The sequence below is a fragment of the Chaetodon auriga genome, chromosome 1, assembly GCF_051107435.1.
Source record: "Chaetodon auriga isolate fChaAug3 chromosome 1, fChaAug3.hap1, whole genome shotgun sequence".
NCBI classification, from domain to species: domain Eukaryota; kingdom Metazoa; phylum Chordata; class Actinopteri; order Chaetodontiformes; family Chaetodontidae; genus Chaetodon; species Chaetodon auriga.
In genome coordinates, this window is record NC_135074.1 from 9,678,038 (window position 1) to 9,740,387 (window position 62,350).

The 62,350-nt window shown below is 42.0% G+C and overlaps 2 protein-coding genes across 5 annotated transcripts; one reads left to right on the plus strand and one right to left on the minus strand.

Moving 5' to 3' along the window:
* Positions 1–3,817: 3,817 nt before the first annotated feature.
* adcy7 (adenylate cyclase 7) lies at positions 3,818–32,159 on the plus strand. Of its 3 annotated transcripts, XM_076747705.1 has the most exons (26): positions 3,818–4,087; positions 9,883–10,080; positions 10,570–10,734; positions 11,460–11,609; positions 14,844–15,004; positions 17,311–17,422; positions 17,791–17,918; positions 18,536–18,694; positions 19,180–19,312; positions 19,500–19,688; positions 19,948–19,991; positions 21,149–21,208; positions 22,238–22,315; positions 23,321–23,390; positions 23,523–23,620; positions 23,775–23,859; positions 25,736–25,873; positions 26,034–26,141; positions 26,619–26,815; positions 26,978–27,086; positions 27,328–27,486; positions 27,731–27,877; positions 28,147–28,254; positions 28,400–28,514; positions 30,193–30,317; positions 30,822–32,159. In XM_076747705.1, exons 1-26 carry the CDS (start codon positions 3,923–3,925, stop codon positions 30,966–30,968), a joined length of 3,348 nt encoding a protein of 1,115 aa, XP_076603820.1. In that variant the 5' UTR covers positions 3,818–3,922; the 3' UTR covers positions 30,969–32,159. The 3 variants fall into 3 exon arrangements, with proteins under 3 accessions (XP_076603820.1, XP_076603903.1, XP_076603937.1); XM_076747788.1 differs by lacking the exon at positions 21,149–21,208; XM_076747822.1 differs by lacking the exons at positions 3,818–4,087; positions 9,883–10,080 and having other exon boundaries at positions 10,690–10,734; positions 11,495–11,609.
* A 21-nt stretch (positions 32,160–32,180) lies between these two features.
* On the minus strand, positions 32,181–40,201 carry brd7 (bromodomain containing 7). Of its 2 annotated transcripts, none has more exons than XM_076748076.1 (17): positions 40,088–40,201; positions 39,523–39,716; positions 39,339–39,432; positions 39,195–39,252; positions 38,875–39,019; positions 38,150–38,260; positions 37,635–37,804; positions 36,696–36,810; positions 36,397–36,472; positions 35,931–36,038; positions 35,710–35,845; positions 34,741–34,846; positions 34,564–34,608; positions 33,713–33,800; positions 32,993–33,136; positions 32,462–32,602; positions 32,181–32,351 (listed from the first exon to the last, which is right to left on the minus strand). In XM_076748076.1, exons 1-17 carry the CDS (start codon positions 40,134–40,136, stop codon positions 32,290–32,292), a joined length of 1,842 nt encoding a protein of 613 aa, XP_076604191.1. In that variant the 5' UTR covers positions 40,137–40,201; the 3' UTR covers positions 32,181–32,289. The 2 variants fall into 2 exon arrangements, with proteins under 2 accessions (XP_076604191.1, XP_076604107.1); XM_076747992.1 differs by having other exon boundaries at positions 34,564–34,611.
* Between the last annotated feature and the right edge of the window lie 22,149 nt (positions 40,202–62,350).

Below are 62,350 nucleotides of genomic sequence, written 5' to 3' on the forward strand. Positions count from 1 at the left end.
TCCCAGCTCAGTGCTACAGCATAACCAAAGGTCTGATGGCGCTGCTTTTCTGCCATGGTAACTTTGGAGTTGGAGCATAAAAAGCACCATCAGGTTCAGAAGCTTTAACATCTGGTAAATAAGAGGTCTTTCAGTGTCAAATGGCTGTCTAAAGACTAGCCAAACATTTTAAATGCTGAAGTCCCTGAGCCATCTGACCTTGATCATTGATATAGGATATTTTACTTTCACTTCCTTTCCTTGTGGTATTCAGTCATGGAGAAAAAAGTGGAGCAGGTTAGGTTAGTGGCACATTGGCCTTGGTCCACGATTGCACTTCAGCTTGTTTTCCTGGTCATGCTCATGGTCTTGTCACTTACTGGATGATTAGTGTGTTTCAGAGTTTTTAAGAAACAATACAACTTTGGTCACTGGATGAACACCAATGGCCAGTACCAAGGATCCTCTGGGATGTGGCGGCAATGCCACTGCTACCACAAGGCCAGTTTGGCACTCCCTGTCTTGACCTGGCTAATGTGTCCTTAAAATAAAGTTGCGGATTTCCTCATTCAAAATTAGAAGCAGTGCAGCAAATGAAAAAACTCCCAGTGTCTCCATCACGCTGGACATCAACAATAGCGCAAGATTTCTCCCACTCCCAAAGCATTAACAGCTAACCCAATAGCTAACAATTAACGTTATGTGCAGCTAAACACTGTACGGTGTAAGATTAATCCTTGTGTTTATAAAGTTTACAAGCATTGCTGCACAGTGTTAGCTAATCCCAAATGTTCATAGAGCTTATAAATTACTGTGAAATCTGTACATGGCATTCAGTAATATTCAATTCCAGTGATGTTGTGGTTTATAGTCTAATAATGTGTGTTTATACTGATTACTGATTGTAGCAGATCAGGCTAATTATCGGCTAATTGTACTCAGTACTCTGATAGCAGTTCTCAGTGAATGGTTGCCCTTTGTGTCTATGCGCTCGTAAGATACTTTTCTTAACGTGATGGTCTTGATGGTGTTGTTAAGGACTCTTTAAAAGTCAGCATTCTCGTTGCCCTTTTTTAGCTTCCTTTTATAAATAACATTACCATTTATTCACCCACAAATGGCTTATATTTCTCTGCATAATTTGACTTCCTGCATCTGTCATCTGCTGCGTGTGTTTATCGAGTGCTGAGAGGAGACTAGTAGTCTCACCTTGAGAAGTTTCTCATCAGTGTATTTATTGTTTAAGGTGTAAAAAAGTGTTTTAGGTCATTTTTGTGACTGGTTAATGAGTCAAATCCCAATCAGTGTGGATTTTGAAACTTGGTTGGATTAATCTTGATCACCCTTAGCCCATTTATAGTCTTTATTTTATCATTTAAATGTAACAACAACAATCAATATCATGAGTTCACTTTGGTTTTTTTTGGGTTTTTTTTTTAATCAGCCAGCGTTTTGTGGAAAAATCAAATATTCAGGTTACAGTTTTATGGTCAGTCAGATTTTTTTGTACATAATATTTGATTATCCCTTATTGCTATTGCACCACTGGTATTGACCATGATTCGTATTTATCAAAGGCCAAAGTGGCCTTGCCCTAGAAATGACTTAATTCCAGGCCTGCATATTTTTTCCTTTCTATGTCTACTCTTTAAGATGACATTTCTAGTAGCGTGTGCAAAAAAATGTACAAAAGCGCTGCACACAGTCGTTCCCAGGGTTAAGATCTCAACAGTAGGCATTTTCTAAGTACCTCAAGTAAATGATTCCCCCAGTGTAAACAGCCAGTAAACATCCACTCAGACCTCCCTTCTTACAGGTCAGCTGTTTCTTATTGATGCTAGCGGAGGACACAATCGAGTCACCAGTGCTACGTGCTTTGTTTTACCTCCCTGCTCTCATTCTTGCTTTTACTGCCGTCAAACTGCCTGTGGTGTATTATTTGAGGCTGGGGGGAGCCGGCTGGATGTTGTTCTGTCCAGCAGCAGCAGCAGCAGCAGTGAAAGGGAAAAGTTAAAGGTGGTTGTAAACTGCTAGCGGGTCACTCATGACACTGCTTACTGTGGCAATGCATTTTATCAGTACAAGATGGAAACATTGTGGTTCACTCTTCACTTACACAAAATGCAACAGGTGTGTGTTTATGTGTCTTCTCCCTTTTCTCTTTTTATGGCATGTAGCATCTGTCGCTGTTGCTATGTGAGGAGCAAACATGAAGCAGAGTCATACACACACTGCCTACAGCAATATTAAGAACCGGAGGAAATTAGGTTTCTATTGACAGCGGTGCGAAGTTCACATAGTTTCCATTGAACTTTAAGCCAGTGTCTCTCCCACTCTCCTAAATGAATATGTGGGGCTTAGCTAGAACTGCGCAGTTACAACCAAATTCTCTGCTCTCTAGTTTTTTAAACAGTAGAATTTGTAATCTCAGTATTTTCAGGAGAATTGCAGCAGGGTTTACTTCTTACCATAATGCAGGCCTTATGTCAGCTCCACTGCCCCTGCATCTCCTGTCAGACTGTGGTGTCTATGAATTGTACGTTGTAATTATCAGTTCTGCGTGCTGCTCTGGCAAAGGGCCTCTAATTGTTTGAAGAGATATTCCCAGTGTGTGTTTTAACAGAGCCTTCCTGGCATCTTCTCTCAGCCTGTAATGTAAATAGGGCATGGTCCCTCACTTAGCAAGTAGAGACATTGGCCTCAGATCCCATCGTCTTCCAGTTCACAGGGAATGATGCGTACAGATATGGATTGCATATAAGCACACAACAAGTCACAAATCCACTTGTCTTTGGTTTGGGTGCCTGTTGTCCGTCGGCTGTGGACCTATCTTGTTTGTTACGTCATCTGAGGGTGAATAAGGTGGTTTGTGTGGCTTGTGGCTGTATAGAACTTCATTCACTGACATTGTATTGTTCAGTAAATGGCTCCAAAGCAACTGCTCTCATTAGCAGTGTCGCCCATCATTATTGCTGCTTTCTATGAAAGTTCTGGCAAATTGAGCAAGGACCCTGGGGTAAACAGAGATGGGGTTTTCTGGATTGTGGAAATTGTGGCGTACAGGTATGAATAAGCATGTGCTCATTGAGGGATCCGGATATTTATGTCTCCCTCTCACAGTATTCTCAGTGAGTCACTTGAGGTGCCTGATTACATTCTGCCTTTTTCAGTTGTGGCCATGTTCCTTTTCAGATCAGTGAAGCCAAATTTTTTTTATGTCGTATATCCTTATGAAACATTCAATATTATATATTATAACAAAAATATTGTTAATTTTAAAGTTTTGGCCGGTGTTTGTTTTGTTTATGTGTGCCACCAAACCTTCAGTAAAATTTTTTTTTTTTTCTTCCTCCATGTGCCTCTAAGGAGTGGAGCTTCCAACCTGGTGGGATTACTGGTGACCTTTGTTGCTGCCCTCACCAGCTCCTGTTTTCCTCTTGCTCTTCCTCCTTATCCCTCTCCTCCCCTTTCTTAAACTCCCCTCCCCTCCCCCTCTGTGTCTCCCAACCCCGGGCTTATTACTCAAATCCACTGAAGGGAGCAACACAGTAGCTGGCAAAGGATGAAACGGATCTGCCTGCCAACACCAGACAGAGGATAGAACACACAAAAGGACTAGCGAACGGGAGAGAATCAGAGAGAGACATACACACACACACACACACACAGAGGAGGACTAGTAGAGACAACTACAATGAAGCTGTGAGAGAAGCAACAACAACATTCAAGATGCCACGCCGAAGGAAAAACACAAGTTTCACTTGAGCATCATGAGCTAGCAAGGGGACCCGAACAGATCTCGAACTGTGGACTTCTACTGAACAAACTTCTGACACACACACACACACACACACACACACACAGACAAGGTGTGGAGAAACACACTCCTGCTCTCTGGGGCTCCTTGTTAAGACCTGATATGCCTCTCTAAGAAGTGTGAGCCATGCCAGCCAAGGGGAAGTACCTGTTGAACGACCAGGAGCTGAAAAATGAGGCACTGTACCGCAAATTCTCTTGCATCAGCCAGTATCAGCCGCTGGTGCTCCTGCTGGGCCTTTCCATGCTCGCCTGTGGAATCCTCCTCATCCTCTTCTTTGCCCTTCAACTGGTGAGTCATCACTTCCATGTGCTTGTTGAAAACTTTCGTTATTTAGGTATTTCAGGTATACAGTGTGAGCCACTTTTAAGCATGAAGGTTTTTCTTAATAAATGGAAAAAGATATCTGTGTTTTCTTCACTGTGCAGAAAACATTTAGCTGTAACTCAAAACCTGTGCATTAGACACTGAATGTGTGTAACATTATCCCACTAATCAGCAGCCATTGAGGCAGTGGGGTGATTAGCCATCGATCAGTAGTTCTTGTAAACTTCGGCCCATGAAATATGGTCATTGTCTGCAAAGAGACATTAAACAAACAATTTTACTATTCAACCGGCTTTAAACAGCTGGTGTGCTTCAGAGTTCAAAGTGTTAACTGTGTCACTTCAGGTCAAAATTTCTGTGAACTGGTAAATAACAGAAATAAATCAGAAGGGAGTCACGCTTATGTGTAGATGTTCACAGGGTAGCCATGGATGCATTTAACATGACAAAACATGGCACATGCAGTGCTATGCTATGCTATGATACTTTCTTGAAATCTAATTTGCCTTCTTTCTTTGTGTTTTTGTGCCCTTGCAATACACATGGTGTAAGAATGGGAGGAATAGCACAAGAAGAAGATAGTTGGTCCAAGGCAGAGTGTTGACATATGATGCAAACCAAGTTTGCGACTGTTGTCAGCTCATGGTCTCTTAAATGTAACAGTAGTACAGAGTAATTAAAGAACAATGCTGATACTGTGAATGGACCTTTTTTCTAACCAGTCTGACTTGACACTCACAATTGAAGTAACTTCACTAGTGTTTCTGTCTTTGAGCATGGCAGGTACCTCTGATATCAGCACAATGCATCTTATTGTGGACAGTACAATGGCAAGTAAATTGTGAAGCTAGTGCTGTTGTTCTAACTCGACTTTGACTGAATGGCTGCATTGACATTTCTCCTGAAACTTAAAAGTGACAGACTGTATGTTATACACCAGCCCTGATAATTATAACCCAGACCATAGTTACATTAAGCAGTGATCTGTTTTGTTTTTTTTTGTCAGATAAGCAAATTAAAGACATTAGAAAATAACTTTTTCTGAAGCCTAGTTCAGGTATTATTTTGAGCCACTATAAATGCTACTAATGGACTGTTGAGTATAACCTAAGTATAGAACACCTATAGTATAACCAGTACTGTATTATTAATACTGATTTAGACAATTTTGAGTTTAAAAAATCAGATAAAGATGTACCAGCCAATAGTGTGTATATATTTTTGCAAACAGTCTTAATGCAGATCCCTCAGATTTCTTTTCTTCTTTCATTTGTTTGGCCAAGATACATATTAAATGGGACATTTTACAGATGTAAAATCAACTTGTCAGTGCTCTCTGGTGGGGAAAAAACAATGAAACAATGAGTCGCTGTTTCTAAATTTCTTTATGCAATTTCTTTTTAACTTGTTGGCTGTCATGTAAATATATGTGTAATAAGCTAATATTACCTGATTTATCTGTCTAAACTTGGCTCTAGGAGGTTGATAAGACCTTGCAGAATTAGCTGCCTTTTTACAGATTTCAGCTAACTGAGGCTTATAGACCTTTTCACATTAGACATTTTGACTTGTCATCACAGGAAAAGCACAGGTGTAACAAATTACATTCACAACATGATGTTTTTACGACAGTGGTGAACAGCTTATATTACAAATGATACACTCGGTGGCAATTTTATTAGCCACGCCTGTACAATCTAATGCAATCCAATACATTGCTCAAAAAGTACCTATGATGCTCAGCTTTTGACGCTGTCATGGAGAGCTAAATTGTGATGCCACATCCAGGCTAGCCTCCGTTCCATTTGCTTCTCTAACTCAATGCAATCTCTCGTTCTGCATTTCTTTCATTGGTCTGTAATGTGTTTATGGAGTTTACTTTCCATTATCTAAGATAAATAGCATCAACTACAGTCGTTACCAACGGAAATGGGAACATTTGCGATCTTAACTAAGTTTACTTTGTGAGCACAGAAAAAGCTTTAGCAAACCGGCTCCCGCTCTGTCCTGCTGTTATTACAGGCATGTCTGAGCTAGCCACGACCGTCGACTCACTCACTGACTCGCCTCTTCTGTCGAGCCGTAAAGTTTAGCCCATGAACGTCGAGGGCTAATGAGAAATGGTTTGTTAAATGCTGCTTAATTATTAGTTTTTAGCATAGCACTGAGGTGCATTATATTGAGAGGTCTGTGTAGCCCCCCTTTCCATGTATGTAAAAATAATACCTCTCAGTACTATGTAGTCCAATACAACAACACCTTTGACCAAATCACCAGAAGCTGAACATTATGAGCTTTGTAAAGATAAAGGTTATGGCAGGGATATTGGATTGGATTGCATTAGATTGTTCAGGCGTATCTAATAAAGTGGCCACCCAGTGTTCATCACACAAAAACCGCTTGGACTTTGAATTGCAAATAGTCCAGAATTATATTATTGTCATGCTGTATTGACATATAGTTTACAAAAGTATGGAAATCAATAATAAAGAGGCATCAAGTCAGGCTTCGTGTCAGTTGTGTGTCGCTCTGAGGTGCGGACAGGATTGATTGAGTTGAATAGTGTATGGGGACTAATGTGGTACATTAGGACAGCAGCAGTAACTCAATGTGTAGAGAAACGGGATGTGGTTGGATGGGCAGTCTGAATCCCTATCCCCTAGCTTGGCTATGAAAATGTAACAAACGATGAAGAACCTGGTGAAAAATCTCTTCTCTCTTCACCACTACTTAAAAAAAAAAAACAGCACTTAACTCCCCTTCACTACTGGTGCAGCTTCCCAGAAGTGTGAATGAGTGAGTGATTGTATAACTGTTTGAAGGAGGAGGACATCACTGAAATAGACACGAAAATAGAGAATGCATATTTCAGTTGCTTTCCCTGGATTAGAAAAGAGGACAGCCTAGGAAGGCATCTATCAAACAAAACCAGGCACACGTTCAGTGATGCTAATGATTCTTCTCTGTCAGGAAATTGTCTTGCCATTCTCAGCGGAGAGGTCAGAGGCCAGGCTGAGCTGCAGAACAGTAGCCCTGGAGCTGGTCGTGCTTAAGTTTCGCTCAAACATTTTTCAGCAGAGGAATTGCCTGCTGTCATGGGGACCTGAGCACAAGTATATTCACTGAGGCACAGACTCCTTGCTAAACTGATTATAAACTTAAAAAACTGAATAGAAGAAAATGACTCAAGAAGGGTGGTTAAAACAGTGAGGCTGTCAAAGTGTAGAGAGTGTAATCGTGGTTCTGACTGTGACAGGAAAAGGCAGGTATTCATTGACTTTGGCTTGCTGTTGATTTTGGCTTGATGGCAGGTAGCAGAGCAGTCAGTCAGACCGGCAGTTCATATAGTGAACTGACAGCTTCTCTCACCAGAGATTGTATTACTTTCCCTTGTTGGAAAAAACATCTTAACCTTCCTTCTATTGTGTCGCTGCTGGCTCTGTGGCACAGTCGACATTTTGCTTGAACATTAAGGCCGTTCACTTTCACGCAGTCCTGTACAGGAGCATGTGTACACTCACACACTGAGTTGGTCTCTTGTTCATACATGCACACACACACAGCTATGTCCTGAAACTAAAAATTGTGACATTAAACATGCAAAAGTCACATAGTCACTCACTCCCTAATCCATTGCGGACGTACCATCACTCACTCCTTCTGTTCCTTTTTGCCTTTTTCTTCTTGGCTGTCTTCCTGCACACACAGTTGCCAGGGGTGCAGAAGGGTTATGAGAAAATGCTGGGATGGAGCTCTATAATGCTGTTGTTAAATGCAAAGGAGGGGCAGGGTGTCTGTTAGGGGGCGGCTACCGGTGTCAGAAAGCCACTGTCAACTTATATAACTTCACTCCAGTCGACATTGGATGAAGAGCAATGCTGAGAGGAAAACTGGCTGAGCCAATGTTACCAAGTGCCACTTGTGGCACCAGTCTCAGCTCTGATTGGATGGAGAGGTGGTATTAAGCAGCCTGTTGTTCGGGGTTCTTAAAATTGTATCTAAATACAGCGGATCTATATGTCTCCTAGAGCTGTGGGAGGATGTCTATGGATTGTATTTTTAATATAAGATGCAAGGGTCCTCCATACATGGTCCATGTTGCGTCATTTAACACTTGCTAATTTTCCAGCCACAGCAGCTTTGACCCCTGCCTTTTCTGTCTATAGCTCTTTCATACTGGCACAAACAGCGGACATGCACTACACAGCACAGTTGAAATATTACGGTTTTCTGTTGACATAAAGCACATAAATAACCCGCAGATATAAATACCGAAAGATTATACAGACACCAGTGTCATCATAATCCATTGTTTCATAAGTGGGAACAGTAAATGACGAGTGTGCAGATATTGCAGAGGAGTTCATGCGGTTTCATGTGAGTTTTTTAGTCCTCGTGTGCCATGCTTTCAACATTACAGCTGTGTCTGTTCACATGGTTTTACCTCCTATTCATATAGAATAATTGTTCTTTTTCCGCCTACAAAAAGGTTTTGTCAAGGCTCACAGCTACATAGAGATTAGAAAGTGCTTTAGTTGAGATCTGGCCTTTTCCAATGCTGCCATGGCAACCAGAAAGCTCAACATACAATGCAGAGATGGCCTTCTCTGAGCAGAGATCTATTAGCACTGACTTTGTGCATCTGTCTCACTCTTCAGCGCCCTTTTAACCCCTTGTTTTCTCTCGTGCTCTCTCTCCGACACCCACTCTCTCTCTCCCACTTATGCCAAGACAGTCACCCACATGTGCACGCTTGGACGAACATAGTTGTTGCTATTATGCACGCATTTACATGCACAATACACACACACACAGATATCCGCACAAGCGTAGACACATACATGTAAACAGGCTTCCTCGCACACACTCATGCACACAAATGCTGAATCTTTCCCCCTCATGCTTGCTTCTCACTGTACAGTAACTCAGTCAGGAAGATGGTGGCCTGGAGCGAACAGGACATGACGCAGAGACAGCTGTGAAGAAAACACTCCTACGTAAACCTCAATGCTTTGGATGAATATCAATGGCTCTCAGGAGCATCTTATACTCATCCAAAACCTCGGGTTTGCTTCAGAGAACAGATTAATAAGTCAGAAGCACTAGCAAAAACTACTGATTAAAAAGATAAGTAAGGGTGCAAGCATTTTCTTAATTTAGAGTAGACTTGAGTGTACATACAGAGGGATGGACAAAATAACAGACTTGTCATACAAAACAATGCAACAGTCCTGCAGTATACCAATTTGGTGAAGCCCATAATTTTGTTTTCTGTTGAGACTCATAAAGGTGTTGATTAGAGGGTGTACTTGTGGTGTTGTAAAGCAAATGTCTTGTAAACTTTTACAGTTTTGGCACTTTCCCAGTTGATGCATTTCACAATTTTTCAGTGTTTGATGTTGATGATGATCAGGCAGCAACTGCATGGTCTCTTTGTCACTTTACAGTTGCTTAATGTTGTCTTAAACACTAATTAATAAAATTTGCAACTGCCTTCTTTTAAAGCTGACACATACCAGTAATTGTAATTTGACTTATGTATATAGTATTTTATGAAATACCATTGCACTGCAAATGTGTCTGAACTGTCCAACAAGCAATATGATGTATGTCAAACATTTGAAATCTGCATGAGGACAAACAATTGTAACAAATGAACCTCATTTCTACTAACTGGAAGATATATGTCTAAGAAATGACTGTATTACTGTAATGAAATGTGTGTTTATTTTCCTCTTTCTCCCTTGCTGCTGGAGCAGAGTGCACTGGAACACTGTGCCTTTGTGAGCGTGGTGAGCAGCAGCCTGTGTGTGTTTCTGGCCGTGTTTGTGCTGGTGTGCACTGAGATGCTCTCACAGAGATGGAGGCGTCTGCTGGGCCTGATTATATGGGCCACACACCTCACCATGGGCTACACCTTCATCTTCAGCAGCCCCATCATCCTGCCTTGGGATCAGGTAACCTCACCTCCCTTTAAGTTATGTTTTTGTTGCAAATAACTTTTGATGATCGTGATCCAGGCCACGCAAACTTGCTGGCATGTAAATTGTACACAACAAATACAATCTGGACAGATGTGAAGAAGCTCTAGAAATATTTATTTTATTAGATCTAAGCTGTAATTCTTAAATATGTCCCATCTGTAATATTTGGATGACAGATCATTTAGAAAAAGGTTAAACTGGTTAATCAAATACTCCAGTGTGTGTGGTTATAATTTGGCCCTCTGTTTGCTGATAATAGCTCTATAGTGTTTGTTATACGGTAGGTATTACCTGACATCATACACCTCTTTTTCTACAAGTAATCTTTCAGTTTCATGAGATATGTGACCACACTTTTAAGGAACCAGATTACTCAAAGTGAGTGAATGAATGCAGCATTTAGTAGAATCTGATTTCGTGGCGGCACAACAGGCTGAAATAATGGAACCTTTATGTTTCCAGGTGCCTTTCTTTCTCTTCATTATCTTCACCGTGTACACCATGCTGCCATTCCAGTTGTGGTATGCTGTGGTGCTGAGCGTCATCTCCTCACTGTCCCACATCATGGTCCTCACACTGCGCCTCACCATTTACAGCGATACATCCACTCCTTACCTTGCCAACCAGGTAAAACCAGTTGGATAAAAACTATGCCACTGTGTTGTAGAAATGCTTCTGTGATGCTAGTGTATTGGTCTGCTAAGCTGTGTGTTGAAGACTTCAAGCCAATATGGGTTATATAAGGTCAATGTTCAGTATTTCCTGTAAATACTCTTAATCATTTTCACACTGTGAGATAATACTGACTGAATGGAACATGGACAGTTCTTCCAAAAGATGGCATAGGATCCACTGTACCTTTGTACTGGAAGCCAAGACTTTTTATATTTGTTTTTACAGTCCTATTAGCAACTTGAGACGCAAGAGTGGATTCGAGAGACAACGAAATGGATTGTTTAACAAGTTGCTAGTTTACATAACAATAAAATCCTGAATTAAAAGCTTAATCACCGTCAGACATCGTCAGTCTTTTTTGCTCTCCAAATGGACTATTCACCTGCATGCAACCACGGTCACTCAGACGTGATTGGTCAAAACTACTCGGACTATAAACCGAAACCAGAATGCTTATGGTACCAAAATCTTGTTCCTTGCACAGATTCTGCAGTCATATGCAGATATCTGAACTTAGAAATGAGATACAAAAATTCAAATATCAAAGTAAAACCACCAACAAAGTAATTTCTCACTTCCCAGATACGTGTGTGTCTGCGTGTGCACGTGTGAGTGCATACATGTATGTTACTGTGTCCATTTGAGCTCTAACATCTGCTACTTGTCTGTTTCTGTAGCTGCTGTCCAATGCAGTAGTGTTTCTGTGTGGCAGTGTGGTGGGAGCCTTCCATAAAGTCCTGATGGAGAAAACCCTGAGGCAGACCTTTCAAGACACCTTGAGGTGCCTGAGCATGCGGATGAAGCTGGAGATAGAAAAGAGACAACAGGTTAGTGTCATACACTGACTATTGAAGTTTAGTTTATAATGAAGAATAGCTACACTCTGTTTTATGCCATTAAATATGAAAGCATGTTACAATCTGTTACCAAAGCCTTTCAAAGTTTGTCTTACTATTTTAATGTATGTATCTTTAAAGTAAACGTGTTTATGTTGGATCATTTTATACGTGTGTGTAAAAACCCACCTGCTACTGTAACAGTCTACATAGATCCTCATTAAGAAAGGTATTGTAACAATGATCAATATATGCAATTTACAAACAACAAAACAATTACTGTAAACATATAAACAAAAATGATCTCCATCTAGATAAAAATAATCAAAATCAGGCAAAATGTAAAAAGTGAGTCTTTACAGTCTATGTGGTTTAAGGATTATTACGTTTATTTGGTTGAATTAGACCCACACTATATCCATATACACTCTCATCGAGCAGTGATTCATTGCATGATCCATACTTGTTAAAAGGTTTGATGGCGTACCACCGTTTCACTGGAGTCAGAGGAGAAGTGTCCTGTATACTCTGAGCCAGCTGTGATGAGCGTTTCAGTATCTTTTATTTTACTGCATCTGTATTTTTGTAAGCTCACTGAATGGAAACAAGCATTACAGACAAATGGTGGAAATATTTCGTCAGTAAGTGTTACTGCCATATTCTCAGAAATTTTTTTTCATCTTTAAGCTTTGCCTTTGGCTGCCCTCATGTTGACTCTCCCATGGATGTTTTCATTGTGACTAACAAATCCTTCTCAAATTAGATTTTCCTGCGATGCCTGTTAAATTAGATGCATCTGTGCTGACTTGCTTCGACTTCAGAGGCATTTTTAAAACAAATCTTCCCCTTTTATCATTTGTTATGACTGTTGCTTAGTATGAGACATAAAACGTGCTGACAGGGAAGCTGTGGTTCTGCCTAGCAGGACAGAAGGGAATGATATTATCATTAAGATTCAAACCTCCTGTTGTATTTGAAATGGGGCTGAGAAAAGGGAGCCTGTTGCACAAAGTTAGCCAAAGAGAACAGGGACATGGTGGGGGAAACCAATGAGAAACTCTCATTGTGCTCCCACATTCATTTCAGCAGCCCAGTACGTTGACGTTAGCACTCCCCCCTAATGAAATTCTGTTGAACACCACTGACCCTCCAGCCCTAGTGCTTTCCCATAAATCAAAGTAAATGTGTGTCACTGCATGCATTTAGTGACGCTTAGGAATTTAGAAATAAAAGACTGCTCACGTTTACAGCAGCATTATATCATGTGACGCATCCTGCAGCCGACCACCTTCATCTACACAAAGGCCACTTTATGAGAGGTGTGTTTTCATGTTTCAGACTCTGGGGAAACTAAAAGGGTCATTTGAACCCTGTAAGAGGTCAGCCAGAGTGAATGGGAGCAGGTCAGGTTGCAACCGAGGAGAGCAAGCTCCCATACACACACATACACACATTCTTATAGACAGACACACATACGCACAAAATGTGAAGCCTTTTGTGAGTATTTAACCCTTTTGACTTCTCCCACCCTTCATGTTGTCACAGTATGATTAAAAAGAAACACGTTTGGATTATTTTGGTTTTGGTTTGCCTATGCTAACTTAAAATGTCAAATTCAACTTTTAGATTTACTTTAGCTTTTCTAAAAAATTATTAAAACGGTGAAAAGCTGGAATGTTTTGAGTCCAAACATATCCACCTCTTTGCAGTAACCTTCGAAATTAATTTAAAGTGCAATTTCATTATTTTGAGTCCTTGAGATGTTTGTATAGCCTGGAGAGTGTCCATAAACACTCTAGGGAAATAAAAAGGCTCGTGACAGCACACTTGGCGTTTGCAAAGGGACACATGGAAAATTCATCTTTTCTTAAAACAAAAGATCCTCTGCTCTGATTACAAGTAATCTGAACTTTTGCTGTAATCCAAAGCACTGTGTCAGACCAAAAATGGACACAAGTCAGTAGCCACACAACACACCTTGCATACGATGACATGTAGTGGTAGCATGCCAAAGGGGTGGGGGTTATTTTCAGATCTGTTGACTTGCAAAAGAAAATTGAAGTGTCTATGAATGGAACCAAACACGAGAGATTCTTTAGAAGTTATATCCAGTATGGTGGTAGTACTATCAACAGGACAGTAACCTGGAGTATACAGTCAGGTTCAGAATCAGAATGTGCATGTCCTTAAGTGGTCCAGCTGAAGCCCAGAACTTAATCCCTTTGAAATTGAACATAACTATTCACACACACACACACACACACACACACACACACACACGCACACACACACACACACACACATAGACACACACTCCTCGTCCCACCTGACCTATCTTGTGCAAATATTAGGGAAAGAGTGAATCCAGAATCCAGACTTTATTAGCTGAAGGACATATTAATGATTAATGAGGTCTATACTTGAATACCTGTTTAAAAGTGACATTTATATTTCATTTGTAAGCACAGGTCAGAGTAAGACCAAACATTATGTAACATAGGTGTTTACTTCAGCAGTGTTTTCTCATAAATCTACAAGCACTAATTAATGCACACACAGAAACACGCACAGACGTCTCCCTCTCTTTATCATCGACACCTACTGGAACATACACACACACTTTGCTTTGGTCTCTGTCTATCTCTGTTTACATCCATATGTGCATTCTAAAGCCCTTTGCAGTGCCTGTATCATGTAAAGTGTATTTTGTACATGAATTTAACGAGCCTCAGCTCATCCTGTGTGGTCAGATGATCTAACCTGATGCCTTACCGGTGTTATGAAGAGAGATTAATCATTTCTGGAGAAGCTGCCTCTTCAGATTCCTGTCTTAATCAAGCCATTGAACTTTGAACACTCATCAGGCTGCTGGCTATTACTGCTGGTAGAGTATGAAACACACTTTAATACCTGTATGAACATGCTGGTTCTTTTATAAACCACCCCTACTCCAATTTCCAACTAAAAGGTGTGTGATGTGGTATAACTACACTAGCAACATAGAAGAGGAGACGGGCACAAATGAAATAAAAAAAAAAAAACTCAGATTCCTTTACTATTAATTGGATTTAATGAAAAACAGGTGCACAGGGCTCTGATGGATGCTTGCTGAGACAGAAGTTCATATCTGGATAATAGAGAGTTAGATGTTGATGAGGTGGGTCTGGGGGTCTGAGGTTATGTACTTATGATCATGCTTGCATGTGTGTGTGTGTATGTTTGCAGGAGAACCTGCTGCAGTCTGTGCTGCCAGTTTACATCTCCATGAAGATGAAGCTGGCAATCATGGAGCGCTTGCAAGACTGTAAAGACAAAGAAGAGCAGCAGCGACTCGTCAAAGATAACAACTTCCACAGTCTTTATGTCAAGAGGCATGAGAATGTCAGGTACAGCCACAAGCCACATTAAAATACATGGAAAGCCATAGATTTTCATTGATTAGACCGTGTTATAAAGGATCATCACATCATGGAAGCCTTGTTTTTCTTGTCAAACCATGCACTTAGAGGGATGGTTAAAAAGCCTGTCTTATTAATCAACCATCAAGACCTGTTGAGGACAGTCTGTCCTTTTTGTGTGTGCTCAATCTCAGAATTCCTCAGTTTCCTCACAAACACACAAAAAAGCAGATTTCCCTGAGCATTTCTCGTATGATCAGATCAGTATGTCTGTTTGTTTTCAGAACAGTGACCCAGTTGTAGCTCTTTGTTTTATGAGGGTTTCATTAATTTAGCAAGTGCTGACAGATATTTGGTCAGCTTAAACTGAACTTTGGCAGATGGCTCACCAGCTCATTTTTTCATATAACTGTAGGCAAGATTCAGTGTCTGCCTTGCATAAATATGGGAATTGCATCAATGTGTGTTTCTTAAGAGGAAAGTTAAAATTACCTTAACTTAACCTTAATGCAGTTTTGTTTGTTTCTTTGTTTTTTGTCAGTGTTGGCAGTTTCATTTTAAAGAACAATTTCACTTCAGATCGGTTGAAGTGAAAGATGTAATTGTGGCCTAGAATCCAAGTGAAATGGCAGCACAGATGGCAAAAGCATACAGAAAATGACTGGGCTGCTAATATTGTCTTTCAGAATGTTTAGACACTAAACCTTTGGTCTTTACTAATCAAGACATAATTATGAAGGTATCGGTCGTGTTCATTTAGAGCCACAGTAAGAATGTGTTGAATGATAGGCTTCCCCCCTGACCTATCCCTATAATTACCCCAGTCAGACCAGTCATTCACTGTGCTGTCTGTCTCATGAAGCACCTGGCCATTTTCAGTCAGGCAGTGGAACACCGTCGGGTCAGATGCAGTGTCTGTGTCCCTCTGCTGGTCAGCAGACAGCCAGTTGTACTCAGGCCAGGCGGCAGCTTTTAACCAGTCAGCGATGGTAATCAGCCCTGGATAGATGTGATGCATTACACATTGAATTAATGCAATAATAGCCTACATTTAGTACTCTGTGGAACTCTATCACACACACGCAGGTCAATGGATGTTTGTGTTGGACTTTGATTGAATATTTCTGTACATAGTTTGAAATGATGTAAGCCCTGGTTATATTTGTATTTCGCTGTTACATCAGTTGCAGAAAGATCTGCGATATGGCAGTGAGTTTCCATAAATGGGCATCTCAATATTGTGTATTTCCCATCATGTGGTAATTGACGTACATAACATTCATCACAGTAACAGACATGTCCAGTAGCTCAGAGATGGGCATAGTGTTCACAAAGGCTTACATTGCAATGGTTAGAGTTTCAGGTCTCAGTGTTGCCAAACATGCCAAGACAGGGAGGCAGGTCAGGTGCTCGGTGTGGGCTGGGCTTTTGCCAAACTTCCAGCTGTTTCTCCTTGTGGTGTTGGAGTGTTAAAGAGGTCAGATGAGATATCAGTGTCCTTCTGGGGTCTGCTGAATGGAAGCTCCAGTTACACTAAGCCTGTGATTCAACATCGAACCAGACAGACCTTTTAATCAGTCACTGATCAGGTCTGCTAGAGGTTAATGGGAGATGGGTCAGGAGCTTTTTACCTGAAATCCTGTGCCCCAGTTCAGGGGTCATAATGGTCATAATTGGTCATAATGGCGTAAAGTTGTGCAGAGAATTCAGGCCCAAATTTTGACACAAATGGTGGAAGCTTTATGGCCTCTAGTATTCTTCAGTCCACTCCACACTGATCAGTAGCTAACAGTGCATCCAGGTGGCCCACGTCAGTTTGTAAAGTTAATTGACTGATTGAAAAAGCCGTTGCATGGATGATCTCCCAATATTTGTTTTTCCTTAGCAGCCTAGACTGGATGTAAATCACAAGGCATTACAGATCGACAGAAGTGACATGGATATGTTACCATTGCTCAGCGGCCATCCATTGTGTTGAAATTAAACGCCATAACTCAAACCTGGAAACTTCTTTTTGAATAAAAGTGCAGAGTCTGCGAAGCCTGAAGTCTTCTACAGGTCTCACCTGTGGATATGGACATTGATGGATGCCACACTTACTGTGGTTTATCTAGATTCTACAATTAAAACTGTGACAAATAATTAAAATTAGAGTATTTCATTTTTGTATGTGAAAATATATGAAAAATAGTCCACTTAGTAAATATATTTATTCTAATTTCAGGCTTAATGGCTAGATGGGTGTTATGTATTTGTGTGTGTTACATTCTCATTGTATGATTTCTGTCTTTCAGTATTCTCTATGCTGACATTGTTGGCTTCACCCGATTGGCCAGTGACTGCTCTCCCAAAGAGCTGGTCATCATGCTCAATGAATTGTTTGGCAAGTTTGACCAAATTGCCAAGGTGAGTCATCATTTAGAATTTCTTTCTGCCATTATTACAAACAGCATTGGACTTTAAGCTTTAGAGATTGTAGCAGTGATATTGTAAAGATTAGAGTAGTGTGGTTGTGACAGGAAGATTTCTGCTAAACCTTAAGCTGGCTGGAAAATCTGGGTTGGGCACTTGTACAAGGACACACTGTCTTATCAAACCATGACCAAGGCACTTAAACCTCAGTAGTACAATGTAGTAGTGTACTCATATCCTGTCTATCTGCTTACCCACATATTATGCAACCAAGCAACTTTTTAAATAGATTGCGTGGTTGCATAAAACTGGATATAAATATATATATTGGTTTCTCCTTTGTTGTTGCTCATTTCTTGTAGGAAAACGAATGCATGAGAATCAAGATCCTTGGAGACTGCTACTACTGTGTGTCAGGGCTGCCAGTCTCTCTGCCTAAACATGCCAAGAACTGTGTCAAAATGGGTCTGGACATGTGTGAAGCCATCAAGTGAGTTTGTGCCAACCTTCGTTCTCAACTCTGATTGCAGCAAATAGCATCTCTCAGTGTAACTCTTCAAAGAGATGTGACAAGCACATTAGGTTTGAGATGAATTATGTAAATAGATAAAATGTGTGAAAAGCTATTTGGGGCACCTCTCAATGAATAGTGTGGTATATCTGTAATGGTGGACTGCAGGGTTAGTCATTCTTAGTCACGTCTGTAGTTTAGGGAAACACTTTGTGTGACTTAAAGAATCTTGTGTGGTAATGCACAGAATTGCATGTGTTGAAAATGACATGTCATTTTAAAGAATGTATTACAGCAGTAGGAAGGTCTGAGTAAGTGTTGAGTCTGCTCTAGTGGATGATGTTTTATTTGCAGGTGTTGAGAATAGGACTTGGACCAGCTGCCCAGGACAGAAGCCACTTTTCTTTACTGTACTGTTAGAATTGAAAGGACCCTTAACTCAGTAACATCGTCCTTTGTTTTGTTGACATTTCGCATATGGAAAGGATCGTAGACTGTTGTAATGTCATGTTAATGTCCCTTGAAGGACTGCGTTCTGCATATGGAAACAACCTTCAACAGCAATGAGGTTGAGTCTTGCTGTGAAACTCCTCCAGACAGGTACGCGAAGCCACAGGAGTGGATATCAACATGAGAGTGGGCGTGCACTCGGGCAACGTGCTCTGCGGTGTGATTGGCCTTCGCAAGTGGCAGTTTGACGTGTGGTCGCATGATGTCACGCTGGCCAATCACATGGAGTCAGGAGGCCTTCCAGGGTAAGTGGTACCACTTATACATATCTGAATATCATATTCATCATGTTTCCTTACACGAGTTTGAGGTTGAGGTTTGTGCAAACTTGCTGTTACTGTGGAACGTCAAAACTACTCACGATATTACTGACAATAAAAGCTGCATCATAATTAGTTTCACATCCAGCATGGGAAATCTATTAACAGCCATCAACATCTTCTTAGATTAATTGAGATATGGCAACATTTCTTAATGTTAATCATCGACCAATCACCGACATGGCAAAGGCTTTCAATCACATTGATACAAAGTAAAATTGTCATAGGAATTAAGATATGCATTTGCCCACATCAGGTTATCGTCTGGTGCAGCTTTGCCGCTTTGTTCTTTGACGTAAATTAACAAATTAACTGAATAATTCCAAACGCCATAAAGTAAAAGACATTAAGTATTTTACAAACGCCATGCAAAAAATGTCATTGTTTCTCCTGCTTTCCAATACTATTAGACGTGTCCACATCACAGAGGCGACACTGAAGCACCTGAACAAGGCTTATGAAGTGGAAGAGGGAAACGGCTACCTCAGGGACCCCTACCTGAAAGAGCTCAATGTCCAAACCTACCTGGTCATTGATCCACGGGTGAGTTCTCTGCCCATTGTACTTGAAATTGCACATTGTGAGGAGTGAATGAGAAATATGGAGTATTTGAAAACACCTTTTTTTACATACAATTGCTGGTATGATGCTGAACCATTTTAAAGAAATATAATAACTTGAATCATATAAAACATTTTAAAACCTTGTGTGTGTGTGCGCACGTCTTAAGTCTAAGGACCCATCACTGAACAGCCGTAGTGCGCCTAAACCTCGGGTGAATGATGGTCTGAAGATGCGGGCATCTGTGAGAATGACCCGTTACTTGGAATCTTGGGGAGCCGTCAAACCCTTTGCCCACCTTCAGAGCCGAGAGGGCTTCACCACAGACACCATTGTCAATGGCAAATCACGCTGCAAGGTAAGCATGTTTGCTGTTGTGAGTTGTTATTAAGGCAAGCTACTCCTCTGCTGGAGCCCACGTTAAAGCAGAGCTCCTTTTTGCTGTGTACTGATTTAAACACTTCTGATAAATAACTGCATAGCATAGAGATCTTTAAGACGAGCAGAATACACTCAGTTACTAAAGGTAATAATTCTCTTCAGTGTTTCTCAAATTCCTGCAGCTCTCCCATCATCACGCTTTCTCATTAGGTCAATGTTGTCCCTGTCTTTTCCAGGACATCCCTCTACGATCAGCACCTGGCTCCAAGATCAGTGAGAGGTGAGAGCAACTCTGAGCTGCTACAGTTGCTACAAAATGAATTCACATGTTAAGTCCCCATTTGGTGACTATTATTATTTTAAGATACATTGAACTGTAACAATGTGCTCACACACATTCGCCCTGGACGTCAGCCCATCTAACTAATCTGTTGCTCAATAGCTTACCAGCGGCCTGCAACAGAGAGAGAGTGTGTTTCCCATCAACTTTCCCTGCCAGGACATTCCCATCTGTTCATAGAATCTCAGTTGGTCATCAGTTCATCACATTTCATTGATAATATTCCATTAATACAGTGTATCAAAGCATTTAGAAGGACACACTATCATTACATTATTGCCAGTGTTCAGAGATCATCATAATGTATAAGATGAATTCTTTTCTTGGGACCTTTTGGGACATTTTGGAGGAATGATGTCACTGCGTGTTCCTAAAACAGAAGAAGTGTTCTTAGAGGAGTTAGTCTCAACCTGCAAATGAAACATTTGCCAACAAAATGACGTCACTGAGGGTCTGCTTGGTACAGCTGTGCTGCATTGGCAGTCATTTCCTGCAGAGTGGTGGGAGTGCTGCGCTCTATGAGGAGCCCTTCCATTAGCCTCAAATAATGCATAGACAAATTGATTATGGTTGTAGCTCATAATGGTTAATTCTCCTTTCCTGTCTGGCACAGGCAGTAAGCGTAAGGACAAATATTTGAAGTGTAGCTGCTGATTCGTGGGCTGGACTCACCTACACAAACAGTGTGGGCTGGAGTAATGTGATTAGAAGAGATAAGTGTGTGCCTAAAAGCACGAGCATTCCACCCCGTGAGAGTGGAGGTTTGTTATCACGGAAATTGTTCATTTCATTCATGTATGCACAGTCCACTGTGGCAGAGGCAGCAGCTGTCGAACATGTCTGAGGCTGAAGTGAAAATGAAATGAGCTTCACCCTCTCAAGCTTGATGACGTTACAATATATAGAGTATATTTTTTCTGCGGTTAAAAGTAGCAGTTGTGACTGTGCTACTCCTGTTCACAAGCGTCGAAATGTCATTAACACTTTTAGATGGATTTTCACCTTTATTTCATTAGTGGCCCTGTGTTTGTTTTTTTGGCGCCGCACTGCTCTGTTATGATGAATTTGTGTTTGTGTCTTATGGTGGGCCCTCACAGCTTTGATGAGTCTCTAGAAGAACCATTCTCCTTGCCCACCCCTCCGTTCAGCAGCTATAAGTGAGTGCGGCCTTCATGGCCCGCAAGGTCCTCATTCCCTCAGTGCAGTAGTTCTCAACCTTTTGGCTTGTGACCCCTAAAAATAAAAACGAGTGGATGCTTGCTCACAGCCACATGTTTGAAGTGTAAATGAGCGTTGACATACTGTAAGTAATGCTTTAGTGTTTCCACCATTTTTTTAAAATGCAGATTATTTCCCAGCAATCATTGTGCTTCATGCAGTTTTCTAAAAGGAATTATTTAAATATTGTTGAATTGATTCATTTTGTGGGAGTAGAGTTAAAGGCTAAAATGAGTCATTTATCACAAGACATTATAAAAGAGCTAATGCATTACATATAAAACATTACCCACTCTAAATTTCTAATATAACAGATACATTTCTAATATAACAGATAATTTACACCAAATGTTTTAATCATTCTGTGAGTCCCACACCCCAAACAATGTCTCTGTGGTGTCCTGACCCACAGGGTGAGAACTATTGCCTCAGTGGAGAGCCTTGCTGTCCCAACACTAACCTGAGCAGTGGTGTAATACTATTTCTCTTCTCACCGTTTCTCATTCCTACCTCTTTGTAACAGGGCAACTAAGATCTCAAAAGCCAGCAGAAACTAACAAAGGTTACTTTGTTAGTGGACTGACATGCTCCTATTAACACTGATCACTCACTGGGGCTTAAGTGTATCTGGGTCTGTGCATCTGTGTGAGTGTTTCCTTCCTGTTAGAGTAGGGGGTTTCCAAGCAGAAGCACGGCAGAAACAATCTTGCGGAGTCCCACAGAGATCATTTAACACCCAGCATTCCGTATCCAGATCACTCCCTCTACATAACTCTCTCGCAGGCACAAACCATGTTTCTCTTTTCTCACTAATGCTCAGAATGGCATTAACCACGTTGCCTCCCGGCACAGTTAAACTGGACCTGCATGACCTGATCTGGTTTTCCAGCATCTGTTCCAGTCCACTTGTGTGTTTCAGCGCCCGCCCGTCTGCCTCTTCCTAATTGTCTCTGTGCTTTCCGGTGCAGGAACAAATCCCAGAAGAGTAAGTTTGATGAGGAGCTACACAATGAGATGACTACTACCATAGATGAGCTCAGCAGCAAGTAGGTCCATTTTTACAACAAATCACATTTTATGCATGTAGTTCATTTATTTCATATTTCTGAAAAATATGACTAAAGGTTATACCTCTGCTGCAGTGTCCTGTATGGGTTGAAATTTCACCAATGATAGAGCACCTGCTGTGACATCACTGATGTTTTACAGAATACTGAACATTTAGTCATGCCAATTTGGCAAATTTCTCATATCCAGATGTTGTGTGTAGCTTCTTAGTCATGCTAACGGTATAGCTCTGGGGATGGCAGTGTTGGTTTGTCGGCTGTTTAGTAGGTCGCTTCGCCCCTTTGGTCCAGACTGAAATATCTCAATCCTGCTGACATTGGTGGTCTCTGACTTGTCCTTCAGTGTCACCATGAGGTTCACATTTGTGGTTTTGGGTGAAATGTCTCAACAACTATTGAATGAAATTTGGTACAAACATCCTTGTACACCGCATGATTTGTGTTGCTAATTAGCAAATGTTAACACTAAATTAACATGGTAAACATTATGCCTGCATAACATCATATGTTACCATTGCCATTGCGAGGATGCCGTCATGCTCAAAGCACTGCTTCTCCTAAATATAGCCACATGCAGCTGCTAGCATAGCTATAGACTCTTGGTACCATGTCTTTACAAATATTTGAGTTATTATTGTAGCATATTGACATGAAGATAGTGCTGTCAAAAATCATAATCACCTTTACTTTAAGTTCAGCTTCGACCAATTTTTTCTTTGTAAAAAGTTTTACTTTTTTAGCAAGGTGATATTTGTGACATCACTGATGATAGAAAACATGTGGCTTAACTTACAAAAATAGTCACAATAGAGATCATTAACTTTTGACACTTGAAGTGTAAAAGTCAGGCCAATTATCCATTCTATCTTAATTTTTCTGTCCTCTAACCCTCCTTCCGTGTTTTTTTCTCCGTCCTTCCTCCTTTTTTCTTCCCTCCCTTCCTTCCTTCCTTCCTACCTTCCTTCCCTCCTTCCTCTCTTGCAGGCAGTGGTCTAAGTCTGAAGAGAGTGGCAGTTTAGCTCTGTGGTTTCCAAAGAAAGATTTGGAAAAACAGGTTAGTTGGAAAAAAGCTGCAAATACATCATTGAAAGCATTTATAATCCCACATTGTCATACATTTCCATTCAAGCTTTTTGGGGTTGAACAAGAGATTCAGGTTCAGGTGTTCTCTTTGTCCTCTTCCAAGTACCGATCCCTGGATTTGCCGATGTTCAGACACTATGTTGGCTGCGCCACCTTCATCTTCCTCTGCATCTTTTTGGTTCAGATGTTTGTCACAAAGGAGTGAGTATGACCAGATTTCCTTTTGTAATTTACCATCAAAGTTGGGAAACAAGGGAAGAAGGAACATATGATGAAGATAATTGAACTGACAGGAAAAGAGCAGACAGGGGGCTGATTTTTGACATGGTTCTACTCTGGTTTTTATCTCTCTCAGTCGACAGATGTTGGGAATGTCATTTGGAGTATTGGTCTGTGTGCTGCTGCTGATCCTGGCCATCTGTTTTGCTGGTCACTTTCAGGTCAGTGTGTTAAAGTTACAATTTCAAAGATTTTCATTAAAGTAAATATAAAAGGCACAGTTGCCAAATGAGGTAGCACAATGGAGTCAGTGATGAAAGTATTGCAATATTTATATATTTGCAGCATTATGAACTGGGTGCCTGTCAACATTCCCAGAAAAAATGTTGTATTAAGTTACTGCTAATGCAAACCAAACATTTCCTTCTGCCGCACTTTTACATGAAAAGCATTTAACTGGTGAAATACGAGTTGACTTTTATAATGAGTTGGTCGTAGGAAATGTGTTTGTCATTGAGCTTTGCACTTACCGCTATTGTTAATCAAAAATGTGTTTACAAAGCAAAGCAACCCTCATTTTTTTGACAGTGGATCAGTTTGAGATCTTGCCAGGGAGTAATGGAACAAGACAGAGAGCCACAGTGAGCTGTTAGAGGCGACAGGCTGCACACCTCCAACTGCTCAGCAATGTAACCAGTTCCTTCAGTTTCACTGTGCCTGGCTGTTCGTAGACTTAAGCCATGTGCAGCATAAAATGAGATCACGGTTGCTCACAGAAAGATGGAAAAGGGGCAGTTGTTGTCTGACTTCTTTATTAAAATGCTAGGTTTTTTTTGCTGCTCCCAAGATTCTGCGACCTGTAGTTTAAAGCTGCACTTCATGTTACCAACGGTAACCACAGGTGTCACTAAATCAACCAGGACTGAAATCTTACATATTGCAAACTTAACTTGTGTTTTAAAATTAACATTTACCATTAGATATTCAGGTGACTGAGGTTCAAGTTTTGGTCTTCTTAGGCAATTTATGCCAGTTAGCATTTAGAATTGTAGACATTGGCAGAGCAAACCGACCATACCTCTTAACAGCAACCTCTCATCCCTCACTGGATGCAGCTCAGTCTAAAAGCGTTATCGTTTGTCCAGCAACACATGCTAATGTTCCAAACTGTATAATGTTGGCCTGGTCCTGACCCACATTGTGTGTGTATGACTCACAAGTGTGTTTGCTCTAAAGAGTTATTCAGTTAATTTTATTTCTTTGTGTTTGCAAAGTGAAAATGAAATGTGAAATTTGTTAGAGATTTTTATATTTTTGTTGTATGAAGGCCACACAAGACAAATACAGCAGAATGCAGCAGGCCTTCAGGAAAAATGCAGTGTTACTCACCATCTGTCAGAAGCCTTCTGTAAGCTTAGTCTCCAGTATTTGGGCTGTATTATCAACCAAGCATTAAACAGATGAGAATTTTTAAATTGGTAACAAAATTGTAGAGAGGTTGTGTGTTAATAAGCTTGTGGTGAGATTGTGGCAACTTTTTCCATCGTCAAGGAATGAAGTTTGAATCTCAGAATAAATACATTCTCAGTCAGGTGGTGTGTGAGGTCAACAATGGTTTGGTGTTAAACTGCAATATTCCTCAGAAAAAAGTTCCTGTATTTGGCCAGGTGTTTTTCATGTTCATGCAAACATGAAATTATTGTTTTAGTATTCCATAATGCATTCTTCACGTAACAACTGTGAGAGCTTCGTAGGTCAAAAACATAACACAATGTATTACAACAGGCGAGCATTCAGCTAAATAAAGGCAAGGGTGAATGGAAGGTGTGTACATGTGTGTGTCACTGTGGCACAGTTAGCCAGTGTCAGTCTGGAGACATGTCATGGAGGCTATCCCTTGCATTCACTGCACTGTAGCTTTCTATATCTAACCTACTGACATTCGGTCCTTGACAAACAGTGGTTTCTCTTCTCAGACAGATTCTCTCACTGGAAATAGCCAGCGATGAGTCGCTCACACATGATGTCTGAAGATGAATGCCTCCGCTTGTCATACCTGTTTGTGGCTTTCCTTATGTTTTCTTTATTCCCCCGCAGCGGCTGTTTCCAGAGAAGCTGTCGAGGTGCCAGTGGCTGCCAGCTGTGTCGGAGGCGGTGGTTAAGCGGCCGTGTGTGCGCCTCCCTCTGGCCGCCGTCACTACTACGGTCATCATTGTCTTGGCAGTGTTCAACCTGGTGAGACTACACTCACATGCTGAGTGTCAAGAGAGGGGTCATTATTTATACACTCTGCTATTTCTAGCCGTGCCACACTTCAGAGCTGCCATGCCGAACTTGAATGCTGCCAGCTGTCCAGCGGTTGCTTGTCAGTCAAATCTTTTTTATCCCCCTGCAGTGCTTCATTCAGACACGTGTCACAGAATGTCCCGGTGATATTTCTGACTTGCCTCCAGCAAATCTTTCCCATGAGCAAGAATTAGAGGGAGATCTCTTCTACCTGCCTGTGAGTGATGGATTTGTTACCCATAGACAATAATCACATGGTAAAATGTAATGTTTTTTTCATATCAGACTGGATCACCATGTGTTTAATGGAGTAACAGAGGGCACAATGTCAGGAGGGTGGATTTGTGGATCTACATGACTTGAGTGTCTGGGCTTTTCAACAATGTTGAAGGGGTTAATGCCCCCCCCCCCTTTTGCATTGGAGGGGGGGACACCTTATCAAATATGTTTGATTCATATAAAAAATGAATGTATATTTTGACAAAATTACAGTTATAGTAGTTATTGAAAAATACATTAATAAAGACCTAAAAATCCTTATCTCTGCTTACAACTACAGGATAAAATGTTGTAAAACATTTTAGAAATTGTTTGCATACTGCTAATAAATGCTAAATAGGGGTTGTCACTAGATTGGTTGCTAGCTGTTATCTGAACGTGGTCTAATACCATCCCTCGCCTTTCTCTCCCTCAGTACTCTGTGTACTGCTGTATCCTATCGCTCATTGCATGTGGAGTCTTCCTCCGTGTAAGCTTTGAGCTCAAAGTGCTCTTCCTCACCCTGGCTTCGGCAGCATACTACATCATCATCCTCAGCACCAAGAGGGATCTCTTCGTGGCCTATGGAAACGTCCTCTATTCTCACTTCTCTAGCAACTGGAACTGCAGCAGGTGGGCCTGAATGTAGAAAGTGTATCAGAGCAAGCACCACCGTGTGACCACATCATCCATCAGTGCTGAAGAAGACATTATGTTTATAAATTTCATGCTTGCACAGAATAATCATATATGAACATGAAAGTGAAGTCCATGAAGGTTCTGCTTTGTTTACAGAGAAGATGCATCCATCCTGGGAACCATAGGGCTGGTGAAACACCCCCAGGTGATGAGCTGCATTTATATCACCCTGTTCCTGGTCACTATGCTCATCATCTCACAACAGGTAATCTTCATCAGTCTGTCCTTCTTTCAGTTCCCTTCCCATTTTTATCCCTCACACCCCACACATGTTCACATTACAATCATTAAAGTTAAGTTTTTTTGGTCATGATGTAGCTGTGTATCTTTGACATATTTGTCTGTCCCTGCTGTCCAGCAATTATAAAATGAAGTTTGAATGAAGAAATCAACGTATCAGCAATAAGTTATGTTTTCTTTCACCTCACTGTGTTTGTGCCTGCTAGAACGAGTCCTGCTTCCGCCAGGACTTCCTGCTAAAGTATAAGAACCGCACAGAGCAGGATGAGATCGAGACCAGGGAGAACCTGAACCGCCTGCTGCTGGAGAATGTGCTTCCAGCCCACGTGGCAGCGCTGTTTGTAGGGGAGAATAAAAAGAACGAGGTGAGGCTTCACTCAATCTGTTTCTGTGCTGAGAAGGATGCCCTGATGGGAAATTGGTAAACCACAATTCATCCTGTATTATGATCAGGGGCTCACTGTATTCAGCAATCATTCACCAGTGGAAAGGTTAATTCTCAAAATGTAGAGAGACGGGGCCTTATGTTATCAATGGAAGGGGCCAAACAGTCCCAGGCTCCTCCTGGGTCAACCAGTAACTTTATACTATTGGGTTTTTTCCTGGCAGGACCTCTACTACAAGTCCTATGACTGTGTGTGTGTGATGTTCGCCTCAGTGCCGGATTTCAAAGAATTTTACACCGAGTGTGATATCAACAAGGAGGGCCTGGAATGCCTGAGGCTCCTGAATGAGATCATCGCTGACTTTGATGAGGTCAGTAAGGCAAAGAGGGACGAGAAAAACCTGTGTTTCATCCTCATCCCTAAATCTGTTTCCCAAGCACTTCTCCATGATTCATGGCAGGTGTGTCTTTAAAGCCCCAATCTGTCATCGGCAGTTCTGTTTATGCACTCATTCCAGTTCCAAATGTAACCCTGGTGATTGGGCTGTAACAGTACAGGATCATTAGCTGAACTCGTGCTTAAGAATCAGGAACAAATACCGTAATTGATCAGACTTTTTGTCTTTCTCTAACCCGACAGCTGCTGTCCAAGCCAAAGTTCAGCGGTGTGGAGAAGATCAAGACAATTGGCAGCACTTACATGGCTGCTGCGGGGCTTAGTGGGACGCCTGGTCAGGAGAACAATCAGGTGGATGAGCTGCTGCTTTAGACTGGGATCACGTCTCGGCTTTGTTGGCCGTTTCTTAGCAAGCCATCGACACATGTTTTGACTTGTCATAAAAACAAAGCTTGAAGCAGTCATAATGAGGTTGTTGAATGGTCTGTTCTTCCAGGACAGAGAGAGGCAGCAGGCCCAGATTGGGATTGTGGTGGAGTTTGCCATCGCTCTCATTGGCAAGTTGGATGGCATCAACAGACATTCCTTCAATAGCTTCAGGCTGCGCGTGGGTGAGTGTGCTCAGCTGCCTGGCGGCTTCAGCATAAACCTTTCATTGACTAAATGCTGCACAGCACTTCGTCCAGCCCTGTTAGGGCCGACACAATAACCCAACAGGTCTCCTTGGTTACACGGTACATGAGAGCAGTGGCCTTCACTGACTCAGTTATTGTGTTGTCATGTTGCACTCAGGAATGTAGTAGAAGATAAGCCTGCCTTACCAGAGTGAACCCATCTTTAGAAGCTAACGCACTGTAACCTGTGACAGACATGTAGAGCATCTGCTTTGTGGTCCCCTGTATATACATGTCATACTCAAACCATGAGAAAGAGATAGGACCTGTCGAGTGTCTGAGAAACCTTAACCTGTGTCTGTTGTGTCTGCAGCCCTGACATGGTTTTTCCCACACAGGCTGACTCGTGGATAAAAGTTTTGATTCAAACATTTACTTTTCAAGGGAGATAAAACCATAAACATTGAAATTTTGCTCTGAGTGGTATAAACCTTCTTTAACAGAACGCTGTTCTTATCAGCGTCTGTGTCTAAACACCTTGTAACTTTGAGACAAAGTCCACTAACTTCCACTTTACGTGTTTATGAAAAGCAGTTTGGCACAGACTTTTTCTTTGATTGGCGACATCATACCTTTGTGATTCCTCTGCTGCCGGTTTCACGAAGCTTTTAACTATTCAGCATGTGACATCTTGGCCTCTCCAGGTGTGAAATTATTTCTCTGCAATCAAATTCAAGGTGAAATTGCACCTTTTAAACAGAATAAAGCTTAAATGTTCTCCACTCCTTTTCTAAATAACATTCCTGCCTGAAAGCCAGTCGGTGTAACCGTGCTAAACAGCGGCCACTGTGGCCACAAATGACAATTACAGGATGATGGAAAAGGGTAAATCATCGTGCAACAGTAGGGCAACTAGAGAATAGAGAGTCATAAAGTCAGAGAAGTGACTCAGTAATGCCGGTTACACAGCAGTATCTATCTAAACATTAGTAACCATAAGCTCCTGGTCATACCAGGCAGAGAAAGGCTGTAGCTGCATAACCACTGAATCTGCTGAGCTGAGAGAGGTTTCAGTTGTTATGACTTGTACTTTTCATCTGTAAGAGGAACATTGTTCTTCCCTCTATCCACGCTCTCATTTACTGGCCTGCTATAAAATGTTAAGTGGTTTTAGAAGGTTTCCAAATGTATTGTAAATGCAAATGTTCTCAGGGACTTAATTACTTCGATTTTTCTAATGTGAGTTAAGCACTTTATGCGATGAGCTGTCAAACATTGAAACGTGTGAATAGAAATGCAGTGGGGTTTTTTTCTGAACCTGCTGTCTGGGCTCTCAGGGAAACATTTGATGTAGTGTTTGCATAGTGTCTGATATCTCCTTCAGAACAGCTACAGCATTGTCCAAAGCTTTTTCAATCCTGTGTCAGACTGACTTGAATAGTTGTGGGCCACTCAGGATATTTGCTTTGCTGATTAATGTCCTTGACAAAAAAATGGCAGCAATCTAACAGCATTGAGCCGGTGTGCAACCAGAGGTCTGTCGATACATGACTCATTCTTCTTCCTGAATCTTAATTCATCCTGTGCTTTATTTCTACACTGCTTTCTCTGCAAATTCTGAACATTGTGCAAATGAATCAGAAAACACAGAGTTAACCTTGTTGTTTTTCCACAGGCATCAATCACGGCCCAGTGATAGCTGGAGTAATCGGGGCGAGGAAACCTCAGTATGACATCTGGGGCAACACGGTGAACGTAGCCAGCAGGATGGAGAGCACCGGGGAGCTCGGAAAGATCCAGGTACGTTCAGCATTTCACCTGGTGGTCTTAAAGGTGAAATGGTGACATCGGATCTCGGCTGGAGTTAGAAAGATCCAATTTCTCAACAAAAAAAAATCCCAATTTCCATTCTGAGCCAGTCATAGATTTACTTTTCTGCTGCAATTGCACTTTTTTGCTGTGTGTATCAAACTTGTGTGGATTTGAAGCAATTTGTGATTTAACTTGAAGAAACTACTTGAATTAGTTTGCCTCTGCTGATGGCACTGCCCTGCCAAAGCTACAAATAACTCTGTCATAACGAAGTTATGAATAAATGAATACATGAGTTCAGTAAGAGAAGGCAGATGTTACTTCTGCTGCAGGGGCGTTCTGATGGTGCATTTTTGGGACCCCAGACGTGGTTTTAAATCTGGCTATTTGGCAAAAAAACACAAAAAACATTCTACATTTGCTGTTCAAACTGGACTTTTGGTTGTTTTCTTAGCAGCAGTTGCGTGTAATGCGTTCTGTGTCTCCTTCCAGGTCACAGAGGAAACATCCGATGTGCTGCAGAAGCTGGGCTACTCGTGCGAGTGTCGAGGATTCATCAACGTGAAGGGGAAAGGGGAGCTGAAAACCTTCTTTGTGTGTACTGACATGAGCAAGCAGCAGGGTATGGGGCTGAGCTGAGGCCAGGCTGCCACAGCCAGCAGAGCTGGAGACAGACTCATGTACACAAGTCAAGAGTTTATAGACTCCTGTGCGCCACAAGTGTTGAGACAGAGCTGACTGTACAGCTGTGTTCCTGTGATGTTGCTGCATATTAAGGACGTAGAGGAAGTGCTGCCTCGTCGAGTGGTGGATGTCAAAATAAATCAGCTCTACTCTGGAGCCTGTTGGACAGATCAGAATGGTGTAGAGACGATCAGTTTGTACAATCGCCATCTTTTTCTATTCATGAACACATTTACGTCCAGTGATCGGTCACTTTTGTACTTTTTTTGTCTTTATCTTAGATGTTGTTTGTGATAGAAAGAAACGTGTATTGTACTAATGCCAAATATAGTTCTGTGATTTTTGAAGACCTCTACGGTCCTTTAAAACAAAACAGTGGATTCTGTTTGGATCCTAATTGGAAACCCACCTGGTTTTCCTGTTTGAGAGGGAGTGGGCACGCTGCTCGGTTACTGTGTAATGAGCATGACATCTGTGAGCTGTTTCGGTATCAGAAGCAGGCTGAACAGAGGACAGAGGACATCTCTTTTCGTGCTCCTATCTTTGAGACGTACTCACATGATGAAAAGTTGTAAGTTTTGCTCTCTGGCCGTGCTGCAAATGCTAGTTACCGAATCCTCAGCACCTTTGACTGCACCAGAGGTTGAGGTTCAGGTGATGTGAACATCGTCTAGGCTCCAGCTGTGTACTTTGGCCAGAGTAACAACAGTTTAATATTACATATATAACAACATATTTGCTACGTTTCATGAAGAAATGGACAAATCTTTGTGCTGTATGTATGTAATCTGTTAAAGTGTTGCCGCTTGTCCCCATATATGCTGCAATGAGGGAAACCTGTGACGCTCTCCTCGGTGTCTCAGCTTCTGTGTGACCTAACAACCTCCCTGCTGTGAATGTTTTTTCTGGCTTCAGCTCAGACGATCACCTGAACTGATCTGGAAAGCTCGCTGTGTCTCTGAAAACTTGATTTGTCTCGTGGCCTTAGCTTTTGAGACCATCATCATGTCTGTAATTGTGGTTACATAATAATAATAATAATAATAAGAAGAAGAAGAATAATGTATTGGCCTTTATGTGAACAAATGTGACTTTGAATTTTGTACAGTTAAAGAATGTAATAAATGTTTTCCTAAGTCTGCCATACAATTGTTCATAAGAGCCAGGGTGTATATAAAAAAGAGATTTATTAATTGGAATTCATACAAATGTCACACAAAAAGCACCTTTTACACAAAACTTAAGTTATTCAACTGTTAGAGTGGGTGGAATTTAGTTACACAGTGAATGTATCCTGATAACTGGACGAGGTTTCCATTGGCTCAGCCATCTGCTGCACTGAAAACATTGAAAAGTACAACGTTAGATAAGCTAAAATCTAGCCAAAACTCTGTGTTTGGAAGGTGAAATTCACACTTGCCATCCCATATATGTATTAAGATATTTACCTGTGGTGAGGTCAATGAAGGGCTCAGGTGGCTCTGGAGGTAGAGCGATGCCCATGGCCCTCCTGATGCCATAGACGCTGCTGACATCACCTGGGGCCACTTGACCCGTCAGCTCAGCTAAGTTCCCTGTCACCCTCTCAGCTGCAGACAGGAAGAGCCAAAAAGAAACATTCAAGATGAGAAATGATAGAAGACTTTGTGTTATTTGCATTGTTTTCTGTACTGATTTAACAAACAAGATACAAGTAACAGAGCTAGAGCCAGCTTTGTGCTAAGTCATGCTAAGTCACAAATCCTTATCACACACTACATCAACTTAAGAAAACTGAGCTGAAGAGTCCATTCCTGTGAATGAGGTAGGTCAATGTTGGTGATTTGAAGAACATCAGTGTCTAACTGTGACGCTGAACAAGAAACCACATCTGTGTAGGACGGCTGGTGAAGAGGTAAATGGAGTGTTGTTTGGGGTCTACAGCTGGTGGCGGCAGCTTGAGTGGAGGAACAAAGGGGCCCATGCACTGAGAGACTCACCAAGCTCCATCTCCTTTGCAGTCGGGGCCAGCAAGCAAATCATGTTAGGTGGCTGCTTGGCACTCAGACGCTCCTTCTGTGCTTCCTCCAAGTCATGCAGGAGCTTTGTAGTCTCGTCCAATTTCTGCTGGAAGTGCAGGGCCTCTGTGACAGAGAGACGACACGTATGCAGATAATGCTTCCTCTGGGTTCCTCCGGTTACCTTGCGGTAACCCCTGCTGTCCTCGCTTACACATGAACACAATACAGCCTCTCTGTCTCAACCCTGATGTGGACTCCTTACTGTTACGTTAATATCAGAGAGCATGGAGGGGGAGAGAACAAAGTTCAATAAGCTACTGAAGATCTAAAGAGGATACGTAATGGGATGCCGAATGGCTCAATGGCTCTCTAACAATGGCAACTGCATTTAGAGTGTAATTATGAATGTCTCTGTTCCATCAGGACTGACCAGGTTCACAGATCTGTGGCCTGCTCTCTGGGTTGGGCTGATCAGACCCAGGATCTTCAATGAGTGGGCAGTTTTTTCAGCTGTGCACAGTTTAACATTGTCAACTCCACAGTTCGTACTGTGGAGTTGACAATGTTTTCAATACTTACTGAGGCCTTTTTAAGGAAACTAAACTCGTTGTTAAAGGCTCTGAATACCTGCAGATTCCCTGATATTTTCTTTTTAAGGGCTACATTAATCTGTAATGAAATTTAGTCAAGACATTTTACCCCCAGAGAGCTCCTCAGTCATCCCCAGGCCTGCAGCAGAGAACAGGAAGTCGAGCCTGTTGCAGCTGGACGCTTCGGGTTCAGCTACCTACAAGAGATGAGGAGAAGCAACATATTTAGGCAGATTAGAAAACTACATTCCACAGCAGACAGCTGATACATCCAGGGAACATCCAGGCCTTTTGAAGCCTCTTTAGTCACGCTGCTTCTTCGCTCCCATAAAATCAAACCTAATGAAAAGCTGCACACACCCGGGCAGGGGATGAGAGTAAACTGGAGCGCGGCCAAAAACAGCAAACAGGCAGGACAGAGGGTTGCTGTGTGCCTGATGGAGGGGCCTGTGCTGTGGTTTCCTCTGCTGCTCTGAGGAGCAATTCAGCCATGCAGCCAGCGGGCACTGGACGAAAACACGGGGCCTCTCCAGATTCTCCAGCAGCGAGCCCTGAGCGAGCAGTACCGCTGTGATGGGAAGGGAAATGTTCTTTCCATGCGCGGACAGATCACAGGCAAAGGCAGGCCCCTGCCATGTTGACACAGCTGGCTGACGAGTCAACTTTCTTCAGGGACCGTCTATAATGACTAAATGCACTGAAGTGTCCACACGAGGTGTAATGCAAGAACACGTGCTGCACCCGACAGCAGCACGGCAGGACGCCCTCTTCATCACACCCAGCACTGATGAGGGTGAACGCCTCCGGTTTTGCATTATATAGCGCATGCTGATATTTCTCATTATGAAATTGGTGTTTCCACTTGGACTGTCCAGTGGGACACACGAGCAGCAGAAGCTGTTGATCACTGAGGACAGATCTCTTTCTGGGTATCAGCTCCAGATTCGTACAAACTCTCACCTCCATAACATTCTTGTTCTCTGCTGTATTTGTTGCCTCCACCACCTGCTGGACAAGCAAAAACAACATAAAAACACATCACGTTCAGTCAGCTGATGCCCTGTTATCCTGTGCTGTTTAAGACGGCAGCAACAAAAGTCAACATGGATCAGTTCAGATGTCGCAGCAGGAACTTACTGTCTCCTTCAGGGTTTTTGAATGCTCTCCGTTCGTCAGTGCGTCCAGAAGATTGTCTGCCAGTTTGTACACATACTCGTCTGATTTGGCCAGGGACTCTGACAAGCTGCCAAACGAACACACGAACGCACACACACACACACACACACACACACACACACACACACACACACACATTTACCACCATTGTTCTTGAAGCAGCAGCAGGGTAAAAATCAGAATCACTTCCTTGGCCAAAAATAATAAGTGAATCTCGACTCTGCTGAGAGACAGTCAAAGTGAGCTTTTTCATGAAGCCACATAAAGGCTTGGGGACGCAACAGACAATAACCATTGCACAAAGGCAAACTAAACACACTTGTACACACACGTCTTAGGAGGCACAATCCATGACAGCCTCACACAAGATGAATGCTTGCAAGCATTTACTCTGTTTTAGAAATGCAGGAAAGATGAAAGCATTCAGGGAGATAAGCACTCGTGTTTAGGACGAATCATAAACAACACACTTAAGTAGAGACACAAAGCATTTCAGCTCTGTGTCTGAATACCAATGTTTACAAGATTAGTTGACTGAATTCCTCACTTTGTTCTCAACGCAAATCATCCAGTCAGCTTTACTGTTTAGCCCGAGCACAGACACTCAGGAGCTCACGAGCACAGACCACACAAAGCTTTCAAAGCAGTCAGGAACATTGTTGGTGGAGATACAGCAAACTACGGGTGTCACGAGTGTTGTGTAGCAGAGCAGCAGGAGATAATTATACACAACAGACAGAAGATGAAACCGCAGCGCGAGGACTGATGGCTTGAAGTCAGAATGAGGCCCAGTCCACAGCTGACCTCCTGACTGAAAGCCCTTAGTGAAACAGAGAAACATCTGGAACACAGTCAGCCAGGAATGCCTGATGTGACGTTTTGGGTAAATGCCACAGAGCTAGAGTGCGTTTGTGCTCATGCTGCACATACCTGTCTGAGCCCTGCAGACTGGACTCCTCGCCATAAGAGGAGTAGATAAGGTCAGAATCCTCCTTGCTGATGTTGGCGAAGCTGGAGTCATAGGTGGGTGCGTAGGAGGTGAACGGGCCGTAGCTGATGTAGGACACTGTGGAGAGTTATTGGTCTCGTTATCGCTCATGAAAGCTGCTATTAGCAATGTGCAGAAACAGAAAGCTGGAGCAGGACAGTACCTTGGGTGATCCTGTTCCTCTTGTCCTCCCTGAAGCCCTGCAGGGTGTTCACACCGCTCTGCAGCCGATTGGACATCATGCCCAGTTTCACAGGACAGTAACCAACATCTGCAGCAGGACACACTCACTCATTAGTTCTCTCTGCACTTCACTTACTTCATTCAAGATCTGCCACTAACTTTTACTTTCATTACGGATCAGTCGGTCAATTCTTTTCTCCAAAACAATCTGAAAACTAGTGTAGAGTTCAAGGTCTGCACATTGTTGTTCTTGTCCAAAATCCAGAGCTGTTCAGCTTTAAACCAGTGAACGCTGAGCAAACGCTCACATTTCCAAACCTGTAATGAGTGAATCTTTTACTGACTTCTCATTAAGATCTGATTATCTCAACAGTTCCTATTCATTTTCTGTTGATCAACTAAATGACTAAGCATCTCGGCTCTATTCAGGCTGCAGATGGACTCACCTCCCACTGATGGATCTGCTGGGTTGAGGATGGCCAGAGTGGTGGAGCCGTCAGACTTCCGCCTCCCAAACTCCAACTACACAACAAACAAACCATAAACACCCATAAAAAGAAACCCTTTCAGGATGAGAAATGATGGCGAAACATTTGGGATGGACCTGCAGAAGATCAGACAAACATCTAAACCACCCCTAAAACTACTAAACTACTTTTGATGACCTCATTGTGAAAGAGCCGTCAGTCATGATATAATTAAAAGTGGACAAAGACAGGCCCTGAGTTCGACCCTGCTTGCTCACATCACATTGCAGCACTCTGTTGGACAGCTTTCCTCCAGACTCCGCGATAACCTTGCGGATTTCCTCAAGCTCTTTCTCTGCCTTTGCCGCTTCGTCCTTGGAGTCCTTGTCCTGTCTGCAAATGAAACACAATTGAAAGACCGTGGATGAGACACTTTGACATAAAGGCAAAGGTTGCTCCTTTGTAGCAAGAATAAAAAGCACGCACACCGCAGCAAAACGCTGCAGGGAGAGGAGCGAGCGCTTCTGTTCAGTAAACGTTTACATTCTACTTTGATTCCTCAGATGATCTACCTGGAAGCATTTTGCTGATGCCAGGAAACGCCATCTAGATTCTATATACAGTGTCTTCTGTTGTAATAATGAAGGTAAGAGTAGTTGAATGAAGCACAGTCAAGGTTTCTCGTCTGTTCCTCTGCAGTGAGTCATGATGGACACGTGACTTTAATCGTCTGGTTCTGTTACATCACTTGGCAACAGCGCTGATTTAAAAGATGTACAGCCATGAGAGAAAACAAGACCCAGCACGCTGCGAGGCATTCCTCGCATTCTCAGCCTGCAGCCTCTCAGTGGAAAACTGACTCACTTCGGTGTCAGAGGGGAACAAACCCACAGAAACCGACCGCCTGCACTGAAAAAGTGGGGAACTGTTTCCAAAGCGCTGCATTTTTTTTGCTTCTGGTGGACCAAGATGTGGCTGCTCTAGATCAGCTTTTGGCCATTTCTTGAGTGGTTCACTCATGTCACCTTACTTGAACCAACTTTAGGATAATGTAAAATATGACACTTTAAGAGATTCAAGTCGTAAATCCGTCGTCATGGTTATTATTCCACTTCCTCTCATTGAAATCTGGGCACTCCCGGCCCGAGAGCTGCGACGCTGCAGTGTTGCAGGCTGTGACTTGAGGAAACGAGTGTTAAGCGAGCAGGTTAAGGGACCTGGGGGTGCTGGGTCCCTGGGAGCTCTCGCTGGTGTCAGTGGTGCTGGGTCTCTCTTTGTTCTGGTCCAGGCTGGTGCCCCCTTGTTCCTCAGACTTCACTGGCTGTTTGGCAGACGGGTCGAGGCCGGACATGAACTCTATGCTCTGCTTCAGGCTCTCCAGCCTTTCCTATTGGACAGACAAATAAAAGTGTATCTGTGTCTTTCCCTCAGGATCAGGACAGAGAAAACTATGTGGCTGATAAACCTGTTGGTAGTGCTGATGATGCAGTGTGTAATCAGTCTGAGAGAGTTTTGAGGCTATCTGCTGCCCCCACCTGTTTTACTACCGTAAAGCACTGTGTCACTAATCATCACTGTATACTGACACAATCAGCCTGGCTAGATTTTCTGCATTAACACATATTTTAACTTCTTAAGAGACAAGCTGTCATCACAATAAACTGACAGGACAGTCCCTGGAAGTCGCTATGGTTCCTTCAAGGAGTCTTCCTCTGACTCCTCTGCTTCATACCTGGCTCAAGATCTTCATTCCAGAGTGTAACAGTTTTCGAGCTGCTTTGTGGTAAATCGTCTCGGGTTTGTTGTAAATCATGGCATTTTCACACATTATCCTGAAGTCCACCTGCAATGACACATCACACAGAAAAAAAAACATCGAGGGGTATATAATCCTGGTCTACATGACAAACTCTTTGGCTTTATCATACTTTAAGTCTCTGTGCAAGTGCTCTTATTTTGACATTAACCCGACATGATCAGTGTTGGGTTATCCTGACGAAGTTTTGTCCAGCTCAAATCCCAACTAAAGTCCTTTAACATTGGGTATCTGCAGATAGTCAGTCTGAGCCAATAATTCTATTCACCTACATGTCAATTAAGTGTATCTGACACACAACAGGTGTAGACTATTGACTGTGACACACTTTATTGATCCAAATTCTTTAGGTCCTGGTGCAAAACTACCGTGTTGCTCATCTTGAATTATTTATACAATACGAGTGAAAGTTTAACTGGGAGAATAAATGAGTAGATAAAGATAAAATGTCTCATTGTGTCGGACGGGCACCACAGGGGGAGGTGGACAGACTCCTGAAAAGAAAGGATCTGACTTTATTTAGCCAAGTCCAATCCATTAAAATACAGCTGGATAGGCCCAGATACTAACCTTTAGGATAGGCTCGGGACATCTCTGGTTATGTGGGATTACCCTGCTGTGTGTGTAATACAGACAGATACCTTGAGTTCATCCAGTGACTGGTAGCACTCTTTCTTCACTCTGTCCTTCATTGTACTGAAGTCCATCGGCCGTTTAATAATGGAGGAGTAGCCAGGAGCAATGAGGTCTGTCACCGGAAACGAGAAGAACGCACTGGGATCTTTCCTACAGAGAAAACACACACATACAGTATGCAGTAACCTTACTGTAGACAGAGAGAAGAGGAAGGGCTAAGGGTCATTAATATTACCAAAATCACTGTTGGGAAACTTGCTGCGGAAACAGCTGATGAACAAACAAGCAGATACACAATTATTTTAATAAACGATGGTTGCTGCACCTCTGAAGCTGCCTGATGAGCTGGTTCAAGGCTTCCTGCAGAGGAGTCTGTTCCTTTTCTGCGAGGAAGAATAAGAAAGCATGACGGACAGATCTGAGTAGAAGTGCTCATATACACGATGAAGAGGATGAAATGTGACAGCACCTTCCAGTTTATCCAGCTCTGAGCGGATCGGAGTCCGGCTCTGTTCTCGGTCCTCATCTCCATCTGCATCCGGTCCTTTCTTCTTCTTTGTCATCTAATTACAAAACGAACATTAAGTCTAATATTCGGACTTTCTCCACGCATCATTATTATCCCATCGAGACGAAGGTGACAGCCACGTTACCTTTTTCTTTCCTTTGTCATCCTCTGGTGACCCTAAGCTCCTCTCTTTATCCTTCTTCTTTTTCTTCTTCTTGTCCTTGGGTTTGTCATATTCCGCCGGCTGTTCATCGTAAAAAGTGTCCCGACTCGAGCTTCCCGTCGTCACTTCGTTCCCAGACACTTTCAGCACCAGCTTCAGGGGTCTCTCTCCGTACTCTGCAGACACCAAATCAGCAAAAACCATTATCGAGCTAACGGTGGCTGACAGACGTCCGAGCTGAGGGAAACAATAGCCGCTAACCGTTAGCTTACAAAGCGGGCGCAGTGGTGCTGAACTTACAGCTAACGCAGTATCTTTAATATAAACCAACTCCTGTATTCACACCGACTTGTGACATACGGACAGAAACATGCGAGAAACACACTTATCCGGGTAGCTAGTGTAGGAGAGCGATAGCTAATCGGCTAAATTAGGACTATGGTCGGACTATCAAGCGCGAAATCAGTGGTTCCATTTTATGTGTTTAAAAACAAATCCGTAAATAGTTCAACTGGATAAGTTCTTGAACAATGTGCAAATGAATTACCTTCATATCCGTGTTTTTCGGACTTGTGTTTTTTGTGTTTCTTGCCCATTGTTTGTGTTTTAATCTGGCACCGGCAGGTCTCACTCTCTGATCTCTGTACTGGCGGAAACACAACAGGGGAAGCAGCCAAGAGCGCCGCGGGCCTCCAGCGCCACCTGCCGGTGGGGCGGTGGTAAAACGAGGTGATACGGCGCCCCATTCGCCGGTAGGGGGCGAAGTAAGCTTAGTGTTGAATTCAATAAGGGACCAAACGCTGCAAAACTTTCCTCCTCCGGTGAGTACCACTCTGATGTGATGAAATGTAGCTGTCAGCCTGCATTATGGACCATTTAGAGAGGAGAGTGCTTCTAAAGACAGGCAACATCAGCACTCACACCGTAACAGTAAAACATACCTGCACACATAAACACACCTAAAAAGAGCTTGTCCTCAGCCAGATAAAAGGGTTGTCTAACGTTTTAGTATTACACTTCAACAAAGTGTCTGGACCAAGGTGCGTGGAGTAAAAATCTCCACACAGTTTTCAGAACAATGCATAGCTTCTCACTTTTGCATCATGTTGCACAGTTTTGCTTTATATTATTCCATCACATGCACAGATCATATATATCTAGCCAGAGGGCTAACATATAGGTAGCAGGGCTAGGGTAGGGCTTGACGGTATGGCCTAGAATTTACATTATAAATTATAGTACAATTTGAAGCAAGGACAGTAACAGTATATACTGTATATCACAGTATATTCGTTTTTCTTAAAACTTGTGTTACTGTACTCTTAACTGTATTGCTAGGACTTTTTTCACATAGTACAAAAGTAGTCTAAAAACATTGTGCAAAACTGAAAATAATCAGAAAAATAAATACAAAACTTTTTCTCAAGTAGCTTCAATCTCTGAAAAACATTTCAAGATCAAGCTGCACAAAGTGAAGGTAGAAAGTGACTTCAGGTACAGTAGGAGAGGAGGTTTCTTTCCCCCGACAAACTGAAGAACACTGAAAGCCTCAAAACTTAGTTCTAAGTAACCCTTCCTCAATTGAAGGAACTCGCATGATTCCAAAATAACTTCTCTTTGCAGTGTCTCAGTGTGCATATCAGCATCACTATACATTAAGTATGAAAGTAGTACTCATTGCAGAATGGCCTATTTCAGAATAGTATATATTATAGTTAGAATTAGAGCGCCTTTGATGTGTTTATCATCACGTAAATATTTTGAATCTGGAATAATACGTCTTAATTTATTATCTGATTCATGCTTTGTATTAAACATTTCAATCTACATTGTACCTAAAGCTGTCAGACTAGTTTAGTGGAGTAAAAAGTACAGTGTTTGCCTCTGAAATGTAGTGGAGGAGGAATATAAAATGGCACAAAATGAAAACTTGATTGAATTACAAGTACCTCAAAAATGTACTGAAGTGCAGTACTTGAGTAAATATACTTAGTTACATTCCACCATTGATAACATTACACCTGGACAGAATGAAAAAAAAAAAAAGATGACACGGTGGAGCCTGAGACTGAAGCTCTGCAGTTTTGTCAGTGTCACTGCTTTGACAGTGGTCTGCTCCACTAACGTTGGGTATGTGTACTTGGACTCTTCTTTAAGCCCCCATGATTCAGGTCCTCCCTCAAGCCTTCAGTCAATTCTCCACTGTGGTCGTCAGTTGAACATGAAGTCTGTAAACTCCTCATATTCCAGAGCCTGTTTTGTTTTGAGCTGACAGAAAAGATTGCTTGTATTACCCGCCCTTGCAAACACTGTCTTCCATTCATTGCTTTCTGCACATTGTCTGACTTTTTAAACCAGAACCAGGTCGATGTAACAGAAGCTGCACTGGTGCTTTCTGTAACATTCCGGATTGTTGTCATGCTGTTTCCTGTTTTATTTTGTAATGTTAACCGCTTGTGTCCTTTCAGTTTCCTGTGTTTTCCCGCCTTTCATCAACCACACCTGCGGCCACTCACTCACCTGCCCCTGATTATCCTATTACCTTCCCTGTGTATGTATACCCACCAGCTCCTCATGTCTTTGTCAGATTGTCTTTGTTTCCTATGACCTAACTTCTAGCATTAGCTGTGCGCTTCCCAGTGATTTTGAACCTTGCCTGTTCATTTTCTTATTTCAAGGATTGGCCTTTTCCCTGTCTGTATTTGTTAGCCTTTTTGGATTCCTTGTTTAAATTCTGCCTTTGTTGGATACTCATGAAGACAGATATTTTTGTTTGAACCTCCCTCCGTCTCCTGAGTTTTTCTCTGCACTTGAGTCCGAGTTCCATCAGAGTTGTTACGCTTTCAGCCATTTCTTAATATCCAAACAAAGCAGCATGCACTCATGCTTTCCAGAAAATTTGCTTGCACATGACGTTGAATCCTGTGATGAATCTTGGTACAACTTTTTTTTTTTTGGTCAGGTAAAATGAGAGCTCTACCAGTCAGCGTGGTATTCATACTGTAAGGCAAATTCATGCTGGTGTACTTTCTATACCGACACTCAGTCCTCTCCTCTTAAGGTCTTCATCATGGTGGACGGGCATCATGAATGCGCCATCATGAAAATGGAACGTAAAATAAATATTTCTCCCTTTTGGTTTCTGCTTTTTTTGTCAAAGGAGAACACAAGACAAGTGATTCATAGAGCATATATAGAAAATGCTATTGGACTTGACTTGAAGCTTTCTTAAATAAACCAGATTAAGCTCCAAAGGGAGACAGCTGACACTCAGTTATACTTGGGCTCCGTAGGACACTGTGCAGTCTGGAGCTTCCCTGCCTTGCAGAGCTGTTATGCTGTTAAATCGGCACATATTGTACCGGCTGATGAATGACAGATGTTTTATTCATGGAGGAAAGATAGTGTGCATTCTTTGAAGCACATTCCAGGTTTTATGAAGAGGGTAAAGGATGGGGGCAGAAGGTTTGAAAGGAATGAAGGCTGACTGAATCCACCATTTCAGCCATTTCTGCCTCCAGATGAAGAGGTGAGTCTGACACTCTGTTGATGTTTGAGACTCCTATCCAAGCAAACCCATCTCCAGCAAATTATCTCCTGATCTGTGTCAAGAAATACCGGCACCATAGTAGACCCTTTACATACCGACGCCATTACTAGCTGACGCAAAAAAGAGAAAGCTTCAATTACAAGGTCAACATTTTATCTATAGAATTCAAGGATCAGAGAAGCAGTGCCCTGACAATACGCCTGCAACCTGCAAGGGAGGAAGTGTTTTTTCTTTTTTTCTCTTCCTCAACAAAAGCCTTGTATACACCTTTAAGATAGTAACACACAAAGGAAAAGCTGCTGATTTATTTATGTATTATGAAAGTTCTATACATCCTCAAACCTGTAGTAACTGATTATTGGCCCCTTGGTGTTGGTGGGAACAAGCTGTCTTGTCAGTAAACAGCTGCCTACTCAAACATCCAGTAAACATGAAGCATTGGTATTCACCTGGGGACAACCTTGTGTCCACCTGATGAATGCATGTCTAACGTTCACCCTCCTTTTTGTACTGTTCTGGTTTCCACCAACTCCTGAGGGAAATGTCTGGCTCTGCCACTGTGTTCACCAGCTAATCACTAACTTTGTCTGTCTGCCGTTTGGTGCTCGGCAGGTGGCGTACGGTGGGTTCATCATAACTTTTTCACTAAAAACAGCTGCAGTTTGTGCGCAAAGGTGAGGGTAAGTGCAGAGCTGGGTGATCATTCTCTATGGGATCTTCACTAAGAACATAGAGGCATTTTATCCACTGCTGACATTAAGGTATTGATAAGTCCTGCTTAAAAGTTGAACTTAGAAAACTTTTCTGTAATATTCAGATTCAGAGTGTGGGTGTGGTGGTGTGTTTGGTGTGTTTGATACTACCACCAAGTAAACAGGAAATAGAGTGACTTTAGTTCCCATGAAGAAGCAAATCCCATAAGGTTAAGTATACTTTTACACACACATCATAAGCGTAAGCATTGTCTAGAGAGCAGTTCAGGATCGCAGGTGAACAAGCTTAAATCCATCGAGCGCCTTCATTACAAGAAAGCAGCAGTAATGTGGCTCTGTGTTTCAGGCCTGAGGAGGGGAAGGGCAGGATGCATGCCAGCCCCGGGCCAGCCCCTGCAGCCCCAGAGAGGCCGTGGGATCCATCTGCTTCATTCCAGCTGCGGAGCTGCACACGCGTTGGAAGTCCATGGATTAAAAGGAGATCAGTTACACCAAACAGGGCTAACAAATGGCAGATGTTGTGAATTTCATTATCCTCTGTCACAACAGAGGGCTAAAGGGACCCAGAGACTGTTTCCACATGAAAGCAGCATCCCAGCAGAACCATGGGAAACCGCTTCCCACTCTGTGGACTGGATGGAGCTGGGATGTTTGGTCTCTCCACATACACACAAACAAAAATACAAACAGGCGTACATAAAGGCTGGCTTTGAGCAGTTTATCTGTCTTGCACATGGTTAGACTGAACCGGCATTTGACATAAAATGTGCTGTTTGGATGTCACTGAGCCGGAGCACAACGGTCATTTTACATTTTTTAATATGCTGCAAGAATTCAGTTTGAGCTGCTCTAAAATAACACGGAGTGATGTTATACATCAGAGTTTCTCTGACTTCATGCCGGGTTAACCTTTTACATCATTTTTAAATGCCAGTGGCTGTCGTGTATCTACACGCTCTATTATCGTCTGTCTGCGCTTGCACTTGATAAACTTTATCAGAAATTAACTTTGCCCTGATTTATTTAAACACTCAGTTCATACACAACACAAAAATGTGCTTCCATGTGTATATTTGTTGCATCATCTGTTGAGGTTTCGTGGCGTCCACATTTGCATTCCGAAAACTTGGATTTTAAAGTTACTTTGGGTAATTACATCAACATTTACAGCCTCTGACAAATGCAAATGAATAACCTCTCCCCATATTGATAGATATAAGAATATGGCATGAAGTTTGGTCACACAAGTATTTTCTTTTCACTGCAAGTTGTCAGAGTGCTGCTCAGATATGACAGATGAAATGTTTGGGGTCATTACAACTGTCAACGCAGAACGGTTTTGAAGATGTAACCAGCCATCACGAGTAAGTCAGACAGAAACATCAAAGAGGAGAAGCCAATCATTCTGCCTCAGTGTTTTTCTCCCGCCTGCCAGTCTGTCATGGCAACATCTTTGAGCATCAATCACTCATTCCTGTCAAAGTATTGTGTGTATGATGATTCTATTTTTATCTGCAACCAATACACTCTTGTGCGTGGCTTTGATGATCACTTTTTACAGCTCACCACCATCTCCATGATGTTCCAGTCCTGTGGTCCTCTGACATCCCACCCAGGTCTGTGGATGAAGGTCTGGGTTGATCGCATGCTGCAATAACCTTATACTTACAAAAGGCCAGAAAATACCCATGATGATAAGTCCAGTGGAGATATAGAGTCAAAACCAGAACATCATGGCTTCACTGCAAGCACCTTGGACCACTGAGCCAACAGGGCACCTCACTGAGGTTATTTGAAGTTAGTGAAAGTGTTTGTCTGAGCATCTGCCTTCTGCAATTGCGAGCCGCAGACGTCTCTGATCCATTTACTCTTATTTATATTTCATTGGGCTTGCTTAATGTTTTTGTAGTTTAACGTCACCCTCTGCTTTAAGGTGCTTAATGTATTATTCTGTTTTTGAAAACCCCATTACAATGGGAGATTTTTTTAAGGAGGCTGGTCTGATGTGTGACTCTACAGGGGATGCTCGTTGGCAGTCGTCTGTGCGTGCATTTTCACGGAGCACACACATCAAAATGCTTACATGCATCACAAATTTACAACTGTGTGTTTGTGTGTGTGAGGATGAGCATGTGTGATAGGACATGCATGGGGGCGGGGTGGGTTGCACTGCTGATTTCTGTTGATCTGAGCCTTTATTCTCCCCAAACCTCTGAAGACAGTGGTCCTGGGGTGGGAAAAATACACAGGGGAGACATGTTAAAAGCCTGCGAGCTCGGTGACGATCCTCCGTCAGATCCTTAGCTGTTTGAAAAGTTCATATAAATTGAAAGACAGCCACTGGGAAATGGTCTTTGGAAACTCAATGAGAATTTATCATCTCAACACAGGGAGAGGCACCGTTTGAGGTGGAAATGCACTGCCTCTAATCTTGCTCTCCTTCAGAGGTTTATCAGGGACCCCTCCTTCCCCAAAAACGGGTAAAGCTGGGTCCTTCTAAACAAGGTAGGCTATCTCAGCTGTCATCCTTCTTAGCCCGTCACCCCCTGAAAACAACACAACTCCTGATGAGAACTTCTATTAACATTTTTCTCCCTTTTGTTGGAAGAACCCTGCGGCTAAAAATTTTTTCAATACAAAACTGAATTTCTTGCAAGTATCTAAGTGCTTAAATATCTGTCAGTTGAACTAAGTCCCAAGTGGATTGTTTGCGTTGTGTTCTTTTCTGCATGTCCAACTGACTGCTGAATGCCTCCCCTGGACAGCGATAGACCATATCATCATTATAATCATAGCTTAGCTACGGTAACATAGGCAGACAGGCCTATTAGGCTCTGGATTTGCATGGTTCTGTGAGAGTGACACTCTGTATTTAAAGAGTTCAGAGAGCGACGTCTTATGTTAGCCTCACCTAAACCTGAGACGGAAGAGCGAAACTAGCAAAGCCAAATAGCATTTCAAACTATGTTATTTTGTGGTGTAATAGGTAACATTCAAAAAAGCCCTGCACAACTAGCACATCCACTATAGTATTTTTATGTAAAAGCTGGTCCTGGATGCTATATTAAGCTCCAGCGATGCTAACGTTGCATTCACCAAACACATAAGTTCTTCATCCTAAAAGCCTTTTATCTTGTAATGTTAAAAGTAAAACAAGCAATAAATAATAAATAATAATAACCTCTGTCTTACTTGTCCAAGAGCGAAGTAGAATATTTTTCCTTATCATACTTATCTTGGCTGACACTACTGTGTAATCCAAGAACTATGCTGTGTCTTTATTTTCATGTCTTCTATGTTCATGTTCGACTGGAGAGGAGTCTGACTTCTTGTCTGGGACATGCGGCTTTAGCCTCCGTCTTTTAGCACGATATCAAGTATGTCGCCATCAAGTGCATAAGTAAGACCTCCAGTTATAAAACAAGTCGATTAGAAACATTAAAATATCTGCTGGTGACAGAATTTACAACCAGCTTGTGGAAGGTTAGCTTAATTAGATCGACATAGCTGATAAAATCATCTACAAAATGAGAAGCCCCTCAGTATCTGTCTAAAATGAAAAGAAATTAAGAATTTTAAGTGGTAAATGTGGCATCTGTCATTATAAACTGCAAATGTGCTTTGCTAGAATGAAGCAGACATAGCAACAGTGAGCGAGGTGATTAGCAGTTTAGTATTTTTTTCTATGATTTAAAACTTAAAGTAAACCTCGAGCTGCTGGTGGCTGGTTGTTCAGCCTGCAACAGACAACTGTACAGTCTCCCAAGCTCATGAACAATCACATCCTTCCCACTGGTTAGGCATAAAAAGACCCACATGACAGTCATTTCCAGGACCTTGGAAAAGTGGGAGGAAACCAGAGATCACTGTGAGGGCATGACAATAATTGTCTCATTTAGAGACTGATGCCCACAGGTAAGAGTAATTACGGAGAACCATTATTCGCTCCTGTCTGTGGGTGTGTGTGTTTGTGTGCTGTGGAGGCCGGTGTTTCAGGAGGGTGCCAGCAGCAGATTACAAAGGTGTGGCTTTCACACGACATCCAAATGTGACACATAAAAGACAAAAGTGTGGATCAACAGAGGGTGTCTCAGCCCCATTCCGCTACTTTGCCGTCAATCTGACAGATGGCATGGGCCTGTCTGAGGCCCTGGCAATGAGGAGTGCAGTGGCTTCAAAGGCCCTCTGTAATCTGCAGAAACATCACAGGCTGAGAGAAAGTGACTGTCTCCCAGACACCCGCCCTACTAAGAGGGTGAGCGAGGCGCTAATGAAAGGCAGATAAAGGGACTGCAGGCACAGACAGCGCCTCATGAAAAAAAAAGAGAGGGAGAGAAAACATCAGGTAGGCTCGCCTTTTTTCTTTGCCTTTCTTTTTCTTTTAAAGAATCTACAGATAAATGGTCCAGTCAGTCCTTTTGTGTTCCCTGAAAAACAGCAACACACAGATAAAGAGTTATTTTCAAAGCTCTTCTCCCCCATTGAGTGTGACTCAATTCAGACGAAATGGTCAGTGCTGAGTATGGGGTAAAGTTAGCGATGATGGAGGAAGGATGAAGATTGTGCTTTTTTTTTGTTGGAAATGCCACCAGCTCCTTGTGTTTTTGGTGGCTTTGATGTGCCAGTCAGGCCTGGCGCTCGCTGACAGCCGGAGCATTAATCAGAAGAACTCAGTTCTTTGTCGCACTTTGCCGCATTCATTTATCACCCAGGAAGGAGCCACATTCTTTAATTTGGACTAATCAATTCTTGCTTTAGTGACATCTCAGTGCACTGCAGGTTCACATCTCCTCCTAGATAACACTGATGCCTGACAGCACTAATATCAATAGAACAATATGTCCGTTTGCTTTCTAGGAAGCACTGGGGTACAGCCAGTTATACTGCGGGTGAAAAGTCCATTAGCCTGCACCAGCACATGATTTGGTCGCTCCCTTTTTCCAGTTCCAGACCAAATGTATTTTTCTGTCGTTATTGGTAATGTCGTGCAACATGACGCCGTAAATAAAGGAATACATACATTTCCCCTCATCCTTTCTGTTGCTGGGGTGTGCTTTTGAAATGACAGTTAAGTAATTTAATCTATCGTTGATGATGTTTCCAAAGCTAATGTTAGAGCTAACCTTAACTAACACGGCTATCTAGCCTAGCCACTGTAACCTGTCTGGCTAATCCATAGCAGAAATTTAGAGCCAAATAACCAAATTGCTTGTATCATTTTTGGCATATTTCATTTATTAGTAGAATGTGGTCACAGATTACATCATAGAAAACTCCACATCACAGAACATTAAGCAGGCTTATGCATGGAAATTATTTATGATTCACCATAAATACTTTGAACGAGGAATTGGTTGCTATCATTGTGGCCTAAGCACCGCTGGCATGGATATGGTTATCATAGACATGTGTGTATCTATTGGTTACACCTGACATAGTTTTGCTGTAAATCCCAACACTGGCGTGAACCATTTTCATCTGTCCTTTAATCTCGCACAACTAAAACAGTGGGTCTAGAACTGCTCTATCTATAACTGTGGGGGCTTGCAATGTTTCTTCCAGATTGGACAACTCACACTAATGCAACCATCTCAAAAAATGGTCGCACATGTGACCATTTTGGTCACAGTCTAGAGCTTTCCTGACACAGTGTCATGAGGAACCTGGACAGCTAGCAGGTCCCTGAAGGCCTTCATGACTTTACTCGGAGTATGCAGCATGGACAGGTTCAGTGGAGCGAATATGGATCAGTCATAGTCTGCAGACCCTCACTCAGCTCCAAAGCTGGGGGATTTGTTTGCTGCTTCCAGGATAACCAGGATACTCTACATTTAAACACATTTGCCTGTTTTTTCTGACAGGCCAGTGGACTGTGTAGGCCTGTCAAAGCTGGTAATGGCTCACATTTTCAGGGAATACAGACAGTGCTATGCTATCTGTCCTTTTCAGGGTGTAAAACCATAGAGTTGTGCAGCAAAGGAAAGAGAAACAACCAAGCTAAGTAGACTAAATCATGGAAATGCAATGCTTAAAATCACAGAACTTAGCAACCCTATTTCATGCCTATCAATTAATTACTACATGAGTATATGAGATAAATATGAATTGTGACCAACACAGCCCTATTTTTTTTTATTTAATTACAAAGCAATCCTGTCTGTGTATATGAAGGTCCACCGACTTTGTATTTGTCAGCCTGTCTCTGCACCCATACAGGCTTTTTTCTTGGTGACATACTGTATCTGTTGCAATTAATGGGATTCTCACTCTGATATGGATTAACCTTGCCTGCCATTGCTGAATCCTCTTAAAGTGAAATGCTTCAGATGCTGCTGCTTTTTATATTTGAGTGGCAGGAAACGTCTCTTTTTTTCCCCATCTATTTTGGAGAGAGTCTTCCACCAGTCAGTGTTTATTTTTGATGTTAATAACAACTGTAGGAATTGCTGATGTTTTATTTCATACTGATTAAGAAAAGGCAACAGAAACTTCTAACATCTAAAGGAGTGGGAAAATGGAAAATGGTTCAAATATTTCAGAATTAAAAATTGATCAAAAAGTCTTTCCCCGGACTTTTCTTCTAGTGCAACCACTTACTTGACTCTTTTGTTTTTAGTGAAATGTCTCAGTAATGGATTACTGTGACACAGCTGCAGATTGTTCTGTTCCCTTCAGGATAGATTGTAATAATTTATAATCTTGTTAATTTTTCATCAGGTCAAAATTTGAATTTGTCTAACAACTGCAAAACTAATGACGTTCCCATAAGCCTCAGCTGTAGATTTTTTTTTTTTTGCTAAATACTAACTGTTAGCATGCTAACATGCTAAACCAAGAAGATGAACCTGGTAAGTATTATACCTACTTATCATCAGCATGTTAGTCATTGAGAGAATGTTAGCATGCTGACTTAGCGTTTAGCTCAAGACATTGCTCTGCCTGAGTCAAGCATTGTCCTGGTTTCAAGCTAGGTTTCCCAAGTCCTGAAAAATATCTGTAAAACACTGAAATGTCCTGGTTTGTACTGTTTATGTACTGTGTTTATGTGCTAATTAGCAAGTGTTGACATACTAACACACTAAAGCGAGATTGTGAACATGGTAAACATTGTACCTACATCTCTGAGCGAATGTTAGCATGCTGTTAGCATTTAGCTTAAGGCACTCCTATGGGGAGCTGCTACTGTGGCTATGGACTCTCAGTTCTGTTAAAAAGGTTATTGTAATTCATGTAAACAAAACACCTGAACAGTTCAATATGGGCCTCAGTATTGCTCAAAACAAAGGTATGTGAGTCCAGTAATGAGTGCCACACCACAAAGTAAACATCCTAAATGGCGTTAAGTCATTTCCATTCACTGCACTTTTTATTATTCCATAAAACTGCCAAAATGGCCACCTTAGCAATTATGTGATATGAAAGCTAAAAGATCTAGCGGACACAACAATGAGTTAATCTCATAGATCAACATTAGCCTGAGTCCTCTGCAGATGAGGGATGTGTCCATAAAGCTCTGGTTTGGAGTTAGGGCCGCATAAAATGTCTGGGTGTCAGCTGCTGTTTCACTTTTAGCTCCGCCAGATTCCTCTCCTCCCCACGCCCAGCTGGGGATACAAAAGCCATTCAAGAGTTGTGTAATTAGCTGCAGTTTAATTAAAGGACAATTTGAAAAAAAAGGGCAGACAAAAAGGCAAATTAAAGAGACTTGTAAAACAGAAAATGAAATGCTTAACAAGCTCAGCATCACCATTCAGAGACCTAATTTACATGGCGAACCTTTACAGTGAGCATGTTTATAATTTTGTGGGTTCAGTGTTACCGTTACTATAACGTTGTGATTCTATAATTGAAACATAGCACAACAAACATTTTAGAGCATGTCAAAATCTTACTGCATCGCATTAATTTAAAGCTGGTACTCTCTGCAGGCTGTGTGTCACCTTAAACATTTCATATTGAAAAACCTGAATCTTTCTCCTCGTAAGTCTCGTGAAGATTGATTGTGTCAGTGCATGATTGTATTTCTGTTGGTCTCACACTGTATTTAGTGATTAAACCAACGCAGGTATGTCAATATTTGCTCATGTTTCATAATCCCCATGGTGTATTATACTCATTAATTTGGTGTGTGATGCCTTTTTCAGCAGTGTGTGTTGAATGTGTTGTGTGAATATGTCTCATGCTGTAACTGATAATTGATAGAAGTAAGAAACAGGGGCCTGTCCAACCCTCATTGCAGCTAATTGCCCCAGAGGGAGTCCAAAAAGCCACAAGCTGTTCTGCTCCTTGTCATCACTGGACTGACTGCAAACTGCTGGTTCCTGTAGTCACACACACATTTTTCGCTTAAAAACACCAATATATATATATATATATAAAAGTACCAACTCTACTCTGACAAAAAGAAGTAAAAAACAGATATATGAATATTACTGAAGCTGTTTATGATCCTCAGCGAGTTACTGATGATTTTTGGTTAAAAGAAAATGATGATCTGTATTTTTTAAACAGGGTGTTTGGCAATATTTTTCTTTTGCTCCAGTTTAGGAATGACACTCCTCACATGGAGATGAAGCCAGTTTTGGAAATGGTTGAAATGTTGTTAATGACTTTCAGATTGCCACCACGATTTGAAGAGTAGATGAAACATGTAGCTGCCGTCTGGGGATATTCTAAAAAGCAAAACACAAACGTAATGCAATGAACCCTATAATTGATAGGTTAGCTGATGAAATATAACTGTTTTCAGTCACTGTGGAGCTCGTAACCATTTTCATGCACTTTTAGACCTGGAATCTCTCAACTCATTAAAAAGTGGTGAAAATGTGAGACAGAACCACCCGACCATGAAAACATGTGCCGCAGGGACATGCATCCAAAATGACAATATTGAGCTAGAACACCGCCTTCACACACACACACACACACACACACACACACACACACACACACACACACACACACACACAGACAATTCTCCTGATGTTTTTCAGAGCATATAATATGTGACCTGTAAAAATCAGCTTGGCAGACATTTAAGGTGGAATTATATGACCCCCCCACCAATTAAATGAATTTAGAGGATCACAACTTTCAGCAAATGATAAAAACATGATTACCATCTGCGCGTTTGAGGAGCTCTCTCTGCCAAGCCTTTTGATGAGGCTGCAGAGTTATCCAACAGCTTTAGCAGATGTTGTGGTACACTGAGCTGAAAAGCAGCTCTCAGACATTTCAGTCCTGTTGAGAGATTGTTTTCAGCTGGTACGCCGTGAATCTATGAAAAGGTTAACTGGGATCTACGGCAGTGACAGCATCACCGTTCAGATCTATTACAGTCTCAGCGCCTTGTTCTCTGCTCTCTGAAAAAGGCTTCGCATAGCATCTGTAAGGACCACACTCCCTTCAAATAACATGCACACGCCTTGAAAGCTTGCTCAAGAGGAGGAAGGCTTAGGCTCCATGTGGCAGGATTCCAGGAAACTTTTTTTTTTTTTTTGCCTAATTCAAGTGACTGTGATTTCTTAATGGTTCTGAGCAATTAAATTTTTTGCAACTTCAAATGACAAATATAATTACAAAAACAACGCATACGAACATGTCAGTTTGCAGCAACAAATCACAAGTAATCCACAATTCCCTCTAATGTGCTCCAGACTTTTTTCCTGTTTAGGAAAATGATTGAAGTAACTGTGAATAAGCACATTATGCCACGAAACTGCACAAATTCAATAAAATTTTCAGTAATGTGTAGAACATTACACTGTGAAAGTGACATTTACAACCTTACACACTCAGCGGGGCGGCAGCAAGTTGAATGCGGCAACTCATCAGCTTTTTCTCAAACGACACACTTTCCTTGGTATAAAATAAGAAAAAGCCGTCGAGTCTGGAACTGCTGCGCCTTCAAAGCAGCCTCTTTTACGGAGAAGCTGGCATGACCTTGTTTCCTTGGGAGTAAAAGATACAGAAAGCTGGAGGGGCTGGGCGAGGAAGAGGAGGGGTGGAGGAAGGGGGGGAGGGCATAGTGGAAGAGGTGGGGTAACTTCAAAACCCACATCAAAAGGAATAAATAATTGTTTCTGCTGGTTTTGTTGTTGTGATACGGATCGGCGAAGCAGCAAGTGGCGAGCAGGAAGCTTTGATTTGAGGCAGCCTTCCTGGAGAGGGCTCCTTCTGTCAGCAGCTGAGCAGAGAGAAGCGGGGCTCACTGATTAAAGTCCTGTTTGTTTTAATCTTCTCTTTTGCCCAGGGGAGGCCCACAGAGACGGAGACATCCTGCTGGGGGGTGGGACGATACTCTCCTCTGGGGACCAGTCCTGAAAAGGAGACAATGTGTGCAGCATCCAGACGCAGGGTGAGGACGACGAGTGAGGGGTCAGAGTAGGACTGGGGGGTTCACGATAGGGGCTGAGGGGTGTCTGGTCAAAGGGAAATTGCTGATTACTGGGATGATTATCATTATTCAGTGAGGTCGCAACTCGGTTTTCCACAAAGCTGGATTCGTTTTAGTGGTTAGTTCAGGAGCACACTTAAAAATTCCTTCACTGACGTTTCAACAACTTTCTTTCCACCCCTCAGTTTTTTCCTCTGATAATGCTGTTGGTCTGGTTTATCCCACAGACCACCTCTCAATGCAACAGTATGTCCTGTCTCTAATTAGGTCCAATTACAAAAGCAAGATACACACTTCACTGTGTGACTTCAAACATGTATTAGTTGATTTTTTGGCCAATTGGGAGCAGTGCTAATATAACTTTGACATATTATCACAGTATAAAGCTGATTTAGTGAACGTGTTGCTCATGTTCACATCCAGCAGACACAGAACAACATTAGCCTTTATTTGAAGGTGTGTCTCTGGCAACCTGATGAATGTAAGCTGCTCCATTTAGGTTTCTTTTGCTCCAGCTACAGAGGGAAATAAGTGGCTCTTTAGCTGCTCCACCAGCTAATCACGTCGTCTGTCTGTTACAGGTAGCGTACATTGGGTCTAACAGTCGGCTGTGGCTGGAAACAACACTGTTGAGTGCTGTGACAGAGAAGAACTCTTTCTCACTCTTCAAATTCTGTCTCACACAGATGAACAATGTAGACACAACAGACTTTCACCATCCGCAGCAATATGAGATACCCAGAGTAACTGCTCTGAAAGCAAACACAAGCAATCCCGGAAGTTTGAGAATATTTTTTGCTTCTGCTCAGCAAACAATTTTCCTTCAAGTGAGGTGCCATCTTTGAGCTGAGTATCCAATAGAACCAAGGGCTGCACTGAGGCACAGTGCTGCTTTGAGATAAATGCTAACACCAGCATGCTACCACAATCACAATGACAATATATTATTATGCTAAGCAGGTTTATTTTTTTTTTAATCATATCCGCCATCTTAGCATTAGTCTTACTAGTACTAAACACAAAGTACAGCATTTGTTGTGTAAATATTCAGTTTAATTTCATTATCAACCATGTTTCATGTTGTCTCATTTTGGATCGATAGGAAAAGTCCTCCGAAAAACATTAATTTCTGTATAAAATGGTTTGAATCCATCCAGGACTTGTTGAGATGTTTCAGGTTGGATCAAAGTGGTGGACCGACTGAATGACTGACCAACATTGCAATCCCTAGAGCCACACCGCTAGCGTGGCTAAAAATATTGATTAGAGTAGTTTTAAAGATAGAGGCCTCCTGGCCTGAATTTTAGTCTTAGTGATCGTATTTCTTTGTTGAACCTTTTGTCAATGCAACACCACCCTTGAAATCTTAGCAGAAAGGTTTCATCTCTAAATATCCTGTACTGTTGTGCAGTAGCTGAATACATATATGTCAATAGCAGGGCAGGCGTTAACAGCAACTGGGGCCACTCGTGCACGTGGTCATGCTGTTACACAGCTGTAAAGATTAAAATGATCCACACATGACATATGATATTAAGTGACAGCTGTTTGGATAAAAGTGATCATCAAATGGCTTATAACACTGTATATTACAAGTTTATGCAATGCTGCAGCCGTGCAAACCTTTTCTGCTTGCCGATTTAAAGATTTCATGTACTGTATTTCGTCATGAGCTCCTGAGCTCATGAAGAAACGTCGTGTAGATGTGACCCCCTGCTGACAGCTTCTGTGGAAAAATGGCAGATTTTAAAGGTTCACGTTGATATGGGTCAAAGGTTATATAGTGTAAGACAGCAGAGCAGTGGGGGGTTCCATGTTGAATGTCACAGTTTAGGGGAATGGCAGACATAAATGAACACACGAAAGGCATATTTGCACGCAGACCCAAATGTGAACACACGCACACACATACAGCCTCAAGCCTCATGAACCCTCCACTCACATGACGGTAACATAATGAAAGGTGACACATAACATGAGAGGTAGAATAGCCCAACACTGTGAGAGAGGAGCTGCTGAACAAAGAGTGAACAATAGTTCATATTTATCTTGCAATCGGTTAATTGCATTTGAGTGAGATTATGGAAAAAATATGATGCTCCACTTTCTACTGATAAAATAATGAATTACATCACAACAACACAATAAATTGTCCAATAATTACATGCAACACATCATGTTAATCATCAGTTGTTACTATGCAAAGTCAAACTATTCCCTGCCACCAGACCTCTTGCCTTGAATAAACTGAATATTTGCACTGTGATATAATCTGAGCGCTTCCCACTGATTTGCATCAACTGATGTGACACCGACTCTTTGATTCTGACAGAAATCCGGTATTGGCAAAAGTGTCATCAGAATTGCTGAAAGAAAGAAAAAGACTTGCTGAAGCGTACATTGCTCGGAGCTCTTTATGCAGTTATTCAAACAAAGTAGTCTCATTGGATCTTATCGACATATGACGAAACAATGGAAGGCAGCGTTTTCCATCCCTGACGGTAAACAGCCGCCCGTCCACAGGCCTGTCAGTGTTAGAGACAGAGCTCGTTAAGAGCTGACATCAAACGCTTATGGAGACTGATGATTTAAATATTGAATTGACTAGCGGCGGCACGCAGACAGAGGAGAGCTGGTATGTGCTGACACTAAGACAGATGTATATTTTAGCAGCCGTTTCCCAGCTAAACTGCCTAATGGCCTTGGGGATGAGGCAGATGAAAGGCAGACCTGCAGATCTGCTGGGACGTCTGCAGGGTTTGTTGTACTGTAAGTGGCAACGACCCCCATCGCCCTCCCCTTCAACCTTCCTCTGTCCCTGCCCCCAGTCCCCTTTACATGCTGCTCCGCTCTCAGTAGGATCAGAGGAGAGGTTCCCCAAACGGAGGCCCCTCGCCAGGCCCCAGGCAGCGGGGACACTAACAAGCTCTAATGATCTCCAGCCAGGCCTGTCTCTCTGCTCTTCCTCCACTCACTCACACCACAACCTGCAGAACAGGCCTCTGAGCAGACAGACTGAACCCACTGCCATCAGCGCTGCCTGTACCGTCTCCTGTCCAGCTACTTTCAGTTTAAGATCAAGATGAGACAACCTCTGCTGGACAGGATGCATGTTTCTTTATGGAACACTCCACAAGAATGTGCATTGATAAATGTGATATGGATGAGGGTAAATGAATGCTTGGTATGACAAAAACTCAATGACCTCCTTTTCTTTCTGCACTTCTGGTCTGCAGGCCTTTGTTGGCATGTCTGCTGTCCAAGGGGAGACCAGATGTGAGGCACTGGAGGGATTGAAGATAATTGCAAACGTGTTTTGGTCTGTTTCTTATCTTAATAAATCCAAATGTATCTATCTAAGACCGTTGAAGAAGAGAGAACGCTGCTATCTCATATCACCAATGACCCAAAGGTCAGGAGCTACAAGGGCAGGTTGTAACTGCGTGGATCTGAGACTGTTGGCCATTAACTGACTGTAAGAAATTAAAAGTCCACCCTTAAACAGTTTTGCAATGTTTAGAAAAGCAATTGTTGGCAAGCGATGTTGCATTTCTGGGTTCATTTTGTTTTGATCCCATGACATTAAATTGAGATATTTTCAGTGCAGCTACAACAGGGATTCATGGCACATAACTTTTCAAATATCTAAACCATCAACACTGAATGTTAGATTTTCAGTTAGTTAGTTTTTAGTTTCTGTCCACAGAGCTAAACAGAAAGGGCTCCTCTGCAGACTTTTCTCTTTGCACCAACAAAGAGAAATCCATGTGAAAAATGCAAATGCAAAAGATGTGTTTTACACAAGGAGGCTCTAAAAAATCATCACTTTATCATCAACCCCTTCATTGTGAACCATGTCATCAACAGATGCAAATACATGAAAAAGGTAAAGGAAATTTAAATTAATTGAGGATGTGGTGTGGGCATGTTCTACCTTCTTCAATGTTTTCTTTCTCCCATAAGTGCCTTTACAGGTACAAATAAATTGGACATTATATATTTAAGGTACACCCCGTCATTGTTCTGTAGTGTTAAAAAATCCGGCATACTGGAAAACTGTAATCATTACTCACTACTCACTGAAAAAGTAATTACTTTACTTGACTAACTACTCAGCAGCAAAAGTAATGTGCACATAACCTGTTACTTTACATTTGCTACTCAGCTCAAACTCCAAATCCTCCACACCCGTACATCACCTCTTTTGTATTTCACAGGTTTAGAAATGAAAAATGAGACATTGTGGTTTAACAAGCAGGCAGTGATACAGCTTTCCTGACCATCAACAGCTGACCGAACCATTGTGACCACACACAGGTCTCCAGAAGTCCAGAGCTCCTCTCATTGCACTAATGGCTAACATTAGCAGGCCAGGCAACACACAACATGGGAATCAGACAACTTTGGAACTGCTGGGAGCTGCATTTCACCTGATGTGTTAGAGGCCAACTGTCTTCTCTGCCCTGGGGCCAAGCTAACATCGACTGCACACAAAGAGACCAAACTGATATTAACCTTCCATCTAAGTCCCAGTAAGACAGGGACAAGCCGACCCCCAAGTGTCAAAGTAATGGAGCGTCACTGATCAGTAGAGTGCAAAGTTTCATTTCACCTTGTAATCCAATACTCTACTCGTTTCTGAAAAAAGTATTCACAGCACTGTGGCATTACTGGCTAACACATTTAATTGCCTTGTTAAATTGTTATACTTAGCATGTTAGCAAAACATACACATCCAGCAGACACAGAGCAACATTAGCATTCATTTGGAGTCATGCTTCTGTCCACCTGCTGAATGTTCATTTTGTTTTCAGCTCTGTTTTGGTCTTAATAAACTCCTGAATGTCTGACTATTTAGCTGCTAAATGCTCCACTAACATAAACTGAATTTATCAGATTTTTCAGCTGAATAAAGATACCTGCTCTGGCTGGAAACAGGGTTGATGAGAGTGGAGAGAGAGGGCCAAAACCATATGAAAACTGCTCGAGAATAAATGGGATATTGGTCACAAGCAGCCACTTGTCTGAGGAACTGTTCTGTAGCATAAAGGTGTGAACATGGTTGGAAATAAACAAAATTCTCTTTTTCAGCAATTTCTCTTTTCACACATACGTGAGGTACGTGTTAGAACAGGAGACAATCCAGGAAAACATATTTAACTTTCCATCCATTTCTTGACAAGTTTCCAGACCTCTGTCAGCACTGTTTGAGTAGAATATCATGTAACTCTATGAATCCCAGTGACTGAACTGATGACTAAACAACCTGGTGCCAAGTTGTTTACACTGCTGTTCTGCTGTCTGTTTTTGTGGCTTTTGACAGACAGGAAACATTTGCTCTTACAAACAAGAACACATGTAGTCCCTAAAAACCTTCAAAAGGACCACGTGGATGCTGGCATGCAAACCAGGCCGGATGGACCCGCTAAAAAAACAGAGTGCATTAGCAGCACATTGTTTAGATTGGTCAGATCTTCCACTTGTTTTAAGAGTATTGTCAATTTTCAGCTGAATAACCATAAATGACTACTTACAAGGGGCACTTTTTGCAGTGCACTGTCTGCTACATGTCAGTGTCCTCCTTTGTTGTGGAGTACATTCTCCTCAGGGAATAATGAGCATGAGGCGATCAGACAGCAAAGCTGGTCTCGCTCTCTGAAGTTTGTGCCAGAAACGCACATCCTCGTTAAGACTGGTCCACAACTACTGGGAACAGAAAGTTCCCGACTTTGGCTTTTGTGAGCCATTGTGTTTGCATCACTTTCTAACCCCTAAACCTTCAAGTGTGTAATTGAGTGGTTACAGAATATTTTCATTAAGTCCAAAGTTGCTGTCCAGCCCTGCTCTCAGCTTCATGTACTTCAAAGTTCTCTTCAAACTTAGCTCTGTGTTTATTTCTGTCAGTCTTGAAGCCCGTGTAATCAACAGGGACTTGGCTTGAAGGTCTTAAAGGGTCCACTTTGAAATAGATCAGTACCCGCTTACATCCACCCTCAGCCTGGATGTGAGAGGTGTGGACATACATTTCACATTGGACAGTGAATAAGATGATTATGAATTTTCAACATTTTGATCTAAGCATTGAGAGCGGATAAAAGGCGAAGTCCAAAGTGCATCTGAAAAAGGAGCTTACATTTTCTATAATATTAAACCTAAGTCAGCCTTTGATCTTTTAATCCTGTGCTCATAAGGTTGTGAGATAAGCAGGCATGACTAACGTCTCTTTCTAATAGTCAAGCAAGAGCAGAGCCCACATAATGAGCTCTTTTACCCCCTTTGAGGACAAATTGGACTCAAATTCCATATTTAACGAATCTTCCTTTCAATAGAAATCTCTTCCAAGTCAAGGGGGAGATGGCCAGTCACGTTAACAGTGCTGTTAAACACAGTGTGGGCGCCTGGCCTTGTTTTTCTCTCAGCCTCCCAGATGTCTGTCTGAGCTGTCTGCTGCTGTCTTTGTGGTATCATCCTTGTCGTTTCTTTATTTAGCCAACACTGTCACTAAGACTGACTTGCAGGGTTTATGTAAATATGAAAGTGGAACTGAACTCCAGTGCAGCACACAGACTGCCAGTGTTCCTTGTAATCACATCCATACATCGGCTGAAGCCAGCTGTGGTCACCTATCTGTCCTCAGTCACCATCCCTCTGTCCGTCCATCAGAGTATTGAGGCTGCTGGTAGCCACACATGTAAATATATTGAGTAATATAGAAAAAATGATTTCACTTGCTTACTCTCTAACATTCTCATGTCTATGTGTTAAGTATGGAGTTAAGAGTCTGGAGGAGATTAGCCTGGTATAAATCCTGGAAGCAGGAATAAACAGCTGCTGTGGTTCTGTCCAAAGTTCAAAAATCATGCCCACTAAATCTCACTAATTGTATCTTGTTTGCTAAACACTGTACACACACAAACAGTAAAGTAAAATACAACACTGGGTTAACTTGACCCTGCACCAATGAGACTGTGTTTTATATTACTGCTGGGTTACTGGATCAAAACAGCCTGACTGTTGGGTGGTTTTCCACTCATTACTGGGTAAAATTAACCCACGATTGCATCAGTGCAATACTGACCACACACTGGGTCAATTTTAACTCAGTGTTTTTCAGTATGAAGTTACATTATGTTACTTTCCCTAAAACCATGAAGTTTTTTTTTGGATTATTTTCTGGTGTTTTTTGCCTTTATGGGAAAGTGACAGGTAGAGGCAGACAGGAAATGGGAGGGGGGGGCATGAGATGGAGGTCACCAGCTGGACTCAGACCAGCCACAGTTGGGGCCTTATGGAATGCACTGTAACCCTTTGGCTACCAAGGCGCTACATCTAAACAAATGCCTCACATCATCTTAATCAGTGGACGTATTTTTGAGGTTTTTGAGTTCTCGCTCCATATTAGCACATAGACAAGAGAGTGATATCAATCTTCTTGTGCAGCTCTTGCCAAGAATAGGTATTACATTGAGCCTCTTATGGAAACATTCAACTACAGTATTCGTTTCAATCACAAGGATTTGTCATGTCATGATAAAGTTCAGCTTTCATCTGCAGCAGTTGCATGTTCTATGGCTACTGCTAGCATGTTTGCGTGTTATATTAATGTTGAATGGAGTTTGGTAAGTAGTTTTTCTGGTAAATCTTGTATGGTGTTATGAAGGGTCTGACAAGTAAAAAAATGCAATCTGCTGGTAAATCAAGGGATCTTTGGGAACCTTGACCTGACTTGATTTTCTTAAGGATTAACACTTTAATGAGTTAATCATGAAAGAACAAAAACTACCAAACCTCAGAGTTCAAAATTAAACTGAGCTCACTAAACTTTTACAGTTCTGTCTGAGTCTGAGCAGCAGTGTCTGAGATAGCTACACAGGATATGGTGTAACATCTTTTATAGGTGTGATCCCTTTGTGACATGAAATCTAAATTGTAATTCTGATCTTTGACCTTTAAGACACACAAACAATAGCGAACACTATTAGCCTTTGCAGGGCATAGCGGGGCATTTAATCACTTTTAAAGATTAGAGGCCTGTGTGCGAGGCTTTGTGACTGCAGCTCGGTAATAGTTTCTCTCTGGCTCTCCCACAGGCTGCTGAACCTTTAATTGGGTGACACACATTCCTGTTGCTCTCGCTCTCTCTCTATCTCT

What these genes read in the sequence shown, in the direction of transcription:
- adcy7 (XM_076747705.1), top strand. Translation starts at nt 3,923, where the DNA reads ATGCCAGCCAAGGGGAAGTACCTGTTGAACGACCAGGAGCTGAAAAAT. An exon ending in ACCTGGTCATTGATCCACGG is followed by an intron (nt 19,313 to 19,499) that starts GTGAGTTCTCTG and finishes GCACGTCTTAAG; the next exon opens with TCTAAGGACCCATCACTGAA. An exon ending in GGGAGCTCGGAAAGATCCAG is followed by an intron (nt 30,318 to 30,821) that starts GTACGTTCAGCA and finishes GTCTCCTTCCAG; the next exon opens with GTCACAGAGGAAACATCCGA.
- brd7 (XM_076747992.1), bottom strand. Translation starts at nt 40,136, where the DNA reads ATGGGCAAGAAACACAAAAAACACAAGTCCGAAAAACACGGATATGAA. An exon ending in AGCAGATCCATCAGTGGGAG is followed by an intron (nt 36,039 to 36,396) that starts GTGAGTCCATCT and finishes GTCCTGCTGCAG; the next exon opens with ATGTTGGTTACTGTCCTGTG. An exon ending in CAAAAACCCTGAAGGAGACA is followed by an intron (nt 34,612 to 34,740) that starts GTAAGTTCCTGC and finishes TTGCTTGTCCAG; the next exon opens with CAGGTGGTGGAGGCAACAAA.